The sequence below is a fragment of the Rattus norvegicus genome, chromosome 7 (genome assembly GCF_036323735.1).
Source record: "Rattus norvegicus strain BN/NHsdMcwi chromosome 7, GRCr8, whole genome shotgun sequence".
Classification (NCBI taxonomy): Eukaryota; Metazoa; Chordata; class Mammalia; order Rodentia; family Muridae; genus Rattus; species Rattus norvegicus.
Window position 1 is genome coordinate 120,278,460 of NC_086025.1, and position 72,089 is coordinate 120,350,548.

At 45.8% G+C, this 72,089-nt stretch overlaps 1 long non-coding RNA gene across 1 annotated transcript; it reads right to left on the reverse strand.

Annotated features, from left to right (window-relative positions):
- Nucleotides 1-30,037: 30,037 nt before the first annotated feature.
- LOC108351522 (uncharacterized) lies at nt 30,038-54,976 on the reverse strand. Its single transcript, XR_001838994.3, has 5 exons — nt 54,805-54,976; nt 41,345-41,515; nt 39,192-39,379; nt 37,663-38,051; nt 30,038-31,551 (listed from the first exon to the last, which is right to left on the reverse strand). It is a non-coding gene; the product is annotated as an uncharacterized LOC108351522 (long non-coding RNA).
- Nucleotides 54,977-72,089: the final 17,113 nt, after the last annotated feature.

Genomic DNA, 72,089 nt, shown 5'->3' on the forward strand with positions numbered 1-72,089 from the left:
ATTAAGCACACAAAAGCCCCGGACCTAAAGTCAGATGATTGAGCTAAATCCTCAAAGCTGTGAGGCCGAACCATATGATCTTGCCAACTATTCAACTATTTTTGGACCTACCCAAATAACAACTTCACGCGGTTCAAGCCAGCAAGAAGGGAAAGAGCCAAGATTCAGGCTTGGATTTCTTTCTGAATATTGAATTTAACTCTTAATGAGTATACAATTAATGTTCCTACAGTCGTGATCATTAATCCCACTTTCAGCCCCTTCTTCTTCCAGACCTACATTTGCTGGAGTATTGCTAAGTCCCTCAGGTGCAGACTGAGGAATGTGCAGACTCTGAGTTGACAGATAAGCCAGCACAGCTCTTGGGACCACCTTTTGTTGTGGTAGGAATGGGCAAAGGGATGGGAGACCCCAGTTCCCAACAGTTGTGATTTCTCATGATTTAGACACCTTGTCTCTTTCATATTTATCATATGCTATGAGTCAATATATGTCATTGCCACTTCTCTGAGTGTACAACTGGAGCCAAGATTACACACTGAGGAAAGGAACAGGAGTTGGTGATACATGTCAGTTTTCAAGTCTGTGTTCTTGACCTCCATGTCACAGGATACTGTCAACTTCTCAACACACTGTCTGGGCTCTGTGATTGACACACCACGGAGAAGGGAGTGACCATTCTTCACCAGTCGTAGCTCTGGGAGGCTCTCCGGGCCCTAGGCATGCCCTTGACACTAGCCTGTCCTGCTCCCAGGTCCAAGTTCCAGAAGCATCTATTATGTATGTTCACCTTACTCTACATTCCCCAAACATGGCCCTGCTTCCAAAAGACTCCATGGCAAGTACTTCCTACAGTCAGCACTGATCTTATCACATCTCAGGAATGACGCACAGCAAAGCCAGTCCCATCCCAACATCTCAATACAGAGAAGAGATACTCCCAAACTTGACAAGCGACTTTGAATGTAATACCCAGGACTACCATGATAATTGTTTGTTTGTGGCACCTTGTGAGATGACATCTGCAGCCCAGGCAGATGCAAACACTCTAGGTGCATGCTATGAGGTTCCCGCAGGTTGTTTATAAATGATTCACAAGAGGCAGGCCCTTAAACTGAAGAGGCAGATGAGAAGAAATCCCGGCAACTTTCCCACCCCAAACTCTGCAGTTTCAGGGAAGATGGGTAGGGTTCTTTACCAGGATTATATGAAGACAGCTCCCTTTACGAGTCTTATCAACATTGAACCAAGCCCCCTGGATATATACTGGCAATGTGTGGTTCTCTCATCTTAAGAAGCTGTTGGACAGCTATAAAGTGATAATACAGCACATTTGCCATCACTATTGCCTTCATGATCAACATCACCCTTATCACCGTAACCATCAGTATCCTGTCTTCACTGACCTCATCATCACCACCACCATCAACATCATCATCACCATCATCATCCTCATCACCACCCCATCAGCATCACCAATACTGTCATTGTGATAACTATAACCACCATCACCCTCACCTCCACCATCATCAATACTGTCAACATTGGACCACCACAGTCATCAATACCAGTCCTGTCATTATCAAAACCATTATCACCAGCATCAATACCACCAGCATCACCACCATTGACCTGCAGGGGTGACATAGCTCCTCAATTAATATTTGCTGAAAGAAAGAAAGGACATCCCAATCATTACCTCAGACAGGAGACACCTTTTCTGTTGGAAATAATCCCTCAGCTGTGTCAGGATGCGTCAACCAATATAGTGTGAGGGAGATAAGGTGTCTGTTGTGGCTTTCTTTATATAGGTCTACAGAGAAGCCTCCTCCAGTCACACAGCAGGACCCAGTCTGCCTTCACTGGCTCAGTAGGGAATACCACACTGTTCCTGGACACAAACATTCTTTTGTTCCCCTCAGTACCCCAGGATGTGACAGAGTTAGACAGTTTATCAAAATAACAAAGAAAGAGATGCATATAGCCTTCAGGATGCTGAGGCAGAAGATTATGGGTTCAAGGCTTCCCCAGCTACAAGAACTATCTCAAGAAAGAAAAAGAATTGAAGGAGCTTGCAACCCTATAAAAACAACAATGCCAAGCAACCAGAGCTTCCAGGGACTAAACCACTACCCAAAGACTATACATGGACTGACCCAGAGTTTCAACTGCATATGCAGCAGAGAACAGCCTTGTTGGGGCACCAGGGGAAGGGGAAGCCCTTAGTCATGCCAAGGTTGGACCCCCAGTGAGGGGAATATGGAGGGGTAATAAGGGGGATGTATAGGGAGAATACTCATATGGGGGAGGGGGAGGGGAGGGAATGGAGGCTTATGGACAGGAAACTGGGAAGGGGAATAACGTTTGAAATGTAAATAAATATATCTAATAAAAAATTAAAAAAAAGAAAAGACAGTCATGCAAATATTCTCTCTTTATGGTTCTTTACTGGGAACATGCTATAGAAGGAGGCACAGGCATAAAAGATGGAGGGATCCAAAGGGAAGTGGCTAAAAGAGCAGTGTGGACACTCCTTCCTTAGGACCTGAGGAGCTAAGGGATTCTCCTATGAGTTCTTCTGGAAGATTTTGAGACACACTGGAGAGGGCCAGGCTAGCCCATTGCAGCATTTGTGCTATGGAGATCCTATGCTCCCACACAGCTTTCTTCTAGTGTCCCTGTGCAACCTGTCTCACTCAGCCTTATACCTGAGGATAGGAGACCTGTCTTTTAGAGAAGAGGAGTCTGGACACAGTTTGACTACAATTTCTAGGTGATACTGATGACAAAATACCTTGACTTCACCAAGCATATGGCCTCAATCCTACATGGAAGATTCCAGAAAGTCATCCCTTGGTCATTGTACAATTTGCCAAAAACTCAGTAAGAGATAAAGGCAGAGGCTCCAAGGGAACTCACCAAGGGACCAGAACACCAAGAAACTACCAAGAGCACCCACATGAGGGCACTAGGAGCCACTCACAGGTGCTGGGATGACCACAAGGAAGGACTTACCCTATTGGGTAGATGGGAGTCCATAGGGCACACTACCATCCTCATGAGATACATAGGCAGCTTCATTCGCATGCAGTGAAAGTCACAGTGAAATTCCAAAGTCTCCAGGAGGCCAGGGCCAGTCCAGTGGTGATGATTATCTTGCAGAGGGCTCTCAATACCTCCTCTGTTCAATGGAGTGGAGAGAACAAGCTTTGCTGAGAGCCAGGAACATGGGGCAGAACCCCTCCCTGACAGAAAGCATATGTCTATGAAGCCAGAAGAAACAAATGCTAAGTGAGCCTCTAATGAACAGCAATGATATAAGGGTGAGTTCCACAACCCCACCTTCTCCATCCTGCAAGACACAGAACAAAGGACCTTTCAGTAGTAGGTGAAAAATGCTCAAAGCCCAGCCATCTCAGAACACAAGGAACAATGGAGACATAGCTCCTGGGATAGAGAAAAGGCATGACAGCAAGAAAGGGTGTTGCTGCCACTGCAATACCTGATTTACTGAAGAGGAGGACAGGGACAGGCAGCCTGCAGGACAGGCTGGCTGCCAGCCCAGTAGCTCACCCTGTAGATAGATCTCCTCAGCGTTGGAGGCATAGCCCTGAGCAAAGGGGGCTGCATGAGAAGCTTTGGCAATACCAGACAAGAGCAGTGGTCAACACCCCTAGACAGGACAACCCCAGGAGGAGGGAGGAAGATACCAAAAGCCTGGACAGGCTTATCATAAAGGGAGATGAGAGCTTCACATCTCAGGAGGAGAGTTGTCTTAGTCTTAGGGTTTCTGTTGCTGTAAAGAGACACCATGACCACAGCAACTCTTATAAAAGAAAACATTTAATTAGGGCTGGCTTACAGGTTCAGAGGTTTAGTCCATTATCATCGTGATGGGAAGCATGGCACATGTAGGTACACATGGTGCTGGAGAAGGAGATGAGAGTTCTACACCTACCTGGATCTATAGGCATCAGGAAGAGATAGTGGCACTGGGTTGAGCTTCTGAACTCTCAAAGCCCACCCCCAGTGACACACCTACTCCATCAAGGCCACACCTACTCCAATAAGGCCACACCCACTTTAACAAGGCTACATGTCCTAATCCTTTCAAATAACGCCACTCCCTAGGAGCCTATAGGGGCCATTTTTTATTCAAACCACCACAGGAGGGGAGCAGAGATCCTCCAGCAAGAAGTAGCAACTGAGAAGATCACAACTCAGATTTTAACTCAAATAGAGTCTGCCTTTCCCTCCAATAGGGTAACAACCATGACAGTTATGTCCTATTGAAAGATTTACACCAGAGGCCATAGAACCAGGCACCTGGCACCTGCCCATGAGAGTTTGAGTTGCCAGCAAATTTTCTGCTGAGTTCTATTAGAACAATCCAGGGTAGAAGGAGTCCCAAAGGTTGTCTACTGACCTCCACAAATGCCCATGGCATGTATGTGTACAACACACACACACACACACACACACACACACACACACACACACACACAAATACAAAAAATTTAAGTGAAACTTTTGAATAGAAAGCTCACCAAAGAAGTTACATGTATGGTTCATAAATATAGCCAATGTTTTTAGACACCAAAAAAAACAAAAAACAAAAAGCAAACATAAAACAAACAAACCCAAAACAAACAAACAAATAAAAACCTCATGACATGCACCTTAGACTTCTCACAAAGGTAAACAAAGGCAGGAAACAACTTTGCTTCATAAAATGAATGGGGGCAGACAAGTTTTAAAAATAGTTGGACCATTTTCCGAGAAATTAAGTAAACACTTTACCCGGCCCAGTGGTTTCCAAGAGAAATGAAAGTCTGCCCCCAACAAGGTTCCTTCAAGGTGCTGACAGCATTATTCTCAAGTCGTACATCAAAACAATTCAGGTGTGAGTTTATAAAGGGATGGGAAAAGACATACACAGCCCAATCAATGGAATACTACTGGGCTGTGAAAAGAGAGCGCTATGTGTGTTACTGATTTCTAATGCCTAATATCCACTATATTATTGAAAGTGGAAGAAGCAGGATTCCAGAGGCTGCATATTATGACTCCACCTGCCTCTCTGGAAAGGGTTAAACTGTAGACATGAGATAGATCAGTAGTTGCCCCAGGCTGGGCATAGACTAGGCTGCCTGACACTCAGGGCCTTGAGGTAATGACTATTCGGTTGCTTGATTATTCTGTGGTCATGTGACCCATATATGGTTGCCCGAATCTACAGAACTGTGGGCCTTTGGGGAATGAATGAACCTCCATGAGCCACCTTACTTAGCCACTCAAGGGCTGGGGTGTTACTTGTTTAAGACCGAGGTTCCTGCTTCACATTCACATAGCCAGCATTCAAAAGGGCAAAACTAAGGGATGGTTAGCCCCTCCTGAGCTCTTGGGTACCTTCTGTACTCTCAGCATCTCTGCAGCTTACCACCTCTCCGTGGGGACTGGATAGCCTGTCTTCTGAGGCTGGGCAGCCCTGTGCACACCCAGACCCTTCTCAAAGTGGTCCCTGTGATGCTGTACTGCAAGGCTCTGCATGTTCTTCCTACAGGAACCCTGAGAATTTCACCAACAGAATGGGTGACAAGCAGAAGATTTAATCCAGAGGCTAGACACTGAGATTTCAGAGACAGCAGGAGGACTACTTCTGAGGCTGGGTAGAAGGAACCCTACCAGCCTATGCCCTGCCTTTGTGGCCTAGCTGACCTTCAGCTGGATCATGCATCGCCCTGATTTCTGCTGTTTCTGCACATGGCCCCCTCTCTGTAGACTTGTCTGTCTCTGAATTCCAATCCTTTCTTTTTATTTCCTGGCCTTGATACTGGAACCTACTCCAGTGTAAATATAAACTCCCAAGCTAACCTCACCTGCAGTGACATAGTCTCCAAACCAGACCGTACCTGGGGATCAGGGTTAGAACTCCAGCATATAAATCAGGGGGAGGCGAGGTAACCCATAATAATGACTGTGCCCAAAACAAGGCTAAAAACCCCTGGGTTTGTGAAGAAATAAAGATAGCAAGATGCCTTTACAAATTGTTGACACAGTGTGCCTGAAGACTTTCTTATGTCATTAGGCCAGAAGTCACAACTCCATAGTCACAGCTCCCGTACAAAGCTGTGCTAATATAACACCCAAAGGGAGTAAAGATGGGTACCATATCAGACACGCACATGTCCAGACTCAGCAAACCTTGTTTGACTGTCTGTTTATAAAACATAAACAAAGCAGGTCTACCAGAAAACTGCCACCAATTAATGACAGCCTAAGGCCTCCACCATGCTTAGCTAAGCTTGGCAACTTGGCCAGCACTTGGAAATCAGGCCCTAGGGGTCCAGAGTGCAGTGGGGTGGGGTTGCAAGGTCCTGCCAAGGCTGCCTTCCTGGCACAGCCCAAAGGACAGCCTTGGGGGCAGCTGTACTAACCCCAGCCTATGGAAGACTGCTCCCTTGGTTTTAATTGAATGTTTTTGAATTTTGTACATGAGCCCAGAGGCAAAGTGCTCTCAGAGGGCACAGTTTAGCAAATTGGAGAAAAAATAAAATAAAGAAAATGAAAGGGTTTTTCATCCTCTCTCTCTTCTTATTACACTTTCTGCCTAAGCTAGGATAATGGCAGACTACATTGGGGTAGACCAGGGACCCAGTACTGGATGGATGGACAAATAAGTGTATGTGTTTGTGGGTGGATGGATGGGTAGATGAGTGGTTAGATAAGAGGATGGATAGATATATTAGTGAATCTATAATGAGTATATGAATATATGGGTGAACGGGTAGGTGTATTCATGGATTGATGGAAGGATAAATAAGTAGGCAGGTATATGGATGAATGTATAGGTGGATGGATGGATGGGTGGACAGGTGGATGGATAGATGGGTATACAGATTTGTAGGTGAGTAGATAGGTATGTGTATGTGTGTATGTATGTATATATGTATTGATCAATGGATGAATAGGTGGGTGACCAGATGGTTATATAAATGGGTATATAGATTTGTAGGTGAGTAGATAGGTGTGTGTATGTATGTATGTATGTATGTATGTATGTATGTATTGATCGATGGATGAATAGGTGGGTGACCAGATGGTTATATAGATCTGTGGATGAGAGTATAGGTGTATGTATGTATGTATGTATGTATGTATGTATGTATGAATGTATGTATGAATAAGCACATGCACAAATGAGTATATAGATTTGTAGGTGAGTGGGTAGGTATATGAATGAGTGGATAGATCGATGGATGGATAGATGGGTGGATAAATAGATGGATGGGTGGATGGGTGGGTGGATAGATGGGTGAATAGCTGGGTGCCCAGATTGGTATAGCAATTTGTAGGTGAATGTATATGTGTATGTATGTATGTATGTATGTATGTATGTATGTACAGGTGTACGCCAGTTTGGCATATAGATTTGTAGGTGAGTGGATAAGTGTATGAATGAGTGTGTGGATGGATGGATGAGCATGTGAATGTGTGGGTATCTGTATGTATGGATAAGTGCATGAGTAGGTATATGGATGAGCATGTGGATAGCTATATGGTAGAGTGGGTGGAACCATGAGGGGGTAGATGGGTGTATGAGTGGGTGGTGAGAGAATGGCTGACTGGGTAAGTAGATGGCTCATGGTGCTGGCTCTTTGGTGTAAATGTGTAATAGATAGGAAGCAAGGATGAGTAGGAAGGAGACTTCTCCTCCTTGCTGGGTTATAACCTAAAACTGTGAACCAAAATAAGCTCGTTTCTTCCTTAAGTTACTTTATCATGGCACCTTATTACAGCAACAAGAAATGTAATCAAGCCAGAGAATCAGGAAGAGGAGGGGGCTTAGGGCTGTCCTGAGCAGCCTTCTCCAAGTCCTCAGGCTAGAGAATTTATGAGCTCCAGGCTTTCTGCCTAAGAGAGGAATCCCTAGGGCCTGAGACCACATTTTCAGGAAGGGAGTGTTCTCCTGAAATGAGTTTCCCATACCCCTGATGGTACATCTCTATTACAAGAAGAATGATATGCTTCTGATTTATCCAGGACCACAGCCATGGGTAAGGTGGGGACCTGTGCTCAGGGCCAAGTCACCGTGTTCTCACAGAAATGGAAATATGGCTGTTTCTAGAAGGGCTTTGCTTAAGGCAGTGGTTCTCAACCTGTGGGTCATGACCCCTATGAAAGTCACGTATCAGATATCCTGCATATCAGGTATTTGCACCACAATTCATAACAGTAGCAAAATACAGTTATGAAGTAGCAACAAAAATAATTTTATGGTTGGGGTCACCACAACATGAGGAACTATATTGAAGGGTCACAGCATTCAGAATGTTAAGAACCAATGACCTACAGAATTGTTGGACTGAGCTGTTTGTGGCTTGTGCTTTGAAAGAATAAGAAAGAGGAATCTGGTCTTGACACTTTGAGCCTCTGGGTCTTTATTTGTGCTGTGACTGTGTACCATATAATGTGTATCTCTTACATCTTATGTACTTAGGCATGTCTGTTCTGTTCCAGGCCTTGGAACTAGCATGTGCTTTTGTCCAAGGAAATGACACCATATGAATGTTTGACCAGGTCAGGTCTATGGGAAAGAAGCTTGAGTCCTCAGCCCTAAGGATACTGGACCTGTGACATGTGACTCCATTGTTCTTGTGGACCTAGGAATTCAAGATACTTATTAGCTTCTTTCTATGCACCAGGAGCTCATGATGAAACACATTATAGGCCTTCACTGCAGCCCTGTCAAGAGCCCACGCTGTTTTCGTTACTGTAAATGAAGCAAAAACAAAGAAGAGGGGTAAAAGCAGGTAGATGCTGGTGGGAAATCTTTCAGCATATCACACCTCAATTTTCTCCAAATTGATGCATTAAGTCTCTGAAGGCAGGCTCATTAAGAATCAAGAAAGTCCTGGGAAGATGTCTCAGTAGTTAAGAGTGTTGGCTCATCTTCTAGGGGGCCTGAGCTTAATTCCCACCATCATCCACATGGCAGCTTATAGTTAGTTTGTAACTCTAATCCTAGGAGATCTGATGCCTTCTCCTGGTTTCTGTGGACACCAGGCACATGTGTGGTACACAGACATGTGTGCAGGTGAACCTCTCATGCACATAAAATTTTAAACTTAAATACAATTTTTTACATAAAAATTAAGACTCAAGAAGTTAACAACTAACAAATCTCAAGAAGTCCCTGAAACTGACCTGATTCACAAGACTCCTCCTTCCGTAAGGTTATGTAAGTAGTAAGAGCTGCTGTAGAAAGGAGAGTTCCCTACCTGTTGAGGTACCTCTGAACCCTATAGAGAATTCCAGGTTTTCAGGTTTCACGAGTTGTGATGTGGGTCAATGTGGACTTTTCAATAACTACATGTGAGCCATCAATGCTCCTGTAAGTAACTCCTCAATAAACTCCTATAAGTAACCACAGTAGACTCATTCATTTGCTAAGCCAGACTTTGGGGAATCATTTGGTCTGTGGTTGTCTCCCTATCTGGGGTGGGTAGACATACAAGTCTTATTTCTCCAGCTCTACTGGGACTGCTCAGGTGTGTCTAGGTTTGGGAAATTTTCATTTATCATATATGGGGCACTGTATTCTGGAAGTGGAAATGAATGGCTTCAGGGTAGGAAGGATGGAGCAAGTGTATCTCGACCCGGAACATACACCCTTTCATCCATTCACCTCAGCAATGTTTGGATGTCAATATTCACAGAATATATGTCTACAGTGACCATATGGTCACCCCAGGAATTGAAGAATGGACAACCAAACACTGTTCAGCACAGACATGGAGCCCAGGTCCATGCTCCAAGGTAGATGAACCTTGAATCATTGTGCTAATGTTTGTCTGGGTTATCTTCATAAGACCTCCACAAGATCAAGAGAGTTAACAATTCCCGTGTGGAGTAGGGGGAGGGCGTCCTATTGCTCCACCTCTAACTGTTGATGGATGCTAGAAGAGAGCAAGTCACACTTTTTGGGGGGGCTGGAGACAACCCTTGATAGGTTGTTCAAACCCCAGTAGACACTGCATACTTGTGTATATGAGCAGTACTAACGGGACTTAGTGAGTCATTTAGAAATAACATGTGGAAATTGAGAGATAGGAGATATGTTGGTGGGGGAAGATAGAAAGAGGGAAGAGGAAAGACGTATGATCAACATTCATTGTTTATATGTGTGGACGTTTTAAAACTAAAGGGGAAAAAGGAGCTAAACAGGGATTAGATCAGCATTTTCCACCTTTCTGGAAGTCAGAGCAAGATTGATGAGGACGAGTTGCCAATGAGGCTGGGACTTCTTTCAGGATGATAGAATTTTCTAGAACTAGGCAGTGATCACTGTTGCACAGCCTTGAATATACAATGCTTCACTAGTTGCAAATGCTCTCAAGGTATCTTTGCCACAATAAAAGCAACCAGTAACAAAGTATCAGTTTTGTGCTGACATTTCTTTTTCTGTGTCATTGAATTAAATTTTATTATTTTTTAAATTAGCATGTAAAACAACAGAATTCCTTAGGGTACTTCACACACACTTAGTTTGGGTTGAGCCTCACTCTCCTATGGCCCCCGCCCTGCTCATCTATCCTTTCCCACTGCAACCTGTACCCAATTGTAGCCTTCCACCCTACTGTTACCCACCCTACTTTTAGATAAAATGAGTTCTACTACTTAACCCCTACAATCCTGTGCCCTCAGGCATTCCTTCCCCTCTAGTAGACCCTGTCTAGTTTCCTGACCTCTATCTACATAGTGTTTTTAATGGACCCTATGTGCTCTCCTATTATCCCCATGGCAACATCAGGGCTTACCCTGCTTTTTAAAAGACTATATCTTATACAGAAAGAATAAGTGAGGACTTCTATACAGTGGGGGGGGGGTGTGAAAATAACAGAAATCCACATCAACAGACATATACACAGTATGGCAGAGGTGAGGACATCAGGCTAAGGGACAGGTCAGGTCCTTGTGAGTCCATCTCTGCCCTGAACTATGAACTGTTAAGGGCATAGTTCCTGGACCCCTGTGTGTATTTCCTTACCTATTGCCAGCAATCAGCTTCCTTCTCTAATGTTCCTTCTGAGCAAAGAGAGCATCAGCAAATGTGAGCCGAGATGTGGTGGCTGATTTTGTATCTCAACTTGACACAAGCTAGAGCCATCAGAGTGGAAGGAGCCTCAGCTGAGGAAAAGCCTCTAAGAGATCCAGCTGTAAGGCATTTTCTCAATTATTGATCAGTGGGGAGGCCCCAGTCCAATGTGGGTGGTGCCATCCCTGGGCTGGTAGTCCTGGATTCTGTAAGAAAGCAGGCTGAGCAAGCCATGTGGAGCAAGCCAATGAGCAGCACCCCTCCATGCCTTTGTACCAGCTCCTGCCTACAGAATCCTGCCCTATTTGAGTTCCTGTGCTGACTTCCTTCAGTGGTGAAGAGCAGTGTGGAAGTATAAGCCAAATAAACCCTTTCCTCCCCAACTTGCTTTTTGGTCACAGCATTTTACTACAGCAATAGAAACCCTAAGGCATGACTGAAGATCAGATATGAGCTGCATGTGGTACTCTAGCTTCTAGCCAAGCCCTGCTCAGTCTCTTGCCCAGGGTTGAGCACAGACTTCTCAGTTGATCATACCAAGTTCATTTCGATGGTGAGAAAATAGTGTGAGCAGACAGAACAAGCTCACTGCACACAACTTTCGCTATACAGCAACCCAAACACAAACAGGAGCACATGTGAATACACACCCATGCACCCACATCATACATGTCTGAATACTCACAAATACACACACACACACACACACACACACATATATATATATATATATATATCCCTACATGAGTAGATACCCAAGCATGCACATTAACATGCATACACACACATTTGCCTACATGTCTATGAACGAAAACACATGAATACACATGTATATTTATACTTACACATGTTCACACATATAATCACAAATAATGCACATAGAGATAAACAGAGCCAAATATGCATGTATATGGGCACATGTGTGCATCCATATGTATGTGTACACATACAAACGGATAAGCACTCACATTCATATACACTGATATACACACACAAAAATACTCATTCATATATGTTATATTCATGCACACATACCCATGTATCTCATGCACATGCAGCCTAAGTCCCAGAGCAGACCATGATGGGCCATCAGTAGGCTAGCCCAGAGCCAGGAGTTACTGAGTCTAGCTTCATCTGTTTTGTGGCTTCTAAGAGGAGGACTGAGCTATAGGGAGGCAGATAGGGAATGGCCTATGGCAGGTACAGGGCCTTTGTGCTGCACCGGAACATCAGGGCATGAATTACTACCTGTGCGATCAGCTGCCAGGCAGCTAGAAGGCAGCGGGTGGGCAGAGAGACAGCCCGTGACATCTTAGAAACCAAAAATGGAGTGGGATGAGGAACTGAGAAATACTTTTAAAAACTTGCTCCATTTTCGTGGCAGGCCTGGAGGCAGGATGGGAGAGACAGGAAGGTTTCTGGCTGCAGATGTCTCACAGCAGGGAAGCCTCTCTTCAGTCTTGGGTCCCTCCCAGGGTCTCCACCTGCTGAAGCCAGCCCCATTGTCTTCTTGTGTGTGCAGCTCTAAGCCCATTCTTCACCCTAACCTCCTGTGCCCAGGCACAGATAGCCACTGCCTGACCTGAACTTCAAGGGGATTAGGCCTCTCCCAACAGACTCTACCTGGCACTAGCTCACTCCGTCTCAAGATAGTTAAGAGACAGAAACCAATTACTTCCATCTAGGCTCCTATAGCCCTCCCTGAGGGTGTTATCTGTTAGTCTATCCCAGTAAGCCTCGCTACCCAGTCTTCTCTCTCCTTTCAGACACAAGTGTGGAGCCAGAGGAAGGGGTCATCCGCTTCCCACAGGCAAAGGGCAACACAGAATCACTGAATCCGGAATCCACAATGAGGCATGAGGTCATCTTGGATCCACCCCCAGATTGCTCACCAGGGAAAGAGAAGGTTCTGGAATGACCAATGCAATTGTATTCCTACCACTGGAGGTTGCTGTGGGCCAAGCATGGAGCTGCTGGTAACCTGGCCTCATTGTGGTCCATGGTAGGCAGATTCCCAGGCCAGCCCTTCCCAGACACTGTGCTCCTTCTCCTCGGGCTTCCTAACCACCCTCCCGGGGCTGAGCGCCCAGGGATTATCTTGCTTGCAAAAGGCATCATGGGTGTTGTGGCTTTGGCAATTACTGAAAAGAAAGCCTGGTTATTATTCATGTCGTGTGTTGAGAAATCTCTATAAAGTTTTTACAGCCTCAAATGTAAAAGGGGTTTTTATTGGTTCAGCATTCCTCTCTGCCCTTCCCCACCTCCATGCAGAACCTCGGCCTTTGTCTCCTGCTGCCTAGAACAGGAGGCATAAAGACAGCTGCACAGTGCGCATGGAGGTGACCTACCAGTCAGAATAGGCATGGGAAGCTGGGGCTTTCTCTCCACCCTCATCCCACCCTTGCTTTGGCTCCCGGCTTTCTCTTGTGCTCAGGAGTAGTCTGCTTGGTGCGGCCCTTCCATGACCCAGGACTCTGCCCATGTGAGGTGAGCAATGCCAACCCTTAACTCCCTGGAGGGAAGCCAAGAGAAATGGCACACAGGACAACAAGGAGAAACAGAGTAAGCTACAGATGGGAAGCTAAGTCCCGAGAGCCCCGACCCCAGGCTCACCAGGGCCCCCACCTCCTACGTCCCTGCTGACTGACCTATGATGCCCTCTTGGTCCATTCTTTTTGGAGATGCATGGGGAGCATGGATTAGGATAGGATGTGGCATAGAGCCACTGCAAGTGAAGAGACAAAAGCAGAGAAGTCCTGGTTCGATAGGGATAGTGTCTCTGTGGGGTGGTGGAAAGGAAAGAGGCCTCTGCAGAGGCCTTTGAGAGAGAAGAATACCACAGTAAGCACCCCTGACTCAGCACATTTGTGAGGTTAAAGAAGTCTGAGGCTCAGTGGTGGTGGTGGTGGTGGTGGTGGTGGTGGTGGTGGTAGCGGGTGGTGGTTAGAACAGGGCCCCCGTTGTTACCATGTATTACAGAGGACCAGCAAGTGCTTCTCTGCAGCTGGTTGACAGCAAGAGAGCCTTTCCACTGAAGATCAAAGTCCTGTCAGAGGCAGGACTGTGGATCAGGAAGAGTCCTACAGAGGCTATGGCCACAGTGCTGGTCAGGAGTCCTCTAGAAGTGGCAGCGGCAGGGTGAGCAGGCAAGCTAATGGGCTGACGCTGCCCAGCACAGGTCAATGGTTGAACCTAAAGTCACTGCACTCCATGCTGTTTCTACCTCCACTGCTGTTCATATCCAGGTGGCCTGTTCTCCAATCTGGTTGAACTTGGGAAGACTTCTCCAAGCCATCTATTCCCCTCTCTCACTTTGGATCCCGCAGGTTCTAAGACCTTTCAATAAGGACCAAATACAACCAGGGGAAAATGTCAATGAAATGATTGCTGATGATAATTTGCTGTTCTTGAACACCAGAGCCCAGCATAGCTGTCATCAGAGAGGCTTCACTCGGCAGCTGACAGGAGCAGATACAGGGACCCACGGTCAGACAGAGCTCGGGAGTTTCATGGAAGAGGAATATGGAAGTCAGAAGGGTCAAGGACATCATAAGAACATATCCCACAGAATCAACTAACCAGCACTCATAGGGACTCACAAAGACTGAGGCATCAATCATAGCACCTGCATGGGTCTGACCTAGGCCCTCTGCTTACAGGCATGGTTGTGTAGCTTGATCTTCTTGTGGAATTCCTAACAGTGGGAACAAGGGCTGCCTCTGACTCTTACGTGCTTTGGGGAGCCTTTACCTCCTACTGGGTTGCCTACTCCAGCCCTAATACAAGGGGAGATGCCTAGTCTTACTACTACTGGATATGCCATGTTTGGCATTCCTGGGAGACCTGCTCTCTTCGGAAGAAAAACAGAGGAGGAATGGATCTGAGGGAGAAGGAGGGAGGCAAAACTACAGTCAGAATGTAATATATGAGAGAAGAAAAATGAATAATTAATTAGTTAATTGATCATTTAATTAATCAATTCATTAATTAAAATAAAAAGGACTATGTTTCTCCCAATCAGGGGCATGGCTGGGGAGCAGCGGTCCCTGGAGAAAGCTGTAGAAACCATACCATGACCCTGCACTCACTGTAGTCTATCCTGTTCTCCCTCAGCCCAGGCAGGAGGCAAGGGGGAAGGCATGTCTCTAGCAAGGAGGCCTGGAAGGTCACCAGCATCCCAACAGCTGGCTGTGGGGAAGCTCCTGCTGGGGCGATGTAGTAACATTTGGTGCCTTTTAGAGTGTATTGAGATTTCTGGCTTGGTCTCCAACACTAAAGCAGCTCAGTTCCATGCTCACAATAAGGACGAGCAGTGAACAGAGGAGACATCTGAGCTTCTCCTAGGAGCTCCCACTGGAAAGATATCTAGTGAGGTGGGAAAGACTCCAGACCATGGGAAAGACTAGTGCCTGGGGAGCAGACTGCTAAAGCCAGGAACCTTCAGGGACACTGAGGAGTGATGAGGTCATGCTAGAGGCTGAGTGTGGGCCTGCTAGAGGGGTAGCATTTCCCAGGGCCAGGCTATTACAGGTTCTAAGGATGAAGGTCAGAAGGTTAGAAGTGACTCTGCTTTGCTCATTGGGAAGAAGCACAAGGCAGAGAACTTGCTTTGGAATACAAGATGAAGGTCTGTGTCCGTGGTATGAGAGGGTCCCTGTCTCTGCTTTACCACAGCCTCATCGGGCACCAGCCTTGCTGTCTCACTAAGAGACTATAAGGAAGTATAGAAGGGGCTGGGGAGATGGCTCAGCAGTTAAGAGCATGTGCTGCTGTTGTGGCAGACCCCAGTTCAGTTCCTAGGGTCTGCAACTCCATTCCGAGAGGATCTGACACCCTCTTCTGACCTCCTCAGGCATTGCATTTGTGTGCACATACACATATACAGAAAAGCACGCATACACAAAATCCAAAATTAAAAAAAAAAAAAACCCACAAATCTTTTTAAGTACAGAAGGTCCCTGATTTGTAACTGTCTGCTTTTAGTCATTTCAAATTTAAGTTTCAACTTTACAGTGGTGAAAGAGTACCCATCTGACCATCTGCTTTCTACTCTCTGTGGGGTCCTCAGTACACCACACAAATAGGCAACTTGTCATTATAAAACCAGCTTTGTATTAGATTCACTGCCAAACAGGAGGCTTCCATGGGGCTTCTGAGCACCAGGAAAGCCTTTGGGCTGACCCAGGACTGGATATTCTCTCTTGTGTCATATGTTTTGAGAAGGCAACCCAATCATGAGTCAGGGAACATGTCCACTTACTCCTGTTATCCTAGGTCAAAAGCTAAAGCCAGCTTAGAAAAAAAAAAAAAAACAGTTGGAGTTGAATCATACCGCTATTGGCTGCTTCCTTTGCCTAGCAACAGGGCCCTGGAATGACAGCAGAGATAGCAACTGCTCAAGCTGCAAAAGACAGGCAGGCAGAGGAGCTGCGGCTTGCAGGAGGAGCCCAAGAGAGCTGGGCAAACATGAGGATCTGTGGTTACATCCCAGGATCTGTGAGAAAAAAAAAAACTTGGAAAATTGCTATGTGTCTGTGTCTGCAGCCCAAGTGTTGTGGAGAGCGAGGAATGGGGATTTCTGGCCAGCCTCTTAGCTCCAGCTCAATGTCTCAAGGAAACATTGTAGAGATCAAAAGAACAGATCTCCAATGACGTCCTCCTCTGATTATCTATGCACACAAATAGACGCCGGCATAGAGAGACAGACAGACAGACAGACACACAGGCACACAGACAGACATGGAGACAGACAGACACACACAGATAGACACAAACACACACACACACACACACACAGAGAGAGAGAGAGAGAGAGAGAGAGAGAGAGAGAGAGAGAGAGAGAGAGACAGAATTGCTTCAGTGACCTCAAAGTTAATAGAGGCAGACTGGATGAACTAACAGAAAAATGAAGTACTTACTGTGTGAGCAGTTAGTATACACAGCCCAACTTCTACCGAGAGAGAAAAAAACAAAAAACTGTTTTCATCACAAAAAGAATTAAGGCAGGCTAGGTGGCAAGGACAGGCAGAAGCAGAAGAGACAAGGCTCACACTCGAATCAGACTTGGATGTGGCACAGGGGCAAAATTATCAGGCGCAGGTGTAAGTTAGTTATGGTCCATATGCTAAGAGCTCCGATGGAAGATGATAACATCAAGAGTGATGCTCCTAGGGAGATGGGAACTGGAAGGACGGAAGAGGTGATAGAAAGTAAAACCCAAGGATAGATGTGCCTGCGGTGATCACCTGAATAGATGGGTTGTGGCCAGGGAAGGAGTGTGGGATCTTGAAGATGTACCCATAAAACTATCAGGATCTAAACCACGTGAGAGACTGCACGAGAAAGGCGGTGGGACATTGGAGCACAGCACCACGATCACAGGAAGAGTTTCTGGAACTCCACAGAGACGAGAAAAAGAGAGCAGCTAGACTAAGAGGTACTTGAAATAAAAACATGCCTGAGAATTCTTCAAAAGCAATGGCAGGTGCCAAATGCACCTCGGAAAGCAGCCATCGGAACAAACACGAGCATTCACCAAGGCGAAACCACTCAGCCTGCAGAACAGAAGAGGCAGAGAGGAGCTTGGGAGAAGGAGGTGTGGGTGACCAGACAGGAAAACAAGCAGAAGCCCACCGGTGAGGATCGAAGAAACAATATGGCGGGCAATTCTTGCCAGACAGAGTGTGCGATGCTTAAAATATGAAGAGCAGAAACCTCCACCCTAGCTCTCTGCGTTTTACACGAATATCCTTGAAAGGGGAAGGAGAAATACACTCTCAGACATACAAACTCGGAGAGAATTTGCCAGCAGTAGAAATGTCTTTCAATGAATGATAATGCTCTTCAGAGAGAAGGAAAAACTGTGCGGGTCAGAACCATACATCCCCACTGAGGAAGGAAGAGCATTAGCAAGGGAGTATGGCTGGGCTAAATCTTTTGTCTTCCTCTCACTTGTTTAACAGACACCTGGTCCTAGTCACAGTGGCAGCCGGGTGTAGTTGCAACAGTGGATGCATGGATGAGTGACGGACAAGTGGGAAAACGAGGGAGGATTCTCCAACCTGACGACCCAAGTGGCTGGTGAAGCCATGTTATGTTCTTGAGATAATAGCACCTATGTGTTGAAAACTCGGCTCTTCCAAAAGGAAATACAATTGATTCTGTGTTCTTTCCTAATAAAGCACACACACACACACACACACACACACACACACACACACACACACACACACACACAAGAGTCTTATATAATTCTCAGTTGAAACTACAAAGGGCAGAAAAGGTCAAGGCCAAGTGTGAGGTTGAGAGCCAGTTAAAGATAGAGTAGGTGCTCACACAACTCCAGTAATCACCTTAAATAGGAATAGTCTGACAGCACTAGCTGAAAAGCAAAGCAAACAGTAAGCGAAGCATCACACATAGGGGCCTGCTTTAAGTATAAAGATACATATTATTAAATGAATACATGCCAACGGTATGCCACACTCATACAGACCACAAGAAAGTGGGCGCATCCTGGTTAATTGTTATTGTCGACACCGCCTAGAGTCCGCTGGGAGAAGGGAACCTCAGCGGATGGACTGCCTCAATAATTCGGGTCTGTGGCTATATCTCCGAGAGTGTCTTCACTGATGATTGACATTGGAAGGCCCAGCCCTTTGTGGGTGGAGCATCCTAAGTAGCTGGGCTTGGGTCTGAGCTGTATTAAGAAAGCTAGATGTTCACAAGCCTCGAAGTGAGCCAGTAAACAGCGTTCTGCCATGGCTTCTGCTCCGGTTCCTACACGTCATCCTGCCCTGCCGTCCCTCTGTGATGGGATGTCAGCAGTAAGCTGAAATAAGCCATTTCCTCCCCGATGCTGCTTTTGCTCACAGTGTTTATCTCAGCAACAGGACAGCGAACTAAGACAGTGAGTGGCTACAATCATTTCAGGCAAAACGGAGCCTGGAATAGGAAAAATTAACACAGTAAAGGGGATATCACATAAAAATATCGGAGGAAATTCTCCGCAAATGCATATGGAACAGTAAGACGCGAGCTCTTATGGCAAAAAAAATAAATGGTAATAACAGAGGGTGGACACACAAAGTAACGGCGCTCCAAGGAGAAGCGGACAAATCTACTATTAGGACTGGAGGCTTCAACACCGTCCATCAGTAATTGACAGTTCCAGCAGGCAGAAGATCATAAGGACAGAGTTGAACGCAGAAGCACTATCAATCAACTGAATCTAATTGACATTTATAGACGACTTCACCCAACAACAGCCAAACACACACTCTTCTCAAGCTCACATGGGACATTAACCAAGGTAGACATCGTGGCCCATAAAACACACCTTAACACATCTGAGACAGAACAAATCACAAACGGCATGCCTCAGAACACAGTGGACTTAAACTAGCACTCGGGATCAGCAGGACGGTTGGAGAATCTCAAAAGCTTGGAGTTAGACAATATCCTGTGAAACAATATAGGGTCTAAAAAATAAAACAAAAATAAAAACTCCAGAGGAAATTCCAAATATTTCTAAGGAAATGAAAATACAGCCCTATCAAAAATCCCTAGACAGAATAGAGGGAACATTTTGTTTAGAGAGAGAGATATAAAACACTGACTACGTGAATTAGGAAGGAAACTTTTAAATATTAAAATTTTTAGGGAAAACTCTAAAATTGAGTCAATGGACTAAACCCAAAGCCAGTGGAAGGAGGGACTAATACAAACAAGGGAAAAAGATGAATATGAAATAAAAACACCAACAGCTGGCAGCCAATGTTATAAAAAGTTGGTTGTTTAAATAATATCATTAACAGCCATAAACTCTAGAAGGCTCGTCAAGAAATAAAAACGAATTACTAGCATTCAAAAGAGAAGGGGCATTAATGCGATCCTCCAACGATTATTAAAAGATAATTATTATAAAAGTCTCATGAGCAACTCGGCTCATCACCAGTGATCAGGTCTGGCTTTTTGCTACTCCTCTTGAACACGGTGACAAAGCCCTGGACAATGAAATAAGGCAAGAAAAGGGGAAAGTGAACAGATTATCCACCTATTGGAACCAACAAATAATAAAGCAGATTCGCAGGGTACAGGGCTGAAACATGGAGGTCAGTCATCCTGCAATAGATACGTTGCATGAGCAGTGAACAGCTGAAATTCTCAACTAAAACATCATTTTACAATAAGATTCTTAGGTATGATTTTAGCAAAAATAGACTCATATACCCATATGACTCATATATATGTATATATTCCATATATGTATGTATACATACATACATACGTGTATGCATGCATGTATATGAAATACAATATTCTGAAGAAAGAAATCAGAGTTCAAAATAAATTGAGAGGAATACAGTCTTCATGAACAGGATGAACCCCATGAAGATGTAAATTCTTCTCAAATTAATGTACACATTTACAGTGTTCCTCATCAAAATCCTAGCATATTGTCTCATCTTTCAAAATGATTCTAAATAGTACAGGCATGAAGTAGAAAATATCACAGAGCCCCACCCCTACACAAAACACTACAAGCACCTAAGGAGTTCTGAGAGGAAAGGAGTAGTCTTCTCCAGGGATGAGCATCCTGGTTGGTTATCCAGCATCAATTGGTCACCCCTGAAATCATATACATACGAGTAACACTAAATGTGTATTTGTGCAGTGGGTTGGTCTGACACTGCTTGTATTCTAATGCTAACTACTGGTTCTCAAATGTGGTCCCCCACAACTAGCAGATCTTCATGTATACCAAGTGATGCTCTATGAGCCTTGCTCCCCAATTTAACTAGTTAATAAAAGGTTAGAGCCTGTGATTGGGCAATGGAGGGAGAAAGGTGGGATTTGAGGATCTAGTGAGGGGGTTGCAGGGAGAGAGAGGGAGGAAGAAGAAAGAAGACAGAGGTGGAGGAGGCTGCCATGAGAGGAGATGGATCAGAAGCACGTGGCCAGGACAAATAGTAATAACAAGGGATTTTATAACTGGGAAATAAGTTAATAGATCTCCAAATGTACCCATCTAGGCTTACATCTTGTATGTAAAATACTTGGATTGTGTGCCTTTTGTATGAGCTAGATAAGATTATAAATTGTTTTCACATATTTATGTGTGTGTACACACACACACACACAAACACACATGTAATAGTAACAACTAAAACAGATTATGCACTGAAAGGGAGCCGGGGGAGGAGGGCATGGGAGGGGTTGAAGCAGTTCTCAACCTGTATGTCACATATCAGATATTTGCATTATGACTCATAGCAGTAGAATCAAAGTTTCAAAGTGGCAATTAAATAGTTCTATGATTGGAGGTCACCACAATATGAGGACCTCTATTAATGGGTTGCCACATTAGGGGGGTTGAGAACCACTGGGAGGGGGTCAAGGGAAGGAGGGAAAATACATTTTTAAAAATTAATACAATTTAATATATTTTTTTCTATACAGTAAGGCTCAGAACAGTCAACAAAACACTAACACCATCTGACGCCAGATGCCTCCAAAGTGTGCCATAAAAGAGCTGGAGAGATGGCTCAGTGGTTAAGAGCACTTGCTGCTTTCCCAGGAGACCCACGTTTAGATTCTAGCACCAATACCAGGCAGCCTAAAACTTCCTGTGACTTCAGATCCCCCTGAAACACTCTTCTGACCTCTGCAGACAACTGGGGACATGTGGGATATGACACACAGACAAATAGACACATAGGTAGATAGGTAGATAGATAGATAGATAGATAGATAGATAGATAGATAGATAGGTAGGTAGATAGATAGATGATAGATATAGATAGATGATAGATATGTAGATAGATAGATAGATAGATGATAGATAGATATGTAGATAGATAGATGATAGATATAGATAGATGATAGATATGTAGATAGATAGATAGATAGATAGATAGATAGATAGATAGATAGGTAGATAGATGTGAAGATAGATATGTAGATGATAGATAAAATCAAGTAGATCAATGGACCAGAACCAAGATCTCAGAAACAGATGCACACCAGAACAGGCAACCAGGCTTCTGCAAAGGAGTGACCTCAAAATGGTCTTTGCAATAAATGGTGCTAAAGCAATTGGACATCTGGAATTCCTAGAAGAGAGATTGCTCAGAAAAACAACTCAAATGGATTACAGATGGAAGGGAGGTAGTTGCAAAGCTATGAACCTTCTTCAGGAAAGCACAGGGACAAGTCCAGATGACTCTGGGGTTGGAATTGGGATGACTTTGCAGAACAAAAGTAGAATCCACAAAAGTTGATAAGTTGTATTTTATTAAAGTGGAAAGGTTCTACCCAGAAAATGACACTATTAAAAACACAATATTATAAGCCACAGACAAGAAAACATATCTAATACACTCATCTAAAACATAGGAAGTAATCATTATACTGCTTTTATCAAAATTGTTGCAAGACTATGTGCATCACAGGAGCTAGAGGGATATCAAATGAGAGGTGTTTCGTGCCCTGTGTCATTCAGGAATTTTAACCTAGACATTGAGATACCCTTTGCAGCTATGAGATGCTCAAGTTCAAGACAGTGACAATACCAAATATTGATGCAGATGTGACATAAGAAGGGCCTGTCACTCACTACTTCGGAGACATGAAGTGGCATGGCTACTGAAGGGGACAGTGTGGCAATTCCTTCTGAAGTCACTAATTGTGTCTTTAGGAAGATGTAAGTTCTAAGGGACGGACCATCTATAGCAGTTTTATCTACACTACTTCCAATATGGAAGCAACATTTCCTCCAGCCTATCTATGCATACACAGGTCCTGGTTCAACCACCCACCGAAACGTTATCCTGTGAATAAACTTGAATGAAGGTAGAAAGCTGTGGAGAGACATGGAGGGAACATGCGTGCCAGTTGCTAAATAAATCCCTTTGTTCAGCATGGGTGCCCTTGCTAAATAAAGGCAAGTTGGTGGGTGGTTTTGACATGGCAGGAAAAGCGAACCCATGGAGAGAAAAAATGTCATTGTAGCCAGTAGTTCCAGGCAGGGAGAACATGATGGGCAGGTGAGCTGGGACTTTTTTTTTATGTTGACAGTGAATTGAATGGAACCATAAGGGTTCCCCTTCCACTCAGCATTCATTTAGACCCAGTGAACTTGACCACTCCAAGGGGAGGCTTAATGGAAACTATGGATTTTCGTTGATAACAACATATAGATTCCTAAACACATCTTCCAGGCTTTGGTTTTTATTTCCATTTTTTAATATTGCCACTTTTCGGGTAGAAGTTTTACATTTCACTAAAATACAATGTATCAGCCTTTCTTTCACGGCTCCGATTTGTTTCTGTGCTCCGGTTTAGAAGGTTTCAAGTTTGTATCCAGCTTGCAGCTACAATCCACTTAAGCTAGTTGTTTTCCCTAAATGGTTTAAGAACAGTGTGATAACAATGTCTATCAACTATAGCCATGTCCACCAAATGCAAGATGCCAGTGACAGAGAAAAACATGCTGGGGAAAGTGATGTAGGAAAATGGACCTTGCCATCTGCTCATCTTCCTATAAATCTAAAATAGTATGTTCATTAAAAAAAAATAGCTGTTGGCCTACCAGAGAAATGTGTCAGATTGACCTAGATGGAGCAGATCTTAGACATGCCCACTGAGATTGAATCAGTTCTGAGGGAAAGAGGAGCGACAGTGAGAGGAGAAGGTACCGATAGCACAGTAAGAAGCTGGTGTGGGACAAAGCCACAATAACCTAGAGAAGGAGACCAGCAAAGGACTGAGGCTGTGCATTTGACACGAATGTCAACCAGTTTTCATTGGGTGGTTCTTGTGGCTCTGTGACATTGTGATCACCCAGATTTTTTAGGTTAGCTTGTGTGTGTGTGTGTGTGTGTGTGTGTGTGTGTGTGTGTCAGAGTGCAATAAGGAGATCAACTTCCAGGAGTTGGTTCTCTCCTTCCATTGTGAATTACAGGAGAGAACACAGGTCATCAGACTTGGTGGCAAGAGAAACTTTATCCACTGAATCGTCTCATTGGCTCTGATCTACATTTTAATGTATATGCTACTCAGGTTTGCAGCTTTGCTGTCAGCCCTCCAGGAGCTCGGACCAGATGGAAATCTAGATGTTACTCTAAGTATGTGGAAAGCCATTGGATAACTATAATCAGGGATGTTCAAATGCTATTCTGGAGCTGGGGATATAGTGCAGTAGTAGAATCTTCCTATCACGTGCAAAGCTTAGGGTTCCTCTTCAGTAAGTCAATTAAAATATAAACTGAAATAAAATATTCTGGCTGCTCTAAATTGTCAGAGAATTTCAAAATGGCCGTGGGTTTCATTGCTGTGAAGGGACACAAGGACAGCTGCAGTTCTTACAAGGAAAACATTCAATTGGGGTTGGCTTACAGTATCCGTGATTCAGTCTGTTATTCACGGCGAGAAGCATGGCAGTGTGCATGCAAACACGGGGCTGGAGTTGTCCATTTTTATTCACAGGCAGCAGAAGTCTTGAGATAGTATGTCACACTGGCTATAGCTTGAGCTATGAGACCTCAAAGCCCATCTCCACAAGGACACACTTCCTCCAATGAGGGCACACCCACTCCAACATGGCCACAGTTCCTAATAGTGCCACTCCCTATGAGCCAATAATTCAAACACATGAGTCACTGGGGGGCAAACCTACTCAAATCACCACACAACGGAAGCACCTTAAAAAGTCCAGGCTGCTAGGAAGGGAAGAGAAAGGAATTTCCACTAAGGTTACAGCAAGGAAGACAAAAACCAGGCAAAACAAGGAAGATTTGTTCAGGAGACATCAGCTCTACTTCTGAGGAACAGACGCATCAGTGAATGTGTCTAGAGGAGGGGCTTCGGTAATGAGGAAGTTGGAAGGTTGACTAGTAGGGAAAATAATATAGGTAATCACAAAGAAATTATTATTATTATTTATTATTATTATTATTATTATTATCATTATTTGCTTTCAAACTTGTATGGAGATATTGCTTCAGATGCCTGGCCTGAGGCTAGAGAGTCATCGGCAGGAATTTCATCTTTAAAATACGATTTGAAAGAGGAACCAGAAAAAGGATGAAACAAGGAGGCAAAGGCCTAAGAGGTTCCGTGGAGTCCTGACACAAAATCTAGGGAAAAAATTCCAAACACAAAGGTTCACTTGTGTGATAACAGACCAATGCCATACATTTGATCACAAGAAACCAGCAATTTTCACAAGGTGTGTATTGATAGGGAGCTGGAGTAGACAGATTAGTGGAGGAGCAAACATTGGGAATGGATCAATAGACCCCATACGGAAGATGGATGAAAAGGAAATAAATACTGAAAGGACAACAGAAGCAGGTTGCCTAGGATGGACATGATGGATGAGTGGAGGGGTGGTAGATGGGTGTGTGGGTGGATGGGTGTGTGAGTTGACGGGTGTGTGTGCGTGTGTGTGTGTGTGTGTGTGTGTGTGTGTGGATGGGTGGGTATGTGGGTGGACCAGTGTGTGAGTAGACAGATGTGTGGATAGATAAGTATGTGGGTGGATGGGTGTGTGATTAGATGGGTGTGTAGGTGGATGGCTGTGTGGGTGGACAGGTGTGTGAGTAGACAGATGTGTGGGTGAATGGGTGTGTGGGTATGTGTGTCGGGTGTGTGTGAGAGTGTGAGTGGGTGGATGGGTGTGTGTGTGTGTGTGTGTGAGTGTGAGTGGGTGGATGGGTGTGTAGGTGGATGAATATGTGGGTGGATGATGGGTAGATGGATAAATGATACATGAATAGAAGAATACATGGCAGTGAGGGTAAATGGAGAAGAGGGAAGACTTGGTGGAAGGATCAATAGGCAGACTGACAAGTGAAATAGCAGATTGGATGGCTGAATGAACGGAGGGAAGGTGGTCTCATATTCTTCCTATTATTGTGATAAGACTATGACCAAAGGCAAACTGTGGAGGAAAGGATTTATTTGGCTTACACAGTCCAATCACACTTCACCACTGAGGGCACCAACACAGAAACTTAAAGGCCGGGACCTGAAGTTGGGAACTGAAGAAGAGGCCATGGAGGAGTGCTGCTTACTGCCTTGCTCCCCATGACTTGCTCATCCTTCTTTCTTATACCCCTGGAACACTGCACAGGCATGGCAATGCCCAGAGTGGGTTGCCTTCTCCCTCATCAATCAATCAATCAATCAATCAATCAATCAATCATAATCTTAACTATAGGCAAATCCGATGAAGGCATTTTCTCAGTTAAGGTTTCCTCTTCTCAAATGACTGCAGTCTGTGTCAATTGACAAAACAACAACAACAACAACAACAACTACAGAGGGAAAGGTGTGTAGGTACAGGAATGGATAGAGTGGGTAGAGGGAGGAAAGAAGAGGGAGGGAGCGATGGGTAGATTAATGAATGGAGGGATGTTTGCAGGGACGGAAGACAGAGAACAGACTACTGTCTTATACAACCTGGGGCTACCTGCCCAGAGGTGGCGCTGCCCACAAGGAAGGACAACTGAAGAAGTAACTGAGCCATTGTACAGGGAATCCCTTGTGTCTGCATGGAGGTGGCACCTGTTGGTAATCAATCTGATAGCCTATAGCTTAGACAGAAAATGGGAGATGGGACATCCCGGAGGAGACAGGGTTCTGGGATAGTGCCAGTTGTAAGAGATTCGCCCAAGATACGTGAGGAGACAGTCGCATGGTACCTGGGCTCAGGTAGCCAGCCACGTGGCAGAATGTAGATTAGAATAAATGGATTATCTTAACTTATGAGCTAGTCAAAGACCCTAGCTATATGGCCAAAGTATTTATAAATATATTTTGAGTCCGAGTCTTATTTCCAGGAGCACGGGGCTGAGAGGAAGAACCAGACTTAGCTTCTGCAAGTCATACCTGACAGTGGGGGGCTGTCTTGATGATGACATAGGAGGAGTGATACGAAAGAACGGGAGGCATTGATCACGATGGGTGGGATGTCTCCCAGTCACACGGAAGCCAAAGTTGGGTTGCTGGAAGTCATTCGTGAGGACTCTTTCTGTTTTACAGACGCAAACTCCCTCATCCACATGAAGCAAAGCTTAGAATTTACTGTTTTCAATAACTGAGGTCCCTTCAGGCTGTATTGACTTCCGAGTTCTGTTAGACCCAAGGGTTCTATGATACCTTCAGGGTCTCCAGTTCTGCGTTGAACTCCCACTTCATTTTCACAGCAGATTTTTTTTACTACATTGTCTTTTATTTTATTTAATTTTTTATTTTTTTTACGGTTCTGGGAATTGAACCCAGAGCCTTGTTCATGCTAAGCAAGCACTCTCCCACTGAGCTACGCCCCAGCCCTGCAGCACATTTTTTAACAGTGGCGATTTCCCTCAAGTAAATGAAATTGGCTCTTAGTATGTGCAAACAAACCGACGACTTTCCAAAGCCTTTTCTATTGTAATTATTTGTGGCTCTCTTAGGAAATGCAGTATACAGACAGACACAAAAATTACATTAGCTATATTCACATTTAATGAGATGTGTGGGAGTGATTAGGGCAGGAAAATCTCTAAAAAACACTTCCCGGGGCCAATAATAATAAGGATGACACACAACGAATTATAGGCAGTAACAGACAGATTTCCTCGTATGACAAGACTCCCTCCCACTGCGGTCCAAGCCCAGGTAGAAGAGACACCACCCTGCCCCAGCTCTTTCACCAATGCTTCTCATATTACCTTCCTTGACCAGATTTGACCTGTGCTCATCACTGAATCTCTGAGGAGCCAGGACTCAGACAAATGGCCACTCAGTGGCTTTAGAAACAGTGTCAATCTCCCCCAAGTGACAAGAGTGGAGAGTGGAACGGGAACGACCTGGACCAGAAAAAGACCAAAGATTCGTGCGTTGGAACACTCATGAGCTTCTCATATCAGGTGGGAGTTTTGCCTACTGTGGTGGCAGCATAGAAAACGAGTCTGTGAGTTCAAGTCTCTCAACCTCTGGCCAGAGAAGTATGAGTAGAGCTGTCATTTATTATGTGGTACAGAAGCCTATGGGCAGAGGGGAGTTGATTTATTAACCTTCGTCTCTGAAGAGGCTAGAGTTCCACATGTTGAGTGGCAGCCAGTGTTTCCATTGTTGGCAAGTGAGTATGGTGGTTATCGCAGCCTTCCCTGGTCAAGGCTGGTGGATGGGCTCAGCATGGAGTTGAGATAAGATGGTGTAGGATGCTGCTTCTTGGCATATAAACTACTTCAAGGAGTGGTAAAAACCAAAGACTGAAAAAACAACCCAGGAATAATAGTCACCCATAGTATCCCTGACTTAATTTGACCTGTCATTCATAACCGCTTTTGTTTACTATATTTTTGTAATATACCCATGGCATACAGCGATAAGTTTTGAAAAGATGTTTTCACACAAGCATATATATCACGATCTTTGATAACAACTTATTCCTATATTAATTGCTTTTTTCATCTCTGTGACAAACTCCTGACAAAATGCGACTCAAGGAAAGGAAGTTCTTTTGGCTCACAGTTTGAAGGCGCTGTCCACTGTGTCTGGGGAGACACAGTAGCAGGAGCAGAAGGCAGCTGGCTACATTGTATCTATTGTGAAGAAGCAGAGCGAGAGACTAACTTTCTGGTTTTTTCATTGATGCTAACTGTAACTGAATTGACAGTGAGGATAGATCATGATGAGTCCACCATTTGCCCACCTGATATGCAAACACGTTACATTTTTTAAAGCTAATTCAAAAATGTTGAGAATTTCGTATGTATGAGTAGTAGATTTACATCATTACCTCCCATTGCTCCACCCTGACGCTCTTCCCAAGCCCTCCCTCTCCCCCTCAGATTCATAACCTTTTAAAATTACTGTCTATAATGATTGTATATATTATTAATATATTGCCTATGTACACATATCCTGCAGAGTTCATTTAGTGTTGTTCAAATGTCTATGTGTTTAAGTCCAATCACTGGGATTGGATAACCTGTTGGGGGCACATCCCCGAAGAAAGACTGACTCTCTCTCAGCGGCCACTATGAGCCTGCAGCTCATCTAGGGCTGAGGCCTTGTGAGACTTTTCTCATCCAAGTTTGCATGTAAGCTGTTTTGATTGTGCAGGTTTTAGTTAAATGAGCATGTTTAAAAAGTTTGAGGTTGATTATTTTTCAATTAAGTGTATGTGTCGGGGGGGGGGGGGCAGGGAGTCCATGTCCATGCAGTGTCTGCAGAGGCCAGAAGAGGGCATTGGAATCCCTGGAGCAGGTGTCACAGGTGGTTGTGAGCCACTCACTCCCTGTAGCATCTCGCCAGCCTCAAATGCATCCCTTTTAAACTGTAATATTCCGCCTTGTCTGTGAAGGCTCATGGTCACCTCACACCGCAAAATGCATTTAGTTCGTCTGCGAGAGCCCTAACCTCCTGGGTTGATTGGATGCTTCCTGATACCTGCTACTCTTCCAGTAATCCAGTGATTAGGTTTGCATTCACCAAGTCTGACCCAGAGAGATGGCTCAGCAGGAAAAGGTACTTGCTGCCAAGGTTGTTGTCCAGGTTCCTTTCCTCATCCCCACAGGGCGGAAGAAGAGAACAGAATCTCACAGGTTGTTTTCTGGCCTCTGCGTGAGCACAGCGGTACATGAGTGCTCACACACACATGCGCATACACACACAGAGAAACACACACATGCACACACAAGCATTCACACGTGCACACACACACACAGAGAAGCACATGCACATACAAAATAAATAAATGACATTCAGTTACAAAGTTGCTAATTGTTGACTTCTTCCACTTCATAGAAAATTTAAGAATTCATTTCCTTAACATTTTAACTCACAAAATGTTGTGCTGTGAGACGCTCAATATTAGCCATACACACATTAATGTGATTTATCAATCATTCATACTACATGTACAGACTTTTACAAATACACACATTTCATAAAAATTATTTTATTTCTTACATATAGGCTCTATTCACACAGTGATCCTAATCTATGAATGTATATAAATCTTCAGTGGGTAACTCATTCACATATGAATGTCCGCCTATTTCCACTGTCCGTTTCCCAGCAATTCTACTTTTTGTTTCTACTATTATTTTTGCTCGAAGGATGCCTATGACTTTATTGTAATGATAAAATCTATTTGTTGTAAATATCATCAATTTTTCTGTGGAAATGTAAGCACTTTACCTTCCGTCTTTGAAGTTTGCTTGTCTGAGTAGAAACAAATTAGCAATTATTTTCTTTGCCTGGATTATAAACATCTCATTTATCTTTTGACTTCCATAGTTGGTATCCATCTAGATGCCAAGGTATCTAGTGTCACTATATATTTTTCCCTGAAGCTTTTCTCCCTTGTTTCATGAATTTTTGTTACAATATTCTCAAAGACCTAATAAACAATGATAAAAATATACATACATAACATACATGCAGATTGTTAGATGGTGATGATTATAGATAAATAGATAGATCATAGAGATAGATACATAGATGGAAGATAGTAGATAAATACATACATACATAAATGATATATAGATACATACATAGATGATATATGATAGATGGATAGATAGATCAATAGATAGATCGATCAATAGATCAATAGATAGATCGATAGAAAGATGGGTGGATAGATAGATAGATAGATAGATAGATAGATGGATGGATGGATGGATGGATGGATGGATAGATAGATAGATAGATAGATAGATAGATAGATAGATAGATAGATAGATAGATAGATAGATAGATAGATAGATAGATGGATTGATAAGAGATTTAAGTAACTATTTTCCCTTTAATTGTTTGCATTGCAATTTCTAGACTTCGTGAGTCTATCTTCATCAGCATTGTGGAAATTTTCTCACAGTAACTCTGGTAGCCGCTACTGCACATTCATATTATTTATTAATTTTTTCAGGACTTCAGACACAAGTCTTTTAAAAGTTATTTTCATTTTATGTGTATGGGTATCTTGCCTACATGCCTATTTGTATATCATGTCCATGCAGTACCTATGGAGCCCAGAAGGTGGCGCTGGATTCCCTGGGACTGGAGTTACAGACCATTGTGAGCTGCTGTGTGGGTGCTGAAGAGAAAACCTAGGTCCTTTGCAAGGGCAGCCAGTGCTCTTAACTGCTGAGCCATCTTTCCTGTTCCAGATAAGAGCCTTTTGACCTTCGTATTCTTGCCACATGTCTTTTAAAACAGCTTCTGTATTCCCACCGTTTGCATTTTCTGGGTTTCCTGGGTGACCTTCCTTTTGGTCCCTAGAATATCTCACCCCTCCCCTTTGCGCAAGCCACTGGCAAACGCATCAAGTGAGCTCATAGCTGCTTGTTGCATTTTTATGTTTTGAGGTTTCTGCTTGCTGATTTAGTTCTTTGCCCTGGTTTTTTACTACTTCCAGTTCCCTGCAGAAAACAGAGGTGTGACTTCTCCGCCTGCAAAAAAAAAAAAAAAGTCAGAACACATAATCAAAAGATTCACGTTTACAAAGCTCCTCTCGGGCGTCCAGTGCATCCACTTTTGTTTCAGTTTCATCTTGTTTCAGTTTCCTCTTGTAGTTTTTGCCCCATGTCGTCCTCCTGTCTCTTCACGTATTTATCTCTGGTTGTGTGTTAGAAATTGCTCTCCGTGTTACAGATCTCATTTGAAGTTTGCATTAGAGAGATGGAGCGTGGGGGAGGCTGAGGTGGTGGCAAAGAGCAAGGCGTCACTCTGAACTCTGAGAGGCCTTCAAGAGAAGCACGCTTCAGAGAAGGCTGCATGTTCCAAGGCCCTGAGACCACACAGAGCTATGACCCAAACGTGAAAGTTGACCAGAAAGCTACAGCACAGATTATGAGACATCTCCCTGGCCAAGCAAGAGAAGCAGGTGAGGCAGAGGACAAAGCCTCCTCAGCTGGCAGGCTTGTGTTAGCATTCCTGGACTTTCTCCTAACAACGGGAAGCACTAGATATTGAGGGGAGGGTGAACTGTTTAGGCTGATTGCTACAGGAAGCAGAAGAAATAATACTGGTCTGGACTGGAGGCAGAGGGCTGGACATGGAGGTTGTCGATGGTCTGAGGGGAATCGCATGACCTGGAGGCTGACTGCCACTAGGGGCAGATGGAAAGATAGTTTGTCCGTAAAAATTCTGAGACCTGTGGTAGGTTGCTGAAACTCAATAGAGCCTAGAAAGAATGCAGGTATAGGGAACATGATGTCCACAAAGTGAGACCAAGGACCTTGAGACTCCAAGTAGTTCTGTACTCCAGGTCATACCTGTGCTCAAGGGACTGTCCTGACAGAGGGTCACTGTGGTCTCATGGTGATCTGTCCTCTTTAGCATGATTACCCAGACCTGCCAAGCAGTCAAAAAATGACGATGAACTAAGAGGATTCCAGGTACAATCTCTGTGGGCCATTCATGGAAAACACAGATTATAGCCACACAGTCCACACTGAGACAAGATGGCCAGTGTGGATTGGGTATGGGGAAGATCCTGGAGCATCCTGGTGACAGACTGGTTGCCACTTATAAGTGTCCTCCTGGGCTGGGCAAGGAAGGGACAGAGGAGAGGAGGAGCTCCTGTGGGAGGAGTCTCCCGGGAAGCATTTCCCACAACCACAGCTGTGGGTTCATATCTGGGCACATGTATCAATCTAGTAGCTATTATGGGATTCTCGATGTTTGTGGGCAGACCATCTCCACGAGATGGTAGTAGGTAAGGGGCTTATGGTTGGTTTCCGAGAAGCAGTGATTTCCAGGGAACCCGGCTGTTCACAGAGAGTTTGTTTAAGGGATTCGAGAGTTTGTGAGCCATCAGTTTTCCATGGAAGTCTGTCTCTGGGGAGCAATGATAACTGGAGGCCTGAGTGTTCCCAGGGACTCTGTCGTCAAATGGCAAGTGAGCTGTCCCAGTGGCCCCTTTGCATGTGTGCTTCAGTGTCTGGGCAATGCTGTGTCACAGCTAACTTGAGCCAGGACCCCTCAGTGCAGCCACCCAACTGGCTTCCACCTGCCAGCCTTCGTTTGGAGTATGCTGGCAGTCACAGCCACCTTTCTGTGGGCTGGCTGCCATCAGCAGATGGGCCTCCAGAAGAATGCCAGCATCCCTGGGAATCAGCCTCCATGGGTGGCATGGGAGAGAGATAGGCCCTCTGTGCCCTGAGGTAGCTGCTGTAGTTCAGGCACTGTCCAGACGCTAATGTGAGCCCTTAGCTGATGTCCTTCCCCCTTCCTCCCTAATAGACTTCCTTCATAGTCATATACGACAGACTCTGTGAGCACTGGGCTCAGGCTGGCATCCGTGGCAATGTCACCCCTACACCCATTTTTTTGCAGAAAGATTGAACTTGGAATCAAAATCCATGACGTCACTGTGGTTCTGGGAACAGCGGTGTCTGCCATAAACCCTGGCCGGGCAGGTGTACAGCCATGATCTTGAAGCTTCCTTACTGGTAGAATGGCTGTACTAGAGTGAGTGCTTCCGGTTCAAAGTTAAACTTTGCTTGACTCCAGGGGTTTCTGGAAGGTGAGGATGAGAAAGCCCAGACAGTTGCTACCCGGGTGCTATGGTGCATGAGGATGAACTGAGGTGCAGCTCTCCGCGTCTGCTGGACACCGTCACTTCAAGGAACACCCTGAACAGCACAAGAGCAGACACCCGAACCTTCATCCTAAGTTCTTCCTACTAGACTCAGGACCTTCATTAGCTAACATATGTGTTTGAAGGTGGAGCCCACATTACAGCAGATGAGAAGGCAAAAAGGAAATCTCCAAGATGGCCTTGCTTTGCATGTAACTTACAGCACAGGGATTTCCTGGCTCAAGCCACACAGTGTGGCTGTGCAGTGAATTCCTCTGAAGCAGGATCTCTTTCCTCAGCCCGATGCTTCACATCCTGTGGCTTTGACTACGCAGGCCCCTTCTCGGGTCCCAATCCTGTCCCCAGGCTTTAGAAGTCCCTGCTTATTGGAGTCACTGGTGGGAACAGGGCAGCCTCTGCCCAAGCTTGCAGAAGCTGCTTGGCCTGTGCGGGGTCAGCAATTCCTAGTTTCTCACAGAGGAGAAATACTGTAGAGGAACTGTGTGAAAAGCTACATTCTGATAGTTTTTGATTCAATCACTCAAGTATTTCTTAATTTTCAACATGCCTCTATTTTCTATGATGTGCATGTGCTGTTCTTATAGTTAGAGACACAGTGCTCAGAGATAAGAAGAAGCTAGCCAGGACCAGCCCGCGGCAGCCTTCCTGACAGAAAACAGCCTTGAGCCCCGAGGAAGATATACTCAGTATGCATGGCTTCTTTCTCCTTCCTTCTTTCTTATGTGGAAGCCTGCAGGCCTGTGGTCATCTGGAGGAGTGAGCACCCCTCTTCTTCAGTTAAATCCACTCCAAGCCACTCCAACCTTGTCCTTGAGAACTGATTGCAGGGTAGACGGAGCGCTGAGCACTTGTCAGCTCCTCCAACGCCCTTTAGAACAAATACACCTCGGTTTGGATCCAGGAGCCGCTTGTCTGACGGGCTCTCCCTCCTGATGTCTGTGGCTCTTTTTCTTCTTTAGTAAGCTTAACGAGACTGCTTTCTGCAGCCTGTGCTCTGGTCACTGCTCTCTGGAGTTACTGGGGCTTCGCCTTGTTAAGCGAGCTATCTCCTTCTCAGAACCCACCCAAGGTTTAGCTCCTCTTCTGTCTCATGGTCCCTGGTCGTCACAGGTCTGCTGAGAACATCCTGACAAGTGTACCTCAGTGTCCAGTGGGCACTGGCTTCAGAGCCTCTGGGAACATGAAAACACTGTAACCTCAAGTCCTTTTTGCAGAGCTTTGTAGGGTTTACACGGAACACAGAGTACCCCCTTATTCTTTGCACAATGTTTTGTTCATTGCTATTATCTGTGAGTGTGTGATTTGGAGGGCCATATGAATGTCACAGTTTAGATTCCAGTTGGAATCAGGCACACGAGACCAGGGGTGAGGGTGGTCACTTTGCTTCTTGCTGGGCTGAAATAGCAAAAGCAAATCTAAGCAATCTAAGGAAAGCAATCTAAGAAAAAAATTGCATCATGGTTCACAGTTTGAGGGTGGGGTGCATCATGGCAGGGAATGGCAGGGAAGTCATGGCGGCAGGGCCCTGAGGCAGTCTGCCACTTTGTGTCATAGCCAGAAGGCAGAGGGGGATTACTGTGCATGCTCACCTCAGTTTCTTCCTTTGACTAGATCCAAGACCCCAGTGCCATTCACTGCTAAAGCGTGTTTTTCCAACTCAATTAGCCCAACCTGGGACTTCCCAGAGCCTTGTCTCCTAAATGACATGATTCTAGACCCTGCCGATTTGACAGCACTAACTTTCCCAAGTGTCCCAACAGGAAACAGCCTGGAACTTGCTTCTCTATTCCCCTCATTGCACATCTCCATTATCTTGTAGGCTTGGTACAAACATGGAGGATCCAGTGCCAGGTTCAGCTGTGTGATCCTCCCTCCTGCACTCCAAGGAAGACATTTGCAGCACTCCTCTGATGACAGCCCCCAGATAGGAAGAACTGTTTCATGATGCCTTCCTCTGACTTACTAAGTGTGGTGTCCTGCCTCGGTGCCTCACCCCTGAGTGCTTCTGACTGCCTAGTCCAGTCCCTCCTGGGGACCATGCACTACCCTGTAGGCACCTGTTCAGTGTACTGTAGTGGGGATCTAGTCCTCTCTGTTCCAAGTGCTGTCCCTTCAGCTTCTCCACCAAGTCTCCTCCAGGTACCACTCTGTTGCCTCACCTCCACTAATGGCCAGGTCCACCCTCTCTGGGCAGTTCTGTCCAGTTCCCTGTGCATGACTTGGCCCCATTATGCAAGACTGAAAGGTAAAGACAAACTAAGCTGAGGGACTTTGCTGGGACTTGCAGTAGAAGGGGAAGCACCCATTGAGATCATTTATCTTACTAAATGCTGTAGGCCTCGGGGATAACTATCACTACCTGATGTGTCAATCAAATGGAGTGATGCCATCCAAAAGGAAACGATAGTGAGACAGGAGCTGGACCACCTGAGGGGAGATAATCTCCAGTGAGTCTCTCCAGGTTCTTGTAACTGCTATGACACTTGGTTTGAAGTCAGCGTCCTTCCATGTAAGCCCAGCGCTAGGAAGGATATGGAGCGCTCCGACACTGGCAGATGTTACTGATGGTGATGGCGCCTCAGACAGATGCCACTAACACCAGAGAACACAGAGTACTTGGGTGAGGGATCGTGGGACCAAGCTCAGAAGCAAGGAAATGAGCGAGTCTCACCTCTGCCCAGCCTGCAGTGACTTAGCTTCTCTGAGAGAGGTTCTGAGAGATTTTCTAACAAGGCACCATAGTGCTAAAGGTACATGGTTTAGAAACTCTTATCTTTTGTGTTGAAAATGCCCTGTCAGGGGATATTGTGACCTCCAGGGCTCAGGTAGTTCTTTTGTGGATAGTGGATAAGAACTATTTTTCATAACTTAGCAAGAGAGAAAACCCACATAGTCTTTGTCAGCAGGCTTCAGAATGGTGCTCTTTGCAAATGGCTACCACTGGAGTCTGCTCAAAGCCCATGCTCTCTCGGTGCCATGAGCTCAACTCCTAATCTCAAGCACATAGACACACAGGGGGAAAGTCAGATGTTGAGAGCCTCACCTGGATCCCCAGGGCTATTACTGCCCTGATTTAAAAAAAAAACAGGCAGATGCTATGTTTAAACAAAGAGGGAAACTGAGGCTCAGGGAGGCTGGAGAACTTCACCTAGCCTAAGTCTAAGCAACCTGTCCCTACAGAGGGCACTGCAACAGGCCATAGGAGTCTCAACCCCATTACCCTAGGCATTGGCTCTCTGGTCAGATGAACTTGGAGATCAAAGTGGGCAATCCCAGGAAGGCCAGGGCCTCATCTCTCCTCCTACACCAACAAATACTGGGGAGCTAGCAGGGATGACCAGCAGTACCCTGAGAGCCTCCCATGGCTACTGTGTCACAGGTAGGCAACAGAAACTCATTTTAAGAATAGGTAAACTGAGACACAGAGGGTCAGACACTGGCGTTGATCAGCACCTGTCAATCTGACAGAGGCCTGACTCCCAGGGCCGACAGTTCTGAAGCTGAAAGGCTCAGCCATTGCTAGAGCTGAGGTGTAGAGGCTGAGAGATGCTGGAACACCTGCCAAGGATCACACAGCAGGCGCCCAGTTCCTCTGAAGCCACTAAAGGCCACCCTAGTTACACTGCACAGATGCTCAGCTTTACTGTGGGGCCACATGTACCTGCCCAGCATAGAACCAGATTCTCATTGACGGCTGGGCTTTATTAGTTTTTTTTCTTGTATCCCAAGAAAGCACAGATAACACAAAAGAACATAGGTCAAAATGAAGGGATCTGTGTAGGGTGCTGCGTTCCTGAGCACAGACACTTGGCCAAGAACTACTGTATCCTAGTGCCCCATCCAGGAGACCATCCTGGATGGTCCTAGAGTCTATCACTACCGCCACTGGAGGCAAGAGGTGAAGGGAAAGGAAGGAACCCCTTGTGAGGGTACTATCCCACAGACCCAGTTCCCCTACCTGGTACTCCTTCTAGGGTCTGGTGTCAGCCCATGGTGATGCAGAGCTGATGACACAGCCCCTTCACTCTATTGGCATCTCCTCCTGCTCTGGGTCCTTGCTACCCAAGCATTCTGTAGCTTCAGGGCTGATGACGAGCAGGGACAGGCACAGTGAGGCAATAGGCTGCATCTGGGCAGATCACAAGTCTCACAGCACCCCAAACCCCCACCACCTATGGGCAACTCCGGGGTGACCCTCAGCAGGGTGAGCACAGTGGTCTCTTTGTCTAGGAGCATCTCATGACCTCTCTGCTCCCTCGGGGTCCTTGAGCGAGGAGTGTACGCTGAAGGAGACGAAGCAGGATGGATTCCCCAAGGGCCACGTGGGCACCTGAAGGCCGAGGATGTCTGCAGGAGGAATGAGCAGCCCTGGATTAAAACCCGACAATGGAATTGGAAATGATGTTTCCCTGCAAACGGATTCTAAAATAAACACTCCGGAGCTGGCACGCATTTGCTGTGCCCTGCTTCTCAACACAGCCGAGATTCACTTACGATCGTGTTGGTTATAAATTGCAGCCTGCATTTCTCATATCAAAATGCACAGCCAGTGATATTTAACGCTAAAGAAATATATCCTCCAGCAATGAATACAGTCAGAAATTACTCACTGAATTTAACCAAGGAGAGAGAGATGCCATGGAGATGTACTGCATAAATTTGGGCATGTGGGACAATGGCCACCGTTTATTAACATTTTATCTCCTCCTGGAACTGTTTGACCTTGCTTCAGCAGTTTTATTGGGAGCGAGATCTCTGGACGCTCCCATTTTCCCCCTTTCCAAGGCAGCCAGACTTGTTCTGAGCAGTAAATACGATTGAAGGTGTTCATTTACTGATGTCTCCTTTAACCCAGAAGAAGAAAAATGTAGAGAAAGTCCCCTGACCCCCAGAAGAAAAAAAATTAACCCTACCTTTAAATACACGGCAATTCAGACCACTTAACCACGCCGCAGTTCATAAAGGAGAAATGAAAGCAAATTACCTGCGAGGGGCCAAGCTTTGCGACAAGTGCATAGGCTCAGGGGCATTGTATATTGGAGAGGGGACTTGAGAGGGTCCTTATTGATAAATGTCACCAAATTAAGTCCATTCATACAAGCTAGGATCATGTGCTGAGCACCAAACCTTCCCCTGGCCTTGGGCCACTGAGAAGCTTTCAAAGATAGCAAACAGGCAAAAGCCTGTTGACGCCTAGGAACAGGGGTAGGGAGGAGCAGGATAGACAATCAGCAGGCATGAGATAAATACAAGGTTGGAGGAGTTAGATGAGGCGCTCCATGTCAAGGGACACTCCTTTCCCCTTGGCCACGCCTCCTTAGCCACACCTCCTTGGCCACGCCTCCCTGGATACACACCCCGCCCTGAACATTGCGTGGCTTTTTCTCACCTCCCACCTTACTGGTCACACTCAGGAGAACTGGGGACCCTCTAAAGGAGGACTGTGGTGTGCACAGGTGCACACTAACCATAGGGAACCCCACCTACCTCATGTCCAAGACCCAATATCACGTCTTTCTGTTAAAGCTCTGGTAGGTGAAGAAAAGGTTGGGGGAGCATTTCTTCAATCAGCTGTTACTATATTTAAAGCCTCCTTAACCTCTATCAAAAGCTCCCATGGATGCCGTCCAAGTGTTGAGCAGGATTCAGGCATAGGCTTCCTTCCCCAGACAGACCTAAAAGGAACACCAATTTATATGTGTTCTCTGAGTACAGCTACGACATGTGAGTTCCACAGAAACAAGGCTATCCCAAGATACGAAGAGAAAGATGACAGTGTAACACTTGCACTCAGAAACATTATTGCATGAAGAATCCCAGATATCTCCTGATAGACATATAATAATAAAGAGGGAGCGAGGCAGAGATTAATAGACCGAGAAACAATTGCAATAACTATGAAAAAAATAGTGTTACTTGTGGCATTTAGCTTCATTCTTATGTTTTAAAAAGCCGTTAAAAAGGGAGCAATATGAAATTTGAGAATGTGTTATGTTTTGAATGGTTTTACAAAAAGTATTTAGTGTGTGTGTGTGTGTGTGTGTGTGTGTGTGTGTGTGTGTGTGTTCTGCATGTTTGTCTCTGTTCCACGTGTATGCAGTACCCGTAAGGAACCAGAAGAGACCATTAGATCCCCTGGAACTGGAGTTACACGTGGTGATGAGTTATCCTGTGAGTGCTGGGAATGGAGTTCAAGTCTTTTGTATGATCAACTCATGCTCTTAGCCACTAAGATATCAGGTCCCGAGCCCCGTTAATCTAGTTTTTGACCACCGGAAATACTGTCCAAAGGTCCTTTCTGACAATAATTTATTAAAATTTTCTTGAAGTTGTTATTTTAATTAATTAATTAAATTCACATCCTGACCACAGTTTCCCTTCCCATCTCTTCTCCCAGTCCTTCCCCCGCTACCTCCCATCCTATCCACCCCTCCATTTCTCTTCAGAAATGGGGAGACCACCCATGGATACCAACCAGCCTGGGCTTACCAGGTTGCAGTGAGACTAGGTACATCTTTTCCTATTGAGGCTAGACAAGAGAGCCTCATAGGGAGAAAGGGTCCAAAATGCAGGCAGCAGTGTAAGAGATAGCCCCTGCTCCCACTGTTATGAGTACCACATGAAGGCCAAGCTACACGATTATTAAATATGCACAGAAGACCTAGGTCAGTGTTGTGCATTCTCCCTGGCTAGCAGTTCACTCTCTGTGAGGCCCTATGGGTCCAGGTTAATAATTCTGTAGGTTTTCTTGTAGTATCCTTGAGCCATCTGAGTCCTAAAATTCTTCCTCCCATTCTCCTACAAGATTCCCCAAGCTCTGCCTAATGTTTGGCTGGGGGTCTCTGCATCTGTTTCCATCAGTTGCTAGGTGAAGCCTTGCTGATAAAGGCTATGCTAGGCTCCTGTCTGTAGGTATTGCAGAATATCATTAATAGTGTCAGGAATGGGTTCCCTCTCTTGACTAGAGCACTCATTGATTGGCCATTCCCTCAGTGTCTGCATCATTTTTAGCATTGCACATCTTGTAGGTAGTACAAAGATTTTGTGGCTGGATTGGTGCCCCAGTTCCTCCACTGGAAGTCTTGCCTGGTTACAGGAAATGGTTGGTTCAGACTCCATATTCCCCATTGCTAGGAGCCTTAGCTAGGGTCACCCTCACAGATTCCTAGGAGCTTTCATTGCCTTGGGTTTCTAGCTTATCCCAGAGATTGCCCCTCCCTTCCATTTCTCTCAGTATTCTCCCCCCTGTCATCCCCCTACTTGATTCCTTCTGTTCCCATCCCCACCCATGTCTCCATCCTGTCCCCTCCCCCATCCACCCATGGTGTCTATTCTATTTCCCTTTCTCAGTGAGATTCCCACATCCCCACCACCGCCTTGAGCCTTCCTGGTTACTTGGTGTAGTTGTTATGTTTTCTGGTGTATCTTGTGCTGTACATTGTGTCTGGTGCCCCACCTGAGTGACAAAGAAGGAGATAAATGCTCCTGGGGCCTGAGCCTACCCTCTCAAAACCTTCCTCATGAAGACATTGACCCTTAATGATGGGGTAATAGTATCTGGAAAGAATATTCTTGGTTAATTTTTGTGAGGTTGTTTGTAGAGTAAATCCCTTATATCTACATGGCAGAGTGCTGCATACCTGGTCTATGTTGGTTATGTGGGACAAAACCTGTTGCTTCCAGAGTTGTGATGAGTGAAGCGACAGAAGACTGAGTCCAGCAAAGAAGGAAGGATGCAATCAAGAGATCTGGTGGACTTGAATGGCGTGGAGCTGCTGCCACAGTAACAGGCTGAGCTCAGGGAGTACATCCTATAAGTGAAAGGAACACGTTAAAAACCAGTGAGAATGAGCCCAGAGAGACACAGCTTCCAAGTGAGTACCCATTTGATTCTTCGTGCTCTGTGACTAAAGTATGTGATATCTTCAGATAAGCTTCTCTCTCTCTCTCTCTCTCTCTCTCTCTCTCTCTCTCTCTCTCCCTCCCCCCCCCCAGATGTTGATGTTGATTGACACAGAGACTAGGATATTTAGAGATACTTAACCCTAAATAGGACATCTTCGCCACACACCCTCAAACCAAGACTCATATATCATTGCAGAAGGGGGGCAGTTAAGAGCCAGAGGTGATGGGTGACTACAAGGAAACAATGTTTTTCTGCACATAACAGGGTAGCTGCATGTATGAACTCACAGTGGTCATGGCAATAAGCAAAATCCCAGCGTAAAGAGGGAAGGAGGTCATAAGGTCCCACCTCTAGCCGAGGAGCTATTAGCATCTGATAGTTGTTGGGAGATGGAGAAGCAGTTTTCTTCAGGGGTGCAGGCCATGTGTAGGATGACTATGCCCCAGTGGCCCACATATCCAAGAGAATGTGAGCAAAATAAATCAAACATGATGGGATAAAAACAAAACAAAACCAGGTTGTGTAGAGAGCTGTGGTTGAATCAGGGCAGAGTGGGGAAAAGAAAGAGATATGGTAGAAATAGATTGCATAAAATTATCTACCAAGGGACTAGTACCAAATGAGGAGCGGTCAGCACTGTCACATCATAAGCCAGGAACACAGATTCTCACTGCAAGCCATTGCTGCTGTGTCTACACATGAGTGCAGCCATTTTGCCACTGGCTGTGAGGGTTTCTGTGTTTAGTTTTAGCTGACAACTTGACATACTCTGGAACCATCTGGAAAAAGAGTCTCAGTAAGTGATTATCTAGGTTAAATAGGTCAAGGGGGTGACTGTGATGATTATATTAACTAAGATGGAAAGACCCACCCACTGGGAGTGGCAGCATCCTTGGGTTTGGACCCTGGACTATATCAGTCTCCACTTTGTTCTCTAATATCGTAAGACCTGTCTTCTTTTCAGCACCCACCAGGGACAGAATGAAAGTCCCAGATGCACTGTGGCCCTCTCCTTGCTTCCTAGCACCTGATGGACAACGTCCTAACTCAGGGTTTTATTATGTTGAATGGATCACCACAGCTACCTCCTTGCCTAACCTCCTGCCATGACACCTTTCCCACACCCATTATTTCTCCATTGACAGTGGGAAAACCACCAGGGTTCATGCTCAATAGGTATATCAACTGGACATTTGGGCATCCAAAAAAGAGATGTCAGGGCATATTTTGTTCTTCAGGAGGATCTCAGGGTAGAGAGCTTATATAGATATTTGGGATGTGAATCAGGAAGTAGGATTGAGCAGAGGCAGCTCCCATATTGCATTGTGGATCCAGGGTCACCTCAGGGAGCTTAGTGCTGGAATAGACAGAAAATATCCAGTCTCCATCCTGTAAGAATTGCTTTGGGTTGGCTGATGAAGGTGTTCCACAAAGGCTGGGGTGCATCTTGAAGTCTCTGCCCTCAGTTTACACCTCCTTCCCATGAGACTACATGGTGGGTCCTCCTCAGGTAGGAGCTCCGGGCTGTGTGTCACTTGCTCCATTGCCCCAACAGCCTGTTGATATTCCTGTCCATCATTCTCCTGATGGGCCCCTGAACTAGTTCACAAAGCCAGGTCAGGAGCCACTGCCCCATGTCAGAAGCTACAGCCTTCAGGTTTCAACTCAGCTGGAACCTAGATTTTGAACACTCAAGGAATTGTTTTTTCATTAGTTAATAAACCTATTCACTTTACATCCCAATTGGAAACACCCTCCCCTCCCAGTCCCACCTTCACAAATCTCTCCTCCTACTATCTCTTCTCCCTCTCAAAGAAGGAGAGGCTTCCCTTGGGTACCACTCTACCCTGACATCAAGTGAGGCAGAAGTAAGCACATCCTCTTCTATTGAGGTCTAACTGGACATTCCAGCTATGGAAAAGGGGTCCAGTGTCAGGCAACAGAGTCAGAGACAGGCTCCAGTTCAATTGTTAGGGGACACATGTGAAGACCAAGCTTCACATCTGTTACAAATGTGTAGGAGGCCTAGATCCAGTCCCTGCAAGTTCTTTGGTTGGTGGTTCAGTCTCTGTGAGCCCCCATGATTCCAGTTTATTTGAATCTGTAGACCTTCTTGTAGACACCCAGAGAACTTAAAGAAGCTATGTGCTTGCAGGTCCCAGACAGATAACCTGTGCCCAGCTATTGTGGCCTTCAGAGTTTGGCACACCAAGATCAGTATGGTCCCATCTCAGCATGTTGAATGAACACATATGACCACACTCTCTGTCCTCCATGAGGCCTCTTAGAAGTTTGAAGAAATAAATGTATTAGCATTCATGAGGCTGAGAGAGTCATTGACCAGAATACAAAGCTTTGTCCTGAAGATCATGAAGCATTTATATCCCTCACCTTAAACCCATACAGGCATGGCCTGTGCCCCTCCTGATGTTGGGTCACTCTGGCATCCTCTTTCCCTGTCATCCACAGTCTTGCTAAAGGACTCTCTTTTCCAAGAGAGTCACTCTTCAGAGGCAGTGCCAGCCATAGCCCCGGAGGGTTCAGGTTCATCTTAGATAAGGTCGTGTAATAAACCAATTTTCTTATCACCCTCTAGGCAGTGAATCAATTCAGAAAGAGCCAAGGCTTTGAAACTAGAAAGATGCAGAGAGGGACACAATAGTGTAGCAGCTAGTCCCCAGGAGCAGAGGTCACCACAGAACCCTCATGCCTCTTGACCAAACAAAATATTCACCCACAGGGTATGACCCAGAAACAACTAGGCCAGCAGGAGGAAATCCAGAAGATGGCAGACTCTTCCAACTGTATCAATGACAGGTTGAGCTGATCCCACCCTGTGCCCACCCCACCATTCCTACAACTCTTTACCCCAGTTCTCTGGAGACCTGGCATACTGACCAAGCTCAAAGTGACCCTGGGAAGGGGTTAGGTAGCAATGGCATCCCATATTTGATCACAAATGTATACAATGGACATGTCCCTCCTCTTCTGGTACCCTTTTTCCCAGATCTGCTACATTTGATATACAGGCTGGTGTGAGAGAAATGACTTCTCCTCCAGGACCCATCCTCTGCCCAGAGTTCACTTCTCCACTAAACTATGCTCTAACCTTAACTCTCTGTGATGGCCTCATACATTACACTGCAAGCTTGGGTCTCAGAAACCTGGCTAGAAGCTGCAAGGGAGTGAGAAGGGACAAACACAGAGAAAATCCATGGTCACGTCGACCATGCACACTCTGATGGAGTGCCACCTACTACCACTACTACCACAACAACCTTAAGTCTTGGTATGTTTGTTACACATAACACAGGCAGGCAGAGGTAGTTAGCTGGTCTCTGCGAGAGGTCTCTGGTGGCCGCCTCAGGCTGCAAACATACAGGAGGAGGTTGCGATTGCTGGTTTTTGCACAGACTGGTCAATCGTTTGTAAAGACTTGTTCTACACACTGTCAACATTCTTTCATATTCTGACCAGAGGAAGGCTTTGCCATTCTTCTATGTCTGAGGCACTGGATTCATGATATGGCTGCGCTCCTGTCAAGTAATATGAATTTATTCAGGACTTCATCTGCTCTTTCCATATTCCCTGGGAACTTCTTAGGATCCCCAAGTACATCAACCAGGAGAGATATGTCCTCTAGTCTGTGACTGATGATAGAGCTCCCAGATCTTCCAATAGTGCACATAGCAGAGCTCCAGGCTATTCTGTGGACTAGAAAGGAGCAGTGGTCCCAGAGAGTCAGCTGGGTGGAGGGCTGAATGTGTGGTCTTGCAGTAGAGCATAGCCAATTCTGTGCTGGGTGTTATATGTGTCTTTTACATACAGGGTCCAGGATGAGGGCATAAAAGCAGGATCCCAGGGTATATTGTCCCCCATCAGGGACACATTGGCTCCAACCACTTTCCAGAAGAGGAAAAAGTGAATAGACAGGCCTGCTGGTGCAAAGATGGTGTTTGTGTGGAGTTAGCTGAGGTCCAGCCTACTTTTATATCTTCACACTGGCTAGCTCAGAAGATTCCAAGCAATCCCATGTGAGTACACACAATGGAGACAGGCCTAGAGGTGAATGACCATGCTCTCTGCCATCTCCTCTCTTCCAAGAGCACCCATCATGCATGTGGGCCTCTGTTCCACATATATTTAATTTAAGATTCCTTCATGACATCCTATGCTCCTCCTGGACGCCATGCCATGCCTTTTTTTTACCTGAAAGCTGACCTTCAATGGTGACCTCTATGGCAGGTTCTCCCAATCTAATCTCTGTGTGGAAGAGAAATGAAACCTGGAAAGTGGCCCCTGGTAGAGCTGTGTCTTGGGTCTGCCACTTACAATCTGAGAAACATAAAGATCACTCCCAAGCCTTGGGTGCAGGGTCAGGTCTTAAGACCTCCCAGCTTTGTGAATAGTTCATGCTCAGTCCTCCAGGAGCTTGGTTCACTCTGGGTGCATGGTGTACCCCCTTGCTTTGCACAGCATCACCCTCTGAGTGTGCCTTACTTAATTCTCATTATTCCTTGGGCTCCTGATGTGAAGCTCACTACACTGTGGGTACTGGAATTTATTAAATCAGATTGTCACAGGACAAATGGGGCTAGTGTGTAAACTCGGCAACTGTGAGATCCCTGTGTGCTACCCTTTCATACATAGTTTGTGGATTGAGTGGTTGGGTCAAGAACTGTCCTATACACAGGACAGGGGACATAGGAAACGATGACTGAATAAAAGAATAGATAAATAAATGCATGAGTAAGTGCTCTATTTCTCTCACAGACAAAACAAGACAAAACAAGTAGCCAGGATTTAGTCTGGGCTGAAAAGGATGCTCTTTTTCACACTCCAAGTGGAACTTCCCCTACTACCAGGAGAAAGAGGCCAGGGGAACAGGCAGCAAGTCTCTAGAACGGTGCAAGCAGGGTACTCCAATCTCAATCTGTTGAAGTCAGAGAGCAGAGGCAGTGTGAGGCCTATAAGTGACATGGGTGTCTTTGACTTCATGGTACAGCAGACACCATTCACAGCATGCCAGGAAATGGCCCATGGATCAGACTGATCAACTCAACACGCTAATGACACAATCTGGAGGAAAGTCACCTCCCTGGCTCCCACCTTGGTGGATATGACTGGTGACCATACGTGGAAGGGGGAGACATTTTCAGATTCTAGCCACCATCTGGTCAATCCCTGGTCCATATGACTGTCCAATCCCTTTTATTCCGGCCTCGTTAGAGACTTATCTATCTCCTTTTGCTGTTTCTGGATCTCACTTGGGACCCTCAGAGACTTCTTCCTCTTATCTCCAATGACCTATAATTCACCCATTGTCCCCCACAATGTGTTCCCGAGGGCTATCTAAACCCCACTGCCCCGTTTGTTGGGCTGATTAATTATCTCTGCCTTCTGCTGCTGGCCCGGCAGCCTTGGGTGAGGTGTCTGGAGTGATTGTTCACTATTGGCCCTCGTTTGTCACATTTAACTCTGCAGACTTCCAAAGGACTCCAGTTTCAATGCTAGACTTAACAGGCCTTTTACAAAATCAATCCCTGTCTTTTTATTTTAAATTTTATTGGGTGGGAAAGGACGAATTAGATCTCATTTACAGATACCTGCCTCTGAGATGACAGCCTGGCCAATGGCATGGCTTTTGTTCTGGCTTTGCTCAACCATTTTCACGGCAGGGGACATCCCAAAAAAGGATGCTCATATATCAAAGGGAGGGGGTGAAGGATTTGAGCCAGGCCATCTGTTAAAAGCCATAAACACAGAGCTCATGAGCAAGGAAAGGAGATGTGTTACTTTTAAGAATACCAAGTGTTTAAATAATGTATTTCCCCTAATTGTAGATGAAAATGTAATTTGGACAGCGGGGATTACACCTGTAAACATCTTTCCATTTTATAATTTTACTAATAGGCGTGTCGTGTAGATCTGTCACTGAGTGGCTCTGACACTATTAGGAGCTCCAAGTCTGGGGGTGAATATGAGCTAAACTGGCTCGCCTCCATGAAGCAGCCACAGAACCAATCATGTCTGTATTTGAGCATGGGGCTGGGGTGTTATAGGGCGCACTTTGCTATTGTTTGCATTGTAGCTACACACACACACACACACACACACACACACACACACACACACACATACATTCACAAAATATTTTAAGCCCTTTAAGCTTACAGCTCAGGAACACCATCAGATGATCCACACGCCCACCATTACCATGCCTGTGGCTCTTTCTGGTGCTCTGAGGACATGCCTGCCAGAGACAATGTAATGGAGGAAGATTGCTTTTGGCTCATCATGGACTCGCCATGGTGTGTTTGTATGTTCTTCTGTTGACAGGCACTTGATTAGCTCCCGATTTTTAGCTACTGAACAATGTTGGTGTGAACACAGCTGAACAAGTTCCAGTGGAGTTTCTGCTTTCAACTCCAAATTCAGAAATCCTAGCCCATTGTAGCAGATGAGATGTGGCGGTGTTAGGGGCTCCATTCCAGGGTGAAGGGAACCTGAAACCAAGCCTGCTCGTATCTTAGAGAATCAAGTAGAGGTCACACCCACAGCCAGTTGTGTATAACCTTCAAAGGCCTGGCCCTGGTCACCACCCTTTGTCAATTGGGACCTTTCCCTGTGGATTTTGAAGAATCCACGGCCTTCAAAATGCTGCCAAAACTGGGGTGAGGGCAAATGCGCAGAACATGAGACTCAAGCCAGGACAGCTACTATCCACCCCCAGAAAACTGTTGACCCTGCAGAACCAAACCTCCATCTTCATTAAATTTCCTGTCCTCTCTTCCCTAAGGCCTGGAAGCTTCCATCCAATTTTACACTTCTGTAGATTTGACTACTCTAGGGAAATCCTGCTGTCCTTGTGTGGCTGACTATGTCATCAAGCACAGGTCGTCAAGGCACACCCCTGTGTTAGCCTGCTTCCGAATCCCCTTCCCTGTAAGGGTGACTGATATCCCATTTGCGAACTCACCATGGTGTTCATACGTTCTTCCATTGATGGGCCAGTGGATAGCTCCTACTTTTTAGCTGACTACATTGGTGTGAACATGGATAAATGAGTCCTGAGTTCCTGCTTTGAACACCACAGAAAACACCCAAAAGATGAGTGCTAAATGTGTGTGCACACATTCACATACGCTTGTGAGGTTCACACATGTGGGGACACTGGACACGCATGTGTTGTGCATATGTATGTAGAGGCCAGAGGGCAGCACCAGGTGTCTTCCTCAGGCACTTCTACCTCGGTTTTTCGGGATGGTGGTGGTGGCACACACATGCCATCACTTGAGTGTGCCAAGGGTCCCTTCTCTCTTTCTACCAGCTGGGTCTCTGGGATCAGACTCGGATCCTCAGGCTTAGCTGCAAGTGCCTCTATCTCTTGAGCCATCATGCCTTCCCCTTCATTCTTTTTGGAGATATAGTCTTTTGTTGGACCTGGGGCTCATCAATTGGCTAGATTTGCCGGCAAACTCAGTGAATTGATCTTTCCACTCCCCATCCAGACCCCCAGCTCTAGAGCTACAGACAAATGGCTCCTTTTATGTGGGTGCCACTTACTAAACTTAGATCTCCAGGCCTACACAGCAGGTCTTTTACCAATGGGACCTCTCCCCAGTTCTCTGCATTGAACTTCTGGAGGGTCTGTCATACTGTGCTCCACCAGGCTGTTCCCTCTGCCTTCCCAGCAGGACTGCACAGTCTGTGATTTCTGCAGAGTGCGTTATCGCAGGACCGAGTGGAACAGTCCTGACACAAAAGTCACATTCAATGTAGATGCACCAGGAAGGGCTGCACACAGAGACTTCCACGAGGCCACTCAGAGCACAGAGCACCTAGGCAGACAGGAAGCTGATCTGGCTTCTACATCACCAAAGTGTGCCAGCTATGAAAACAGTGCTAGGTGTCAAGTGGAGCTCCACAGTCCCCAAAGGCACTTCTTGAAACCACACTCTAAGCCTGCCTTACCTGTTCACCTACTCATTGCTGGGACCACATGGGGAGAGATCTCTCCTTATAATGCAACACGTTCTTTCTCCTTATAATGTAACACATCCTTCCTAACGCCTGTCCTGCCCCCGCTTTATACTGGTTCACCTTTGTCCCAGCTTCACAGCTGTTTCCCTCTCACAGGGACCATGGTACACGGACGCCACTATTATCAGTTGAGCCCAGCAGAGTGGGCACAGCAAACACAAGCTATACAAGCTACCAGGCCTCATGTGGTCATTTGGAGCTGCTGGCATGAGGCTTGGTATGCAGAGCAGGCCACTGACTCTCCAAATGGTCTGATGGCTGAGCAGGCACACGACCCTCCAAGCTGGCAGGGATTTCCTTCCCTTACCTAGGACATCCCTCACTGTGCCCACGGCCTGAGGCATCCCTCATTCTGTGGGTTGTAGTTCATTGACTAATTGGCAAGAACAGACGGGGCTGGGGTGACAGGGCCCCGAAGTGAGAATCTGGCTCAGTTCCTGCTAACACCACCTTCTGCTCTTTCTGCCAAGCCCAGCAGAGCCCGTTTTTCAGGCAGATTCCATATTGTCTGAGCTTGGTCCACATGGCTAAACAGATAGCTTTTCCTCTCTGCATATTCTAGAACAAGCGGTGGACATGCCCCATTTGGAAAAGAATATGGAGCAGGTGGCCTGGACAGTGGGGGCAGGCTGCTGAAGGGACAGGGAGGTGGTCCTAGTGTCTCTTTGGAAAGCCTATATCCTTTGTTCTTTGATACACCAGGATGTAACTAGTCAAGGAGACCAAGGTGGACACAGGCCTGTGAGTCCAGGGGTCAGGTTGGACACTCAGACTATGGGAGGTTGGCTGGATCAAGCATCAGTCAGAAGTTACAAAGGCCAAGATAGACTTCTGCCATCTTTCCTCCATGCAGAAAGGACTATAAGAGACCACATTTTCCGTGGTATCAATCCTTGATACATGGTAACTTTTACTGTGTAGCAACTACAGGATGATTCAAACTCCTTTACTCAGACCAGCCTCTGGAACACCCAAGCCCTGAGGATGAGAGAAGGCAGGACAAGTCAGGGAGTTGGATAGAAGAGGTACAGTCTGAAGGAGGCAGGGCCACTCTACAGGGAACGCAGGCAGCTCCAATGATCTAGGGCATAGAGAGAGAGAGAGCCACAGTAGTGCAGGGGTCTGGGCTCAAGCACTTCCAGGAGTCCAGTACAGCACAACGTGTAGAAACAGACTCTAGGTGGAAAACAGGGTCAAACAGACCTCAGTCGTCCCTGTGTACCCATGGCCCTCTAGGGCAGGCAGCAATGTAATGACAAAGCCTTCCTGTGGCCTCTGTCATGCCTCCGGGTACCTCAGAGGAGCTGGAGCAACAACAATACTGGGTTTGGAGACAGAAGACAGGGCTGAAGGTCTTTCAGGGTGGAATGGCCAGATCAGGAGCAAGGATACTTCTAGGAAACCTGGGGCTTCATCTCACTTCAGAGAGCAAGTGAGAACCAGAGACTGTGCATTGATAATCCCTGGCTATATCCTGTCTATTCCCAGCACCAGACTCAGGTCAGAGATCACCCAGAAACTTTGTTGACTAAAGCAACATGTCTAACTGGAACAGGACAAGGCCACCTCCCTCTGTAAGGCTGCCTAGGGGGAGATATCCACCCAAGCCATGCAGTGGCCACTCACAATTCTGGGCCCTTCTGTAAGACACGATCCTGAGTGAGCTCTCAACCTCTCATTTTTAATTCTTCCTCTGCCAAACAAGGATGCTCTTCATCAGGAGTTTCACGAGGCTTAGAAGTCATCATGTGAAGAGCTTTGGAAATGTTGAACTGCCCTCTCTGAATGTCAGACAATATTATTTTTGAATCAGCTTCAGGACATTGCTTGAAGAAGTATTGGGAAATTGATTTTTTTCCCCGAAATGTTCTTGTACCTTGATCCTTGAATGTGCTGTCAGTTGCTAGCAGGCATGATGTCCCCTGTGACTCGGGGAATCTGGAGCCACACCTGCCCCCACAAGAGGACTTTGTATATGATCAGTGGGATGAGAACAAATGGACAGTGGCTGCCATGTGCCTTTGGTTCTTCTCCAACCCACCCTCCTTCTTTATCTCTATGAACTTCGTATCTCCTCAACTGGGGCTTCTTGCACATGATATCCAATTGGAGTCTAGGTCCAGAGGGTATCTGAGGATATTTGAGTCACCATTGTTCTAGCCAAGCCCCAAGCTGAAGAAATCACCTGTTCTGGCCAAGGACAGAGTCTCAGAAGCTCTATGGACCTTCCTCACTTGAGATCTGGTAGCACACATCACCCACCTGCTAGCCCTGTCTGTGTTCAGCTTCTTGTAGGCTCTTGTGTAGCATTATTCCCAGATCACACTCTTATTCCAACACCAGTCCAGAGTAATGCTACCATTGAAGTTAAACTTGGTGAACCAATGAGTTTACTTGGATTTATTGGGGCTATACTAGTAGTATGGATGAGAGGTGACACTGATGGCTCAATGGCAGCTGCATTGTGGAAAGTCCCCTCAAGCTTGAGTGATACCTTGTGAGAGCTGGAACCATGGAGGTCTCTGCATGACTTACAGCTCAGCAATCCAAGAAACTCCTGTCCTTGTGTAATCTTGGGAAGGAGGGCTTTGTGAATCTCATAAGTTTTAGGGACTTCTGAGACTTGCATGTTGTTAACTTCCTAAGTCTTATGAAGCCTCCTTTCATGATAGATTTTTCAATTTTGAGGAAATTGCTACACAACATGTACATGGTCTATCTCCAATCAAGTGGGTGGAGTTCCAGGTCTTACACAACTGTTCTAGGTTTGTGTTCCATTCACTAAATTTAATTTTGCCTGGGATTCTTGACCTTCCCTGGCTCTTCTTCCCAGGGCATGGCAAAAGTACTCCATGCTTCTTCTTTGGAAATCAACACAATACACATAAACTTTGCATCAAGACCATTTCAAGTGTGTCCCTTAGTAGGATTAAGCATATGTAGCCATCACCACCATCACTCACAGAACTTTGCTTATCCCTCATAATGGAAACTCCACCACCTTGAATACAAACTGCCCCTCGCAACTCCATTCCTTCTGTCTTTATGGATATCAGTCCTGTGACTTTGGAGAGACACCTGTTAGTCTCAAGCAGGGTAGCCCTTCTGTGACTGGTCATGCTACACATCATGTCTGTAAGATTCAGCCACATTGGAACAGACACCAGAATCTCTTTCTTCATCTAGGCTATATGTCCTATACTAGATGCACTATATTTTGTCCATCTACCCACCCACTGATGGACACTTGAGTTGATCCCTCCTCTGGCTATCAATGATAGTGCTAGTCTGAGCTAAGTTACAAAAGCATCTCCTTAGGATTATACCCAGAAGGAGGTTCTTGACCCAATGGGTCTCTCAGTTCTGTTGTTCAACACCCCTTCTCCTAAGATCTGTAAGAAAACCAACCACTCTGGCCCCAGACTATTGTAAGTTTACATTTCTGTGGTCATGGTCATTTGCTTATTCCTGCCCCCCTACCCTATATGTCTATATTTCTCTTCAAGCCTCTATGGAGCCGGTCTTATTGTCTTATTGCTATGAAGAGACACTATGACCATGACAACTCTTATAAAGGAAAACATTTAATTGGGGCTGGCTCACAGTTTCAGAGGTTCAGTTCATTATCATCATAGTGGGGAGCATAGTGGCATGCATCAAACATGGTGCTGGAAAAGGATCTGAGAGTTGTACATCTTAGTCCATGGCCTCAGGGAAATCCACACTGGCTATAACTTGAGTATTGAAGACTTCAAACCCCGCCCCCACAGTGACATACTTTCTCTAACAAGGCCTCATGTCCTAATGGTGCCACTCCCTATGGGTCAAGCATTCAAACACATGAATCTATGGGGACATACCTATTCAAACTACTACAGAACCTATGCCCCAAAACAGTATAGAGTTCAAGCTAGTCATGCACCACTGCCCAAATCTTTCCATTCCCTACAATCAAATTATGCAGTGTTGCCTAACTGCCCATAGCTTTTGCACTTAGCCAAGTGCTGAAGCTGGTTCTTCTTAGCAACAAAGGTCCCCAAACCAGCCTTTCAGTTTCCAGTTAGCAGTTGAGTCTCACATTGAGCCTGGGAGATGCCCATAGCCCCCAGGGAGTGTCTAGACTTTGAGTCAAACCCACTGTTCACACACAGTTATATGGATTGCTTGTACAATGAACTGATAGAGATTGTACAAATATCTAGAAAGCCTATGTGTCTAGTTACCTGGCCTCCCTGTCTGTCTCTGAAGTCACCCAGCCCTCCAGTAGCCAGGTCAGATAGTAACATCATCATATTGGCTGAGTTGTTGGCCTCAGTGAAACAGGACCGCCTTATCAAGAGCCCCAAAGACAATCCTATGTGTCATCCTGGCAAAAAAGGAGAGCTAATTCACTGACCCAGCTAGGTCCCTGTTTAGCCGCACATCCTATATGCTGGAACCATGAATCTGTAGAGAGATTTCCACATTAAAACAGTTCACATAGGGTCGAGATGGGCACAAGCTTTCCTTCTAAATCTGGCCAAGTGATGGGCCATTATGTTTTCCCCTGGGATAGAAATGTCCTTAGGCATGGTCGTGGATCAGGGGTCAAACCCTAAGTTGAAAGCAGACCCTAGCCTATGCCATCCCCTTTACTCTGCATGCTGGGAACCAAACCATTCCTGGCCATCTATCTTGCTTCCTCCAGCTCAGATAACAGCTTTGGGGTTAATGGAAGTCATCATGGTAGATAGGTCATAGCACTCAGACAAGGAAAGCCACATTGTGACTATGTTGCACAAAGGCACACATAAGCTCAGTCCTCCATGGCACTAGACTGGTGTAGACTCACTCTGAGGGTGTCTGGCCTTAAAAGAGCACAGGTTTGTTCATCAGTTCTCCCAATGACTCATAGGCACCGTGTGCAGTGCTGGTTGGCTATGCTGGGGCTGAGAGATAGGTGGTAAAAGGCCAGAGACCCTGACTTCTGTCTGGTCACTGGTCTCTCCCATTTCAGATGATGAAGGTTTTCTCTGTACATGTCACCACAATACATGAAAATTGTAAGTGCCTGATTCTATGGTTTCTCTAAGCAACTGTTGGGCTAGGGACCTATATTCTAGCTGTCCCAAGTTCCTCTCCCTGAATTCTTTGCAAGTGGGATCTTCATACCTGTTGTCCAGAGCCCAGCTTCCAAGTTGTCTCATGCAGTATTCTTGGATTCTAAGCAGAACTGTGCAGGCAAACCAAGTCACTAGAGGCCACTGAGGAGGCTTCAGAAAAGGCCTTCAAAGAGCTGTGTCCAGGAGTACTTGTAATCTAGTCCCCTTGGGGGCATCACAGAGAAGAGAGGGATTAATAGTGCCTACATATCATACTGTTCCTCTCCCTCCCAAACCCTTCATACTCAGACCTCAAGCAAATTCATGAGGATCCAGGTATAGTCAGCCAGCTTCAGGCAAAGATGGGAACCAGGCATATGGTGGGGGTGCTCCTAAGTTTGTGACAGGCCACACGGCTCAACTACAATGTCTGTACCCATGTGGGATCGTGAATGCGTTCTGCCCACAAAGAGTGTGAATGCATTCCTACCCACAGGGAGCAGCAGCCCTGGCCGAGTTCTTGTACTCTCCCTGCTTCCACTCCCCAGGGGCTCAGGTTGCCGACAGCCTAATGCGCTGGGCCACACTCCACATTAAACAAACATAATTTCTCACAGTGGCTTTCTCTCAGCTGGGCCACTTCAGGCCACGCAGGGAAAAACTCGATCTGCGGGTCCTGGAAAGAATGCAAAGCAGGGAATGGTTCTCTTCCCGGACCCCACACAGCAAGGCGTCCATAAATACCGAGCACCAGTTTCATGAATTCTTTATGCTATTTACTTAGAACTATGTTTATTAAACTGGTCTCCTTCCAAAACCTCCTCATAGATTTCTCTCTCTCTCTCTCTCTCTCTCTCTCTCTCTCTCTCTCTCTCTCTCTCTCTCTTAAAAATAAAAAGTAAGTTTTATTTCTCCAACCTACTCCGAATTAAAAATGGATCTTTGATGCATCCCGCAGATCTTACCCCTTGAAAGCTGTTATGGACTTATATAAGGAATAGAACAAACAATACCCAGCTGTGGGTCACACACCGTGCTTGCAGCAGTGAAAGCCAGAGGCATCCTCAGAGGGACCGTCTCTGTGCTGTGTCTCCTTCTATCTTTGTGAGGGTGATTGAGACCCTCATGCATCAAGATGGCTTCACGTCTTCTAAGCCCACCCACACCGAGCCCACGCGGTTTTGAAGAGTAGCTGCATATGAAGGAAAGCACACAGGGCCCGGAGTTTTCCAGGACACAGATGGAGACAGCTCTGCGCAGGATCTCTTAATCCTTATTTCAAAGGATGGAAGAAGGATCCTGAGGCGGGGTGTCAGGAGACTCTCAGGTAGCTGGGTCTCCAGGCTCATAAACAAAGTGTCCAGAATGTAAATTAACAAAGTAATTATGGGAGTGCACATTGAATACAGATGCCCAAAGTGTTCAGAATGTAAAAGGCATGCACTGTCTTTGTTCTGTAAATTAAAAAAAATAAATACGTGTGCGTATTTGAATATAGATGACCATAGAGACAAGAGAACATTGGAGTTGCAGGTGGTAGTGAGCCACCTAACATGCGTGTTAGAGCAGTATTTTTCTTCTTCTTCTTCTTCTTCTCCTTCTCCTTCTCCTTCCTCTTCCTCTTCCTCTTCCTCTTCCTCCTCTTCCTCCTCCTCCTCCTCCTCCTCCTCCTCTTCCTCCTCCTCCTCCTCCTCCTCCTCCTCCTCCTCCTCCTCCTCCTCCTCCTCCTCCTCCTCCTCCTCCTCTTCTTCTTCTTCTTCTTCTTCTTCTTCTTCTTCTTCTTCTTCTTCTTCTTCTTCTTCTTCTTCTTGTCTTCTGAGTTGTGGTAATTTTCTTTTAAAATTGGTTATTTTATTTATTGACATTTCAAATGTTATCCCTCTTCCCAGTTTCCCCTCCACAAACCCTTATCTCCTCCCCTCCCCCTGCCTTTATGAGGGTGCCCCCCCACCCCGTGCACCCACTCCTGCCTCAGTGCCCTAGCATTCCCCTACCCTGGACCATTGAACCTCCACAGGACCAAGGGCTTCCCTCCCAGTGATGCTTGATAAGGCATCACTGCTACATAATCAGCTGGAGCCATGGGTTCCCCCATGTGCAACTCTGGTTGGTGGTTTAGTCCCTGGGAGCTTTGGGTGTCTGGTTGGTTAATATTGTTGTTCTTCCTATGGGGTGGCAAAACCTTTCAGCTCCTTTAGTCCTTGCCCAACTTCTCCATTGGGGTTCCCATGCTCAGTCTGATATTTGGCTCTATGCATCCACATCTGTATTGGTCAGGCTTTGGCAGAGCCTCTCAGGGAACAGCTATACCAGGCTCCTGTCAGCAAGCACTTCTTGGCATCAGCAATAGTGTCTGAGTTTGGTGTCTGCAGATGGGATGGATTCTCCAGGTGAGGCAGCACAACCCAGATGTCCCTTAACAGAGGAGTGGATACAGAAAATGTGGTACATTTAAACAATGGAGTGCTACTCAGCTATTAAAAACAATGGCTTCATGAAAAATTGCAGTCAAATAAGTGGAACTTGAAAATATCATCCTGAGTGAGGTAACCCAGTCACAAAAACCACATAAGGTATGTACTCAGTGATAAGTGGATATTAGCAGAAAGGAAGCTCGGAATACCCACGATACAACTCACAGACCATATGAAACCCAAGAAGAGAGAAGACCACACCAAAGCCTATGTAGATGCTACAGTCCTACTCAGAGGGGGAAGAAAATAATCTTGGGAAGTAGAGGGAGAGAAAGATCTTCGAGGGAGAGAGGAGGAAAAAGGGGGGAGGTTCAGATTTTGGAGGAGATGGGGGAGAAGTACAGAGGGTTAGGAATTTGAAAGGAGGAGAGTATCAGTGGGGTAAGGGGAACTGGGGGTAGCCACTAGAAAGTCCCAGATGCCAGGGACCCAGAAGGTTCCCAAGATCCAACAGGGAGGGCATTAGCTGAAATACTTAATGAAGGGAAGACAGAACGTGTAAAGACCATATCTAGTGGATAGGCACAGCCCCAGTTGAGGGATGGGGACACCCACACACCTCAAAAATATTAATCCAGAATCACTCCAGTGCACACTCTTAACCACTGGACCATCTCTCTATCTCCCCCCCCACCTTTGCCAAACTCCTTCTTACTGTACTTCTTGTTAAAATGCTATTCCTCTATTTCTTTGCAGAGCATCCAGGAATCTTACTTTTAAGGAACCCCAAGTTCAGGTCCAATGTGTATTTTACCAGGCCTATGAAAAGGGCAAATGAGAGGCTCTTTCATTCAAAAGCAGAGAGTGCCAACATTTCTCATAAAGCCCTCTTTTGAAAGTGTTTCCTTCTATGTCATGGAACAAGAGTGACACGGAGTTGGCAGCAGGAACTAGCACACTGCAAACTGGTATTTGTGGAATGGTATTTTTTTCCTGTAGGTAATAATGAGCAAGGCCTTATTAGTAGCATCTTGGCTGTTGTACCAGTTTCTGACTGCAAATTCATCATTAAGTCAATGAAATCCATACTTTGAGCACCCCCACTTCAATTGAAAATGATGCCAGTTGCTCCTGGAAGGCTTAACTTTTTTCTTGCCCATTTTTGCTATGAAGAAGATCTCCCTGTTGATGTGATGTCACCAAGCACTCCTCCTCCAGTCTGTGAGCCCTAGGACATATCTCTGGTCCCCAGTCTGAGCATATCAACAGTTGTGGATGCTTGATCATTTTAAAAATACTTTTTGTATCACTGTATAATTATTGTTCAAAAATGGTGGGTTTCAGCTATCCAAAGGTATAGTGAACTTTGGCCACGGTCTTTCCCACCCCATCTCCTGTTCCTTGCTTTCTATAGGACTCTTCCTGTCCCAAAAAGTTTCCCCTCCACTGTATGTCATATGTGTGTGCACATATATGCCTATGCACATGTGTCTATGTGTGCATTGGTGAATGATGCATCTTTAGATGTGTGTGTATGCCCACATGTGCATGGAACTATGTGTATGTGTGTGCACATGTGTTTATATGTGTGCATGGATTTATGTGTGTGCATGTGACTGTGTGTGAATGGATCTCTGTGTGTGTGTGTGTGTGTGTGTGTGTGTGTGTGTGTGTGTGCGCGCGTGCATCTATGTGTGTGGTTGTTCTCCAAAATCTGGCTTGTTTAGTGCAGTGTGATGACCTTGTGAAATCACAGATTGATTTCAAATGTAACTTTTTTAAGAGAGGAAAGGGTTAATTGTCTTACACTTCCACATCACTGTTCATCACTGAAGGAAATCAGGATAGGAATTCAAACAGGGCATTCAAGCAGCCCAGAACCTGAAGGCGGGAATTGATGCAGAGGCTAGAGAACTGTGCTGCTTATTGGCTTGCTTAACCTTTCTTATAGGACCCAGAATCAGCCCAGGGATGGCACCACCCACAGTGGGCTGGGCCCTCCCCCATCAATCACTAATTTAAAAAAAAATGTCTTACACCAAGATCTTGTGGAGGCATCTTCTCAGTTGAGGTTCCTTCCTTCAGATAACTCTAGTTCTTGTGTCAAGTTAACATAAGACTAGCCAGCACGCCAGGCTAGCTTTCAAATCATCTATAGAAAAGAATAAACTTAAACTTCTGATCCTCCTACCTTACCTCCTAAAGACTGAAAGTTTAGTTTTGTGCCATCATGCCCAGTTTATTTGGTTCTGAATTCAAACTCAGGGCTTTGGACATACTAAGCAAGTAATTTATCAACTTAGTCACAGTCATGATCTAGGTTACATAAAGCTGGTCTTCTGTTTAGAGTAAGGATACAATTTCCTTTGGATACTAAAGGGCTTTAGTGAAGGGGTTGTCTTATTTGGTTTACTGGGGTTTTTTGTTATTGTTGTTTTGTTTTGTTTTGTTTTGTTTTTCTATATGAGTTCACTGTAGCTGTCTTCAGACACACTAGAAGGGGGCACCAGATCTCATACAGATGGTTGTGAGCCACCATGTGGTTACTGGGAATTTAACTCAGGACCTCCAGAAGAGCAGTCAGTGCTCTTAACCACTGACCATTTCTCCATCCCTATTTAGTTTAGTTTTTAAGACAGGGTCTTGTTATGGAAACATGGATGGCCTAGGATTCACAATGTAACCCAACTGGCCCTCAAATGTGAGATCTTCCTGCTCCTGCCCTATATGCTGGGATTACAAGTGTGTCTTAAATAATTTGCTTTAAAGTAGAAGTTTTTGACCTGTGGGTTGTGATCCTTTGGGGGTCATATGACCCCTTCACAAAGGTCACTTATCAGATATCCTGCACATCAGATGCTTACATTCTGATTCATAACAGTAGCAAAATTGAAGTTATAAGAAGTAGCAAGGAAAATAACTTTATGATTAATGGTCACCACAACATGAGGAACTGCATTTAAGAGTCACGGTATCAGGAAGACTGGGAACTGTTGCGTGTAGTTTTACACTCTACTCACCTTTAGCTCTGGGAAGTGACCATACTGCCAGCCCTACCCGGCTTCCCTTGAATCCTGGGACAAAACACACACATAGTTTGTTCCTTTTCAACTTGCCTTAGGACACAATTGCTGGGCACTACTATCTCCCGCCTGGAAAAGTGTGCTCTTAACAATATTGTATCTCCTCCCACCTGTCCTAAACCTCGGTGGATAGTGTCACCTAGCCCCTGCCAAACATCCCTGACCACCCACCTGTAGTAGCAGTGGCCACAGCTCCTCCTGAGACCTCACACATGGCTGCTGGCTTCTTCTCCCTCCAAAGCATGGCAAAACAAAACAAAACAAAACAAAACAAAACAAAACAAAAAACAAAACAAAACTCCTTCAAATGAAAATCTTATAAAGGTGAGCCACTGTCTCCCCTGGCTTACCTTATAACTGGTGGAATTTCGCAAGAATTCTAACCTGGCTTTGTGGCTTTTGCACAATTCCAATACCTATGTCTGTCTGCATCTCAAATCGGTACCTTGATCTGGGAGAATAGATGTAATTTACAAATGATCTTAATCGTGAGATCACCTGAAGCTTCACATGAAAAGAGCCCCCTTTCCATCAAGCAGGATGATTTTTAAAATTTAATTTCTATTTCTAAGCCTCTGGATATTTTCTGTGTTGTGGCAGCTTTCAGAGCTGCTGATGCTAAATTCCATGATGAGCACATGTAACTCCAATCTATTTTATTACAACAACGAAATACTCTTTCACTGTGGTAATTTACTGGGAAATGACTACTGAGCCCTGAAATTCCAGATGCACACACACACACACACACACACACACACACACACGTATGCATACACACATATATACATAGATATAGACAAATGCATGCACACATAAACAAACACACACACAGCCACTGAGGGTACAGGCAGCGACAGCGACAGGGCATGTATTCCACGGTGGTGCAGGAGAGAGGCTTGGTAAGCAGATTGCAGTCTTTTCCTGTGGGTCAGACCCACCCCCCCCCGTGCATAAAACATACAGGTACCCTTCAAGGGGATATCAGAAAGACTTAACTAAGTTAGTGTACTTAAATAAGTAACAAGGAAAATAATCATTTTTTCTTCTTTCTTAAAAAGTCTGATTCTTCCCCCTAAATAGTTAACCTTTGCTCTGGATAAATTCCACTCTTAGCTTATGCTGTACCTGTTCATAGCACGGTCCTCTGAGCAAACACCCAACAGCAGCACTGTACACCGGTCGCTGTTGACCAATACCCAGCATGTGAACTGGAAGCATGAGCTCTGGGAATCTGGATAGAGAAGCTCCTGCCTCTGATGCTCAACGTTCCCTCACCTGAGAATGAGCTACCTGCTGAGGTAGAGAAGGAAAAGCTGGCACCCAGCCGTACCGGTCAGTAGCTAAGCGCCAAGGGGCTTAGGCTGTAGAGTGGGCGTGGAGATCGTGGGCACTGAGCTGATCAAGTACATCGTCCAAAGCAGATGAAGGATCTGATGCTTAACACACCTGCTCACCCTGACCACACACTGAAGGGCTTCTCCCATCCAGTGCCATTTTAATGAAAGATACAAGGCATTTGGTGCCCAGGTACTAGGTTTGTGTTATAGGATATCATTCGGCCCCTAGCTGTTCCCAGACACAGTGGATTGAATGGTTCTCACTATAAGCAGAGGGTCCTGACTTCATAAACTATGTGAACTTTGAAGAGATCTTTATGACTGTGATTAGGGGGCTGGAGAGGCAGCTCAGTGGTTAAGAGAACTGGTTTCTCTTCTAGGGATCCAGGTTTATCTCCTGACATACATGGCAGCTCAGAGCTGTCTGTAACCAGTTCCAGAGGATCTGGCACCCTTACACACACACACACACACACACACACACACACACACACACACACACACACACACACACACCTAGAGAGATGGCTCAGTACTTAAGAATGCTTATTGTTCTTGAAGAGGACATGGGTCTGGTTCCCAGCATCCAAATGGTGACTCAGAACTGTCCCTAATTACAGTTCTAGGGACTTCAACACTCTCTTGCATACACATGGGGCACTTACACAGAGCAGACAAAGCACTCATACACATAAAATATATACTTTAAAAATATCAAAATAAACTGGTGAAATATCCCAGCCAAAATTGGTATGGATGTTTCTAAAAAAAAACTGAAAATAGTTCTAACACATGACCCAGTCACACTATATCTGGGTATCCACCCAAATGCCTCCAAGACCTCCGTAAGACACCTGCATGCCAGTGTTTATTGAGACGCTATTCACAATAGCTGTCTTATGGGACCAGACCAACCCAGGTGTCTATTAACAGAGACATAAATAAAGAAAATGTGGTATACATGCACAGTGGATTTTTTTTCAGCCACAAAGAAAAATGAAGTTGTGTCATTTGCAGGAAAGAGGATATGACTCTGAGATACGCGCATTAAGCCAGTGTCTCTCATTGTGGTTCCTGAAGGTGGGGTTGAGTGAGAATGCCCCCCATAGGCTCATATATTTGAATGCTTAGTTACCAGGGAGTGACACTATTTGAAAGGATTAAGAGGTGTGGCCTTGTTGGAGGAGACACATCACTGAGAGTGGGCTTTGCCGTTTCAGAAGCCTAAGCTAGGTCCAGTGGCTCTGCCTCTCCTACTCTCCCTTTCTCCTCTCCCTTTCTCTGTCTCTGTCTCTGTCTGTCTCTGTCTGTCTCTGTCTGTCTCTCTGTCTCTGTCTCTCTGTCTCTGTCTCTCTCTGTGTCTCTGTCTCTGTCTCTCTGTCTCTGTCTCTCTGTCTGTCTCTGCCTCTGTCTCTGTCTCTCTGTCTCTCTCTGTCTCTCTGTCTCTGCCTGTCTGTCTCTCTCTCTTTCTTTCTCTCTCTCTCTCTCTTCTCTCTCTCCCCCTACTGCATTTGGATCTGGTCCTAGAACTCTCAGCTACCATGTCTGCCCACATGCCGCCATGTTCTTCACCATGAAAATCATGGACTGAATCTCTGAAACTGTAAGCCAGCCCCAATTAAATGCTTTCTTTCACAACATTTGCCTTGGTCATGGTGTCTTTTCAGAGAAATAGTGACTAAGACACTAGATTTTATAGATACATAAAATCATATCTATCTATCATCTATCTGACACCAAAAAGAAGAAAAACTGGTAGGACAAAAGAACTCACAGGAAAGGGAAGCAGGAAAAGGGAAATCAAGAAGGAGAGAGGAAATACGCTTAGTGTACAATTATATACATGTATGAAAGTTTTTAAAAAGTAGAACAGATATTGAAGTGAGACCCTCTTGAGACATCGAGGTGTCCTCAGCACAACAGCTCACACATGTATGAAACACAGAGAAGAGAGAAACAGAAAATACAGCACAACTTACAGACAAGCAAAAAAGGGCGTGCCAAAGCCTGCAGTGGTCTGAATAACAATGGCCCCAACGCTTGTTCAATGATTGGTAGTAGAACTGTTTCAGAAGGATTAAAGGCTGTGCTCTGCTTTTGGAGGAGTGATGTCACTGGGGTCGACTTTGAGGTTTAAAAAGTCCGTGTCATGCTTGTCCTCTAAACATGTAAGCTCTCTGCTCTCAACTACTACCCCAGTTCTGGGCCTGCCTGCCTGCTGTTGTGCTGCCCACCATGATAGTCATGGACTCACTCTCTGAAACTGTAAGCAGGACCCCCAATTAAATGCTTTCTTCTATTGGTGCCTTGATCATGGTGTCTCCTCACAGCAACAAGAAAGCAACTAAGACAGTTTCTTAGGCCATGAACAGGGAGATTTGGGCAGGAGCTTCCTGTTAGAATGTGTTTGGAGAGGAAGCACAGCCTCGCTGACACCATGATCTCAGATTTGTGTCTTTAAGGACTCCTTTGTGTGTGGCACTCCATCAGCCTGTGGACTTTGTCATTACCTTGCTGTACCCGGTAGCCATCTTTAATTTACAAATGCTTTTCCTCCAGAGAAGAAAGTGGTGGACTTTAGAGAAGGCTGAAATAGGTAAGCACTCTGCAGGGAAGCAAACCCCATTGGCAGCCCACTTTCTCCTGAGTGGAGAATTGTTCATAAAGAGCGCCAGCCTGGCCATCACCTGGTCCGGCATCCAAGACACATCAACCAGTGACCTGACTCTCCCCAGGGCCCTAGCCTTCCCTTAGGTAACTTGTCTCTTTCTTCCTTGTTGTAGATGAAACAGTTTGAGTCTCCTGTTTGGAACTTCAGATTTAGCTCCCTTTATGCAACTTCTTTTTTTAATCCTTTGGTATGCTCCTGTGGGGTTAGACACTCAGGTTTAAGTTGACCTTGTGGTCACATCTGCCATAAAAAAAAAAAAAAAATCAGGTTTCTCTTTGGGTACAAGTCCATGCCCATGGGGATTTAAGTGTAGATGGGAAATCTCAGGGGAGAGTTCCTTAAAAGGAAACTACACCCACTCTTTCAAGGTCATAGGCCCTAAGCTGGTGGCTCTGGAAGAGAGGGCTCAGGGTCTGCCTGAGTATCTTCATCCCTACAAAGCAAAGCTGAGGGGAGCCCGTAGAAAAGATCTCTACTTTAGGAATGTGCACTTTGACCCCCATACCTGCAAAGTGGATAATGAGCTCCTGGTTTCTTCACTTGCCCAGCTTACTCTTCCTATTTACATAAAGAATCCTGACTCTGTTTGTAGGTGGGGCAGAGCCAGTTAAGAAGCCTGACCTCTAAGGTCCAAGGCAGCAATCACTTCCTGCTGTCACCCCTAATAAGGGAAAGTCTCCACTTTCCCCATGTCCATTTACTCAAGGCAGAATTTGATCTCAATGACTGTTATCTTTCACACAGTAGGACACACTGCCCCAAAACCCAGCCTAGAAAGACGCGTCCCCCAGTGCAGGAGGTGGCTTCCTCTCCATGCCAGCTCCTGCTTTTCCTCTGGCAACTCGAAGCTGTTGTACACAGAGCTGATCCCAGGCTAGCCCTTTTGCCTGCCTTCACTGGGTGTACCCCTGCACCGTACAACCTGCAGAGATGGCCATCCTGGGTCTGGAAATACCAGAAGGGATGGGACAGCCCCATCCCTCCTCCCCAGTACCTCCATGCAAAGCCCAGCTCCTAGATAAGAAGTATGCTATGCCCAAGGACATTCTTTTTGCACACTCCTCACTCCTGGAACTCCTTTTAGGTCACATGGGAATTTCATGAGTAACTCCTCATGTCCAGGTGTTAATTTCAGTACATTATTTTAAGACTTACTTATTGTATGCATGTCTATGCACACCTGCATGTATGTGGTATGCATGCTATGCGTACAGTGCCAGAGGAGGCCAGAAGAAGGAATTGGGTCCCCTGGACCTGAAGTTACAGCAGTTGTGAGCCACCAAGTTGGTTCTGGGTATTGAACCCATGTCCTCTGCAAAAGCAGCCAGTGCTCTAACCACAGAAATATTTCCATCCCCCAGTATCACATTATTTTAAAAGCTCCTTCTGATTACCCCATGAAGAAACAGAGTTCTGTGTAGACAGACAAATTTTTACACACACATGTATACATGATCACTCATTCTCGTGAACACATACGCACACTCACACATATGTATGTAACCTACACATGCATACACAGATATCATCACAGGAGTTCTTGGAGGCACAATTGTTAGTTATATTTCATATCCATTTAGGATTATTGCCCCCTTGCCCATGAAGAAATGGACTTTGGGGGTCAGGGGAGATTCCTCCTCTGTTCTACCCAGACTCCAGTGCTGTTGAGATGTTCCAATTGACACTCAACCTATGTCCTAGAACTCATTGAGAATTTCCCACAGGGCAGCATAAACTAAACAGTTAACCTTCCAGTTCCCGGCCAGCCATCAGATAAGGCAGCTCCCAGTGACTCCTGAAGTCCTCTCCCTGGGAGTCTACAGGAAAGGCTTGTCAGCTCAGCCCTCCCAAAGCACTGGGCAGAGAAGATCATGGAAGGGAATAGATGTTGGGTGACTATGCTGGATAATGAGAGAGTGAGAGCTAGTTTTTATTTCCAACTTGTTTGAAGCACTCAGGACACTAGTGAGCTGTGTGTGTGCACATGTGCTTCTAGAGAGAATTCACTGAGTAGGGAAGATTATCCCTGAAAACAGGAGGTACGTTCCAAACTGCTACTGTACCAGGCTAAAAATAACAACTAAAAGAAGAGAAAACCAGCTAAATACCCTTCTCTCTGCTTCCTGGTTTTCTGAGATGCAACCAGGCTCCAACCACCATAGTCTCAAGCCATTTCTGTCATCTTGATGAACTGTATCCTCAAGTCATCAGCCCAAACCAACATCGCCTCCTTCAGCTGCTGCTTGTCAAGCATTTAGCCAACAGGACAAGAAGTTTACTGCACCAATAACTGAGAGCATTCCTGTAGTTTCCTTTCCAACTCCCCCATTAGGCAGACCTCCAATGAGAAGCAATTGGAGAGAAAGATCCAGAAAGACAACAGACAAGAACCCCGAATCTCAGCTTTCCAGTTCATGCCCCTGTTAGAGACAGAAGTTTTCTCAGTTAGGGTTTTATTGCTAAGAAAATATCCCATGAGCAAGGCAACCCTTATAGAGGACATTTAATTGGTGCTGGCTTACAGTTTCAAAGGTTCAGTCCATTATCACCATGTGAGGAAATATGGCAGCATCCAGGCAGACATGGTGCTGAAGAAGGAGCCAAAAGTGTTAGATCTTGTCAGACAGCTAGGAGGAGGGTCTCAAAGCCTACTACCACAGTAATACACTTTCTCCAACAAGGCCACACCTACCTCAATAAGGCCACACTGACTCCAAAGGCCACACTTACTCCAACAAGGCCACATCTCCTAATAGTGACCCTCCCTAGGCCAAGCATATTCAAACCACTATAGCAGTCAACTTCCTATCAGCAAAGTGACCCCTGAGATCATACTACTACTACTACTACTACTACTACTACTACTACTACTATTATTCATGCACACAAGATGATGTCATTTCTTGATACCACAAAGGATTCTAGAAAGTGACTTTGTCCCCAGAAGATCTGAAACATCCAAGATACAATCAATTAAACTAGATTAATACAAAGTGCACACAGTGTGTTTCTAATTGTTGCTGGGCAGATAATTATATGATACCCTGCTTTCTGGTTTTTGTCGTTGTCCTGTAATGTCCTCAGAAAAGAGTGATTTGGGCAAAGTAGCTTTATCTAATCATTAGAATCCTGTGAATATGAGAGGATGACCCTCTGGAAGTCAAGTTTCAAAGACACTACATACTCCATCTTGGACTTGTGTGTTTGTCTCCTCTTTGTTCATTAAGGAGCCACACTCAAAGCCTGCAGAGAGTCTAGTGTGTGGTGGAGCTGAGGGGTATGTTGCCAAGCACCCAATAAGGAACTTAGGTTCTCCAATGACCAACCCTGAAGAAACTTACATGAGTAAGCTTCTTAGTCTGGTTGTCACATGACACAGAAGCTGTAGTAGACACTGCAGTAGAATCACTGAGGGAACGTCCTTAGGGACCTTGAGCCAGAGGATGCATAGTAGTCACCTGCATCCATCCCTCAGACACTGTTAGATCATTGTTATACAGGGTTTTATTGCTTTGACAAAACACCATGACCAAAAAGCAAGCAGGAAAGAAAAGGGTTAATTTGGCTTACAATTCTAGATCCATCATTGGAAGAAGTTGGGACAGAACTCAAACAAGGCAGGGACCTGGAGGCAAGAGCTGATACAGAGGCCATGGAAGGGTGGTGCTCACCGGATTGCCTCCCATGGCTTGCTCAGTCTACATTCTTATAAAACCCAGGACCACCAGGCCAGGGATGGCACTGCACACAATGGGCTGACCCCTCCCCCTATTGATTAATAATTGATAAAGTGCTCTTCAATTGGATCTCATGGGTGTATTTTCTCAACGGAGGCTCCTTCCTTTCTGATGACTCTAGCCCATGCCAAGTTGTTACACAAAACCAGCCAGTACAGCCATGAAGGCCCATGTGGGCTGGGACCCTATGTGACAGAGTGGCAAGTCCATACTACTCTCTGCCACCCTGCTGATTCATCTGTGACTACCCCTCTTTGGCTCTGTAAAGAAAAGTACAGACGATGTGCAGATATTTCCGTAGCAAAGTGCGACAGAGACTCAACGGAATTTCATAATAGAATGCTACAGGCCTACAGAGCCACGGCACAGGAATGCAAACCTTCTACAATAAGGAGCATGCCAGGGAAGAGCTCATTCTAAAGATAAGATCTCCTTGCAAGGAAAAGTTCAAAGACATTAAAGCCCAAAGGGATCTGAGTCCTTTTGCTCATGTTAATAAACATTCAAAGACTCCGGCTCTCCCCGCTCTTTTTACTAATCCCCAGCCAGGCCGCCCTTGATGCCAGGGTAGAGTCCAGGCTCTGTCCATCACCAGCTCATGCCTGGGGCTGATTCTCACTCAGAAGTGGTATTAGCTCAGCCAAGTGTCTCATTAGCTTAATGTCTGAAGACTCCCAAGTGTTAATGGGCCGCGTTGCGGTAAAACCCGCCAGGCTCTGACGGCGAAGCCACACTTGGTTCCCCTGAGCAACTGTCGGACAAAATGAACTTGACAGAAGCTAGGATTTCGTTGATGAAGTCTCCCTTGATGTTTTAAATATGAGAGAAGAAGGTCAAAGAGGAACCCTCTTCTGCTTTATTTTGGGTTATTAGCCAGGTGACAGGTGCTGCGTGTCCACTCTCCATGTCCAGGATGACAGACCAGATGGGTGTCCACCCTGAGAATGGAGCTCTGCTAAGCATCAACTTCTCGGAGGGGCTGAGCACAGTTCCTATGTGGTGGCTCAGTCCCCACACCGTATGAAGTGGCCTATACATTGACTGACTTGAGCTTCTTGAGTGGAGTTTTTCCAAAGTGAGGAACCAGACTTCCTAGGGGACCATCTCTCACTGTACCATCATGCCAACCAGGGCTATGAGAAACTCCAATTCTGGATAAGGTCCCTGCACGTAAAACAGAATGGAAGGCCAAGGCAGTGGAGTATGGGATACCTTGAGTGACTCCTGCACTCTGCCAACTTGTCCTTTTAATCTTAGCCTGAGAAGTTCCCTCTGCTGACTATAGGCCTCCCTAACCCATCACTGGGAGCAATTCCACAGGCCTGGCCAGTTACAGACTCTCTAAGAACAAGGAGAAACCGCACATGGACTGAACACTGCTCATTGCCCCATACCAAGTGGCTGTCCAGAGTGAGCGGTGCATCTCACATCCCAGGAAAGTAAGCAGCCTTGCTTTTGAGACTGATGCCTCTCCGTTACACACCACAGCATATGCTCTAAGTCCAAAGCCTTCAGGAGTCCCCCAGGATGACCTGCATTCTTCTTTAAAACATTCAGTTTTCACGGTTGGTGACAAAATAACTGTTGCATCAAAGGAACTCTTCCACTTGCAGTGGACAAAGGGAGGGCTTGAACTCAAATCCCAGGAACGTGGGGGTTATAAGGGATGTAGGGCTACGAGCACTAAGGAGAGGATGCAGCCAGTGGAGACCTGGCTTGGAGATTGTCCACATGACTCTTCTTCTGAAGTCAGGAGAGGGCATGTGAGGTCTCAAAGCAGGTGGCTGAGGCCTTCTCCATTCTGCTCTCATACCTATCTGATGACAGCTCACATCTATGCCATGGCTGCCCTTTGCTACCCAGAGGGGCTAAGCTAACACAGGAATACACTAGATAGGACTTGGCAAACTCCAAACACCTAAGCAGAAGCTCTGAGCCTCCAGACATCATGGCCTTTCCCCTCCTGCATGTCAGGTTGTGTCTGTGCCCCACCTTGTAATCTCACCCAGGCCTCTGCCTTCAACCAACTCTTCCCTCCCTCAATCACCTGCCTCTGGTGTCTTCCACACACTCTGACTTCCACCTCCAGCTATCTTGGAGACACCCAGGATGTGACAGCTCAGGGTGACAGCTATGGCTGTCACATGACACAGTTCAGTTTTTCTCTATCTTCATCCAGTGCCCTGGCTGGAAAGCCTTGGCACCCATTTCTTCCTGTTTGCACCTCCAAGGGACTTTGATTCCCATCCCTCTGAGGCTGATGCACATTGGCTACTCAGGGCAGCAGGAACATCTCAGATGGATAAGCAAGTGCAGATGAGGCAGCCATGTTGAGACGGGAGGAAAAGGACAGGTTGAGGTGCAGGTTCAGGTCTGTGGGTCCAGTCTCTTACAAGACTGGGGACAGGGGACTACCCAGCAGTAAGGGGAGAGCTTGACATTGTCATACCCTCTCTACAGAGATCTCTGCAAGGAATGTGGCCAGCGGCAGAGTTCATGGGTAGCTGAAGAGTAGATGGGCACTTAATGATCATAGGACCTGGCCATGGTGATGTCAGCAGATAGGCAGCAAAGTCAACAGCCAATGAGAAGATCATGAGCTCGGTTGTGGGATCATTGAATCAAAGGGCAAATGGGCCACAAGTTGTAGACACATCCGGCAGTTGGGCACATCTACTAACCCTTTCCTACCACATCTGACCTTGACAGAGGGTAACTACAGAACAGCCATGATGAGACGAATGCTCTAACACTTGTGGAGAGGTAGAGCAGTAATAACCCTGAATCAGGGGTCAGTGAGGAAAAGACAAGAACCCATCACAGAACAGTTCTGACTCCCACAGAAGTGACTGGGTCCATTGTGGTGTCTCTTCTTATCTTTCAGCAGAACAAAGCTCTCCACAGGCTAGCTCCACATTGGTCATCTCAGGGAGCTGAGTATTACACCCCAGAGTGTGCTTCATCCTTGGGACAGGAGGAACTATTGTTTATGTGTAAACACCTTTATGACTTGGGCCTGACCTTCATCAAGGAAGAGGTCTGGGGCCAGACAAAGCTGAAGATCAGCACAGAAGAGGCTCAATTGGCCAGAGGCTTGAGAAGGTAGGGGATGGGTCAGCTCCCAGAGCCTACCCTGACTCCACAGGCTTAGTCAGTGCCCTGGTACAGGATGCTATCCTTCAGATGGCTGTTCTCCTCATAATATGCCCTCGGGATCCTGCTGTCCCTCTGAAGTGGTTGGCTTGTGAAGCACCTCTTTCACAGATGACCCCACAGGAAGCAGGAGGAATACAGTCCGCACTCAGCCTGCCTTCATAGGGAGAATGAATCTGACAGTGTTCCCACTTTGAACATCACTCCGCACTCCTCACAGAGATGAGCAAGTTAGGAGATGTCCACAGAGGTATGAGTTCTGAGGTTGCCGCTGTGCCTCCCCCAGGGTGTAGGTGTGATGCCAGCCCAGGCGGTACAATCCATAGTCCTGGTCCAGAAATGGAGTTCATTAGATCCTGTGTCCCGGAGCAAGCAGTGAACTTAGGCAGGCCTTGTCTAAGATCAGGATTGTCGACCACATCCTTCTGACCAGCACCCACTGTCCACCTCTATGGTTAGCTTTGGCTCCTGCTGAGCCCACTCTGAGAAGGACCCAGAGTGGGGCGTGGCTAAGGAGGAGTTGGAGGAGCAATGTATTCCATTCTGTCACCAGTGCTTTGGTGCAGGGCCCTGACAACACGCTCACTCTCTTAGAAGTCACCCTTGCCAAGCAAAGATGTCCCCAAAATATCCTGGTTGCCCTTGGTAACCAGTCTTGCATCTGCCACCCATTCACTTATTTAAACCTTCACTGAGGGATGCTGGCTGCTGTCTTTTCAGCCAGACTCACCTTCTGGATCTATGCTTTGCTCTGCTGGGCTCTCACATGGGAAGGAGTCTTCACTTGGCCCTCTTAGCTGCTGGCCAGGTATAGAGGGGCTCAGAAGTCCCAGGGGGACCCTGTTATCCTTTGCCACTTGGAATGGAATAGAACAGAGAAACACTAGGTTCTCTTTTACCTGGGTAGGAGACGGCAACAGTACTGTGTTCCTCCCTAGAGCTTGCCTCCTTTGTAAA